General features: G+C 34.6%; 4 protein-coding genes across 5 annotated transcripts; 3 read left to right on the top strand and 1 right to left on the bottom strand.

Annotated features, from left to right (window-relative positions):
* Nucleotides 1–11,018: 11,018 nt before the first annotated feature.
* On the top strand, nucleotides 11,019–13,468 carry LOC111390837 (adenosylhomocysteinase-like). The gene is made up of 2 exons (XM_023015953.1): nucleotides 11,019–11,830; nucleotides 12,475–13,468. Exons 1-2 carry the CDS (start codon nucleotides 11,120–11,122, stop codon nucleotides 13,219–13,221), a joined length of 1,458 nt encoding a protein of 485 aa, XP_022871721.1. The 5' UTR covers nucleotides 11,019–11,119; the 3' UTR covers nucleotides 13,222–13,468.
* A 514-nt stretch (nucleotides 13,469–13,982) lies between these two features.
* On the top strand, nucleotides 13,983–21,382 carry LOC111390858 (glutamic acid-rich protein-like). 2 transcript variants are annotated; one of them, XM_023015987.1, is made up of 3 exons: nucleotides 13,983–15,764; nucleotides 19,937–20,710; nucleotides 21,000–21,159. In XM_023015987.1, exons 1-3 carry the CDS (start codon nucleotides 15,687–15,689, stop codon nucleotides 21,048–21,050), a joined length of 903 nt encoding a protein of 300 aa, XP_022871755.1. In that variant the 5' UTR covers nucleotides 13,983–15,686; the 3' UTR covers nucleotides 21,051–21,159. The 2 variants fall into 2 exon arrangements, with proteins under 2 accessions (XP_022871755.1, XP_022871754.1); XM_023015986.1 differs by having other exon boundaries at nucleotides 13,986–15,764; nucleotides 19,937–20,735; nucleotides 21,000–21,382.
* A 3,900-nt stretch (nucleotides 21,383–25,282) lies between these two features.
* LOC111390866 (protein ECERIFERUM 26-like) lies at nucleotides 25,283–27,942 on the top strand. Its single transcript, XM_023015996.1, has 2 exons — nucleotides 25,283–25,825; nucleotides 27,008–27,942. Exons 1-2 carry the CDS (start codon nucleotides 25,391–25,393, stop codon nucleotides 27,857–27,859), a joined length of 1,287 nt encoding a protein of 428 aa, XP_022871764.1. The 5' UTR covers nucleotides 25,283–25,390; the 3' UTR covers nucleotides 27,860–27,942.
* An 89-nt stretch (nucleotides 27,943–28,031) lies between these two features.
* LOC111390867 (chaperone protein dnaJ 20, chloroplastic-like) lies at nucleotides 28,032–29,212 on the bottom strand. Its single transcript, XM_023015997.1, has 2 exons — nucleotides 28,671–29,212; nucleotides 28,032–28,361 (listed from the first exon to the last, which is right to left on the bottom strand). The coding sequence occupies exons 1-2, from the start codon at nucleotides 29,097–29,099 to the stop codon at nucleotides 28,218–28,220; spliced, it is 573 nt and encodes a 190-aa protein (XP_022871765.1). The 5' UTR covers nucleotides 29,100–29,212; the 3' UTR covers nucleotides 28,032–28,217.
* Between the last annotated feature and the right edge of the window lie 27,532 nt (nucleotides 29,213–56,744).

Raw genomic sequence — 56,744 nt, 5'->3', positions numbered from 1 at the left:
TGTTGCGAAAATTAAATAAAGAACATATAAATATTTTTTAATTAAAATTGAAAAAATTAAGTTTTTTCATAAAGAAAAAATAATTAAAAAGGATTTTAAATCGAAAAAAATATTTATAATATGAACAAAAGAAATAAAAATAAATAAATGAGGGAAAAATAAAAAATAAAAAAGAAATCTCCATACATCCTGCGATAATCTAATGAACCAAACGATTGAATTTCACAAAGTACTTCAAATCTTCAACCATTTTTGAAAAATCTACAATTTTGATGCTAATATCTTTAATTTGTTAAATCATTTATTTTTTTATAATATGAAGAAAAAATAATTTGAATCATAGAACGAAAAGAATTTTAAATAAAAAAAATTATTTATAATATGAAGATTTTTTTAAAACAATCTTTAAAAAATATATAATAAAAACAAAACAAATTAAACAAAAGAATGTTGTGAAAATTAAATAAAGAACATATAAATATTATTTAATTAAAATTGAAAAAAATTAAATTTTTTTCATAAAGAAAAAATAATTAAAAAGGATTTTAAATGAAAAAAATATTTATAATATGAACAAAACAAATAAAAAAAATAAAAAAGGAAAAAAATAAAAATGAAAAAGAAATCTCCATGCATCCTGCGATAATGTAATGAACCAAACGATTAGATTTCACCAAATACTTCGAATTTTCAACCAGTTTTAAAAAATTTACAATTTTGATACTAATAAAAATACAATAAATACAAAATTTGTGCAACGCACGTGTCAAAGACTAGTTTCTATTAAAAATTTGTAGATTACGATTTCGTTCATTGATAAAATTACCATATACCAAATGTTTTAAGCGTTGAAGATATTTAAAACGTGCAAGTTGATGTTCGATCAGTCATATGCGATACTAACTGATAAAATAAAACCACATGTGAATTGTGTAAGTACATATTAAACACGTCTAAGTCGAGATATGGTGACATTCAAATGTATTTGACATGCAAGATCAAAGTAATCAAATAAAAATTTAAAATAAACAAAAGGTGTCGATATAGCCCAATCCAATATGACAAGGACTTTATCATTTGTACATGATGCTTGACACTTGCATAATTGTTAAAAATTGATTGGATGGAATTTTGTATTTTAAACTGTCAAATCACATTTTGCCAAGCGGATGAATGTAAATAAGGATGTAAACTTTTGATATACAGAAATGCTACAAAAATAGGGTTAAAAACTAGGGCGACATGTGTCGAAATATGAACAAACATTTTGCAAAAAAAAAAAAAAAAAACACCCAACCAAATGCTGACAACTTAATTTGCCTACACTTTCCCTGTTTTTAACCATATTCATATATTGTTCTTCGTTGACATAACAAATTTATAAATGTCTTTGTCAATGGGTTGGTAAAGAGATGGCTGTCTTCTCCCTTTTCCAAAACTCTCTGCTATGGGAGTTGTTGAGGGCAAATTCGTCTCAGAAGACACCAACCTCTGATGTGGACATCATCCAACCTCAGTTCACCCAAATATGACTTTCGGTTAGATTTAATTAGATTAATAAAAAATTAACAATAATTTCATAAAATTTATATAAGGTATAAACAAAAGAAAAACACGTACAACCACGTTTTACTTCGCGTTTTGTATTATTTATCATAATGGACTTGATTATTAAGTAATTTTTTGAAATAAAAAATAATTTGGCATCATTTCACCAAACACTTAACAACCAACTGAGATACATTCTTGTGGCCCATGAATACACCACTTGATCTAAATATGATTCTTTGTTTTAGTTTTTTATTTTTTTTTTGTTTTTAAAAAAAAAAACGACAATCAACACAAAATTTTATTGAATTCACTCAACATTTTAAACCAACTAAGAAACGGCAAAGTAAGAAGCAACGTAAGGTTCACACTTATGGTCGTCTCGCCTCTCTCACGCTCTCTTCAGAGCAATTAGGAAGTGACTTGAACGCTTCATCCAAAAATACATTCCATACAAATCATAACTTATAAATAGTTAATAGCACTATAAACATAAACAATTATTAAAATATTACCATCTATTTAATACAATCTAAAAATATTGTATTCTCTGTTTTATAATGTTTTGTAAGAAAAATATATGTGCTTTCTAATAAAATATTAGGGTCAACATAGTAGCCTCATTTACGTTCTGTTGCTAGTTGACACAACTGAATGTTGAAAAATAAAATGGATTGAGATAATATATATGATATGATATGAAGTATATGATCATAAACAAACAAGATAAAAGGCAAAAATTAATTGACAAAGGAACGAAGTATTTATCCAATTGACTAATATAGAGAAAACAAATACAATAATTGCGTCTAACATTTATTCTATATTTCAATAATAAATCAGCTTATAAAGAAAAAACTAACTCTATATAAGGGACATATGAAAACCCTAACAATATTTTCAAAAATGAAAATACTAACAAAAATGCGTGGAATAAAGGAAATAATAGTTTCCAATAAAAGTGCGTGTAATGAAAGAAATAATATCTATTTCAGAAAAATTCAATATAATTTGGGTCAAAAAATCTAGTGAGGGTTATCCCATAACGATTGTAGAATGGGCTTATGGTCAGTTCATAATCATTAAAGAAAGTCTCGTCTCTTGAGCTAACTTTTGAAATTGAGAAAGTCAAAGACCATCTAACACTAGTATCACAGTCTAAGTTACCAAAATGTCTCGACCCAACAGTCCACTGGAAATACAGATTTGCTCCCATCTAGGGCCCGATGTGTGAAGGAAAACCTCATCTGTTAAATTAATTTTTGGGGTTGAGAGGCTCAAAACCAACCAACACTAATAACCATGAAATGTAAGGTGGGGAATTTATCACCCAAAAAAAGCCCAAATCAATGGCCCACATTTTCATTTTAGCCTCCAAACCCAGTTGTCCAAACTATCCCTCCACTCAATCAACTTTTATTTTCCATTTTTGGGGAGTGGGGGATAATGTTCCAAAAAAATACGTCAAACACGTCTGATCATAATAAAATGATGGGGAATTTGCACTTTCGGTTATTAATATTTGCAAACTGCTATTAACTTATCCTAGCATCAAACGTTCTCGACCTTTTGAAAATATAGCAAAATTCGTCCTTCCATTCATTTTGATCGTTAAAACTATGTAAATTGATGAATTTGTGTACCTCTAAATAAATACAAAAGCAACTAAATAAAAACGGCTCTACCTTGAAAGCTTGGCTCCCAGAAGACCACCACAAGGTCCATTTAAAACTGCCATAGGGCAGCCATTTTTCAGTCCATTTAAGATGGTCACAGGTCTACGACGATTGGGACTGGCACCTTTTAAGCTTGACTCGTGTGTCATTTGGACGAGTCATGTTTCAAGCATTCAATGAATATCTTATCTATATTCTCTTTTGATATAAAAGCTCACATTAGGTGCCCATCAAATGTAGTGCAACTTTGAGCACTACATTTTGAACTAGGGGGATATGCGTCGAAACATGAACAGACATTTTGAAAAGGAAAAAGAAAACACCCAACCAAATGCTCTCAATTTAATATGTCTACACTTTCCCTAACCTAATTCATTTATTGATATTCATTGACATAACAAATTTATAAATGTCTTTGTCAATGGGTTGGTAAAGAGATGGCTGTCTTCTCCCTTTTCCAAAACTCTCTGCTATGGGAGTTGTTGAGGGCAAATTTGTCTCAGAAGACACCAACCTCTGATGTGGACATCATCCAACCTCAGTTCACCCAAATATGACTTTCGGTTAGATTTAATTAGATTAATAAAAAATTAACAATAATTTCATAAAATTCATTTATATAAGGTATAAACAAAAGAAAAACACGTACAACCACGTTTTACTACGAGTTTTGTATCATTTATCATAATGGACTTGATTATTAAGTCATTTTTTGAAATAAAAAATAATTTGGCAACATTTCACCAAACACGCAACAACCAACTGAGATCTATTCTTGTGGCCCATGAATACACCACTTGATCTAAATATGATTAAAAAAAAAAAAAACCGACAATCAACACAAAATTTTATTGAATTCACTCAACATTTTAAACCAACTAAGAAACGGCAAAGTAAGAAGCCACGTAAGGTTCACACTTCGGGTCGTCTCGCCTCTCTCACGCTCTCTTCAGAGCAATTAGGAAGTGACTCGAACACCTCATCCAAAAATACATTTCGTACAAATCATAACTTATAAATGGTTAATAGCACTATAAACACACACAATCATCAAAATATTACCATCTATTTAATACAATCTAAAAATATTGTATTCTCTGTTTTATAAATGTTTGGTAAGAAAAATATATGTGCTTTCTAATAAAATAGTAGGGTCAACATATTAGCCTCATTCACGATGTGTTGATAGCTGACACAATTGAATGTTGAAAAATAAAATGTATCGAGATAATATATGTGACATGATATAAAGTATATGATCACAAATAAATAACAAGATAAAAGCTAAAAATTAATTGACAAATGAACGAAATATTTTATGCAATTGACTAATATAGAGAACAAATACAATAACTTAGTTTGATATTTATTCTATATTTCAATAATAAATCACCTTATAAAGAAAAACTAACTATGTATAATAAGGGACATATGAAAACCCTAACAATATTTTCAAAGATGAAAATAGTAACAAAAATGCATGGAATAAAGGAAACAATAGTTTCCAATAAAAACGCGTGGAATGAAAGAAATAATATCTTTTCAGAAAAATTCAATATAATTTGGGTCAAAAAATCCAGTTAGGGTTATCCCATAACGATTGTAGAATGGGCTTATGGTCAATTCATAAGCATGAAAGAAAGTCTCGTCTGTTGAGCTAAATTTTGAAATCGAGAAAGTTAAAGACCATCTAACACTGACATCACAACCCAAGTTATCAAAATGTCTTGACCCAACAGTCCACTGAAGATACAAGTTTGCTCTCATTCAAGACCCGATATGTGAAGAAAAACCTCATCTGTTAAATTAATTTTTGAGGTTGAGAAAGGCTCAAAACCAACCAACACTAATAATCATGAAATGTAAGGTGGGGAATTTATCACCCAAAAAAAAAAAAAAGGCAAAGTCAATGGCCCACATTTTCATTTTAGCCTTCAAACCCAGTTGTCCAAACTATCCCTCCACTCAATCAGCTTTTATTTTTCATTTTTTGAGAGGGGGGATAATGTTCCAAAAAAAGACATCAAACACGTCTGATCATAATAAAATGATGGGGAATTTGCACTTTCGGTTATTAATATTTGCAAACTGCTACTAACTTATCCTAGCATCAAACGTTCTCGACCTATTGAAAATATAGCAAAATTCGTCCTTTCATCCATTTTGACCGTTAAAACTATGTAAATCGATTAATTTGCGTATCTCTAAATAAATACAAAAGCAACTAAATAAACAAGGCTCTACCTTGAAAGCTTGGCTCCCACAAGACCACCACAAGGTCCATTTAAGACGGCCATAGGGCAGCTATTTTTCAGTCCATTTAAGATGGTCACAGGTCTACAACGATTGGGAATGACACCTTTTAAGCTTGACCCGTGTGTCATTTGGACGAGTCACGTTTCAAGCATTCAATGAATATCTTATCTATATTCTCTTTTGATATAAAAGCTCACACTAGGTGCCCATCAAATGTAGTGCAACTTTGAGCACTACATTTTGTACTAGTGGGATATGCGTCGAAATATGAACGGACATTTTGAAAAGGAAAAAGAAAACACCCAACCGAATGCTCTCAATTTAATCTGTCTACACTTTCCCTGTTCTTAACCTCGTTCATCTCTTGATCTTCATTGACATAACAAATTTATAAATGTCTTTGTCAATGGGTTGGTAAAGAGATGGCTGTCGTTTCCCTTTTCCAAAACTCTCTGCTTTGGGAGTTGTTGAGGGCAAATTCGTCTCAGAAGACACCAACCTCTGACGTGGACATCATCCAACCAGTTCACCCAAATATGACTTTTGGTTAGATTTAATTAGATTAATAAAAAATTAACAATAATTTCATAAAATTTATTAAAGGTAAACAAAAGAAAAACACGTACAACCACGTTTTACTTCGAGTTTTGTATTATTTATCATAATGGACTTGACTATTAAGTCATTTTTTGAAATAAAAAATAATTCGGCAACATTTCACCAAACACGCAACAACCAACTGAGATCAGTTCTTGTGGCCCAGGAATACACCACTTGATCTAAATATGATTCTTTTTTCTTCTTTTAAAAAAAAAAACAACAATCAACATAAAACTTTATTGAATTCACTCCATATTTTAAACCAACTAAGAAACGGCAAAGTAAGAAGCCACGTAATGTTCACACTTCGGGTCGTCTTGCCTTTCTCACGCTCTCTTCAGAGCAATTAGGAAGTGAATTGAACGCCTCATCCAAAAATACATTTAGTACAAATCATAACTTATAAATTGTTAATAGGGATTGTATTAAATAGATGGTAATATTATTCTCTGCTTTATACATGTTTGGTAAGAAAAATATATGTGCTTTCTAATAAAATAGTAGGGTCAACACAGTAGCCTCATTCACTGTTGCTAGCTGACACAATTGAATGTTGAAAAATAAAATGTATCGAAATAATATATGTGACATGATATAAAGTATATGATCACAAACAAACAACAAGATAAAAGGTAAAAATTAATTGACAAATGAACGAAGTATTTTATGCAATTGACTAATATAGAGAACAAATACAATAACTGCGTTTGACATTTATTCTGTATTTCAATAATAAATTAGCTTATAAAGAAAAACTATGTATAAGGGAAATATGAAAACCCTAACAATATTTTCAAAGATGAAAATAGTAACAAAAATGCATGGAATAAAGGAAACAATAGTTTCCAATAAAAACACGTGGAATGAAAGAAATATTATCTTTTCAGAAAAATTCAATATAATTTGGGTCAAAAAATCTAGTTAGGATTATCCCATATTGATTGTAGAATGGGCTTATGGTCAGTTCATAAGCATGAAAGAAAGTCTCGTCTGTTGAGCTAACTTTTGAAATTGAGAAAGTAAAAGACCATCTAACACTGGTATCACAGCCTAAGTTATCAAAATGTCTTGACCCAACAGTCCACTGAAGATATAGGTTTTCTCCCATCCAGGGCCCGATGTGTGAAAGAAAACCTCATCTGTTAAATTAATTTTTGGGGTTGAGAAAGGCTCAATGCCAACCAACACTAATAACCATGAAATGTAAGGTGGGGAATTTATCACCCAAAAAAAGCCAAAATCAATGGCCCACATTTTCATTTTAACCTCCAAACCCAGTTGTCCAAACTATCCCCCCACTCAATCAGCTTTTATTTTTTCATTTAAAAAAAAAAAAAAGGTTGAACCCCAACTTTGAGGGCCCCCACCACCCCGTCCCTGGAGCATCGTGAGGGAGGTAAATCACGTAATGTGCCCCAACAGACCAGGAAACAAGAGCTTGTCCTTACACTGATACCCACAAAGAGTCTAATTCCATATCTCAGGAATCGAATCCTCACACTGTAGCTACCAGCAAAGCTGAGACTACCTCATTCTTGTTCTTTGCACCAGTGGATTATGCCCTGGGGGGCTTAATCAGCTTTTATTTTTCATTTTTTTGAGAGGGTGTTTCGCGTGGGTTAGTCGCTAACAATTAAAAAGGGATCAGACGATTGTGCAAGGGACAAACCTCTTGAGACAAAGTCCCAAAAAGGGGTGTTTTTATTGGTGATGACTTTACAATTGGAAAATAAAAATAGAATGTCTCAAAGGGGTGCAAGCACACGAGTTACTGAAAAGAAGTGTTTAAACTAAACTAAGAAATTTAAAATTACATATTCTCTGTTTGAGAGTGTTTGATTCGGGATCTTTTGCTCTATGTCTTTTCTTCCTTTTATACTCTCTGGATGATCTCCTCGTGATCAACCGTTTAAAAACTGCTTGATCGCTCTACAACTACCCACTTTCCTCGTAGTGGCCAACTTGTCATGGAATTGCCTTCTTTAACTGCTGCCATTACCTTTTGTCATTCAACCGTCTTTAATTGAATTCTTGGAATCGTGGAACGTGATAGGGTTACTTAATAACCGCTTCATTAACCGCACCTTTGAGTAACCATAACATCTTTTGTTTGCTAAGATTTTGGGCGACTCGAAGGTTTGGGCGAGAATAGAGGCACAGTTCTGGGCGATTGCATGGCAATATATTCGCTCAAATTTTGGATGACTTGTGACCTTGGGTGATGGTATTACCGCGTTCACGGGCTTCCCTATTTGGGCCTTTATCCTGTATTGCCTAATTGGATCGTTCTTTGGGCTATTTGATTTTGGGGATCTTCTAATTGAGTTTCATTCCTTGGGCTATTCGACTTGAGCTGAACTTTTTGTGTGTCATCAGAGGGGGATAATGTTCCAAAAAAAGACGTCAAACACATGTCTTATCATAATAAAATGATGAGGAATTTGCACTTTCAGTTATTAATATTTGCACATTGCTACTAACTTATCCTAGCATCAAACGTTCTCGACCTTTTGAAAATATAGCAAAATTCGTCCTTCCATCCATTTTGACCGTTAAAACTATGTAAATCGATAAATTTGCCTATCTCTAAATAAATACAAAAGCAACTAAATAAACACGGATCTACCTTGAAAGCTTGGCTCCCACAAGACCACCACAAGGTCCATTGAAGACGGCCATAGGGCAGCTATTTCTCAGTCCATTTAAGATGGTCACGGGTCCACGATGATTGGGACTGGCACCTTTTAAGCTTGACTCACGTGTCATTTGGACGAGCCACGTTTCAAGCATTCAATGAATATTTTATCTATATTCTTTTTTTGATATAAAAGCTCACATTAAGTGCTTATCAAATCTAGTGCAACTTTGAGCACCAAATTCATCATTACAATATTCAGAATTCTCTATTCAAATTCGGAACCTGTATTCGCATCCATTATGTCTCTCAAACGCCTAAATATATCTTCATCATCATTTGATACGAGTGTTGAAGTGCCTCGATTGTTGCATCTTGTCAAAGCTACTATCATGAGTAGTCTAACATGGCCGTACAAGTGTGCAATCTGCCTAACTCACTCTTACTTGATTAATATAGGAAGTCACGCTCGTACGAATAGAACATATCAAGTATCAACATGGACTGCTTAAAAAAAATACCACATATACAAAATGTAGATAATGTTTACAAAAAATTTCGCTAGCGTAATTTAAACGGGACTATATTAAGTTGATGTCACGATGTCCTTTTTGATGTAAAGGCTTTGTCAAACGAAATGATTCAGCAAAATTCAAACTCTTTCTTTTCTCTATTCTATAAATTATTTTTTCTCATCAAATAAATTTAAAGTCGTAGATAATACTAACTAGAGATAAATTTTGAACTCGATTGTCTATTGATTAGATATGAATGTCAAGTATCAAAAGTCTTTCTATACATTGCCACATAGATAGAAACATTGGAGACACTCTTATCAAACTTTTAATTTGATAAGTTTTAAACCAAGTAGAGGATTTGTAATGTTATTAGCACACCATACTATTGGTCCACATACACGCAAAAGACTGTAAGGGCTCGGTTCGACCTTTTATTTTAGGAATCAGTCCATCTCCAAAATTGTTCAATTTTTAGTATGCCTTTAAGCGGACTTTTTTTTATCGATAAATGTAAATTTCATTGATAAAAAAATTATGTATAATTACACTGAGCATATCTAGACAAATCAAAAATCAAAAAATTTACAAATGACAAAGATCTATCAAGCGGGGCCCTTTTGTTGTCGTATAAATTGAAGTGCACATGATTTGGTAATCAGATTTTCAGCCTTTACTTCACCCGACCTTGCTCGTGGCTCGTGTGCACCGACAGCGGAAATTTGCTATTTTTAGCACCATTGAATTAAAAATGTGAGATCCGGGTGGGATCCACGCGGTCCAACGCATTTTGGCTGCATCTGGATCTGAAATTATACCCATTACTACTATTTGTCTTCCAGTTTTAAATGTTGGGAAAGAATCTATTCCGCGAGAGAGAGAGCAATTTCCTCGTAGTCACTTAAAATCTTAGCATCCGTTCGATAGCAAAGGTGAAAAAGAAGAATCAATTTCATATAAGTTGAAAAAAAACCCACCAAAACTATAAAAATTCGATTTTCATAAAATTGACAAAAAACATGCTTTAAATGTTTGCACCTTAAAATTTGAACTCTATTTATACTTTCGTATTAAAAGTCAAGGTAGAAAACGAATTCCTCGATTGTAACATTTTTCATGAAATAAGACGCTATCAAACAGACCCTTAGTGTTTGTTTGGGCTCCTTTAAAATTTTAAATTGTTTGATGTGCAAGTAGTAAAGTTCTTTTTTTCTCTATCATTAGGGATCTATCATGTTTATTTCCTCAAGTGCTGAGATGTCTAGTTCTGTTTTTAATTGTTAGAGTATATCCTGTAAATTTTTAAAAGATTAGGGATCAAATTTGTTAATTTTCTTTTAATTAATTAGGCATTTCTTATTTTTAAGCACCTTTCTCATCTATTAACTCAAACTCCAAACTCAAAATTCTTGCCTGTCTCTACCTAAAACTAATGTTAATTATTTGTAAGATAACTCAAAATTCTTGATTGTGTGATTATAAGTACTTATAAGTATTGAGATTCACTTAAAGTACGCTTGATTGACATGTTGTTTCGAGGAAAATAAAATAAAATAAAATTCTTAGTCTCCAGAGTAAATATTTTTTTCCGAAAGAGAGGAAAATTAATTATATTTTCAAAGGTTGAAATTTTTTTATTTTCTTATAGGAAAAGAGAATCAAACACTCCAAAAATTGAAACTTGGACGAAAAAGTCATTTTCCATAAAAGGATATTTCCATTAAATGACATCCTTGCTTCTTTCTTTCCCAGGTAATAGTTGCCTTTTTACCAAATCTCAGATCCACCAAACCCTCTAAATCTCAACCGTCTATTTATACCCTCGTTCTACCTCCAATTTCGCTGCCACACTACCAAAATATCCCAAATCTCAGATCCAATTACACAAAATGGCTCTTCTAGTGGAGAAAACCACCTCCGGCCGCGAGTACAAGGTCAAGGACATGTCCCAGGCTGACTTCGGCCGCCTTGAAATCGAGCTGGCCGAAGTCGAAATGCCCGGGCTAATGTCCTGCCGTACTGAATTCGGCCCCTCCCAGCCCTTCAAAGGCGCCAGAATCACCGGCAGCCTTCACATGACCATCCAAACCGCTGTACTGATTGAGACCTTGACTGCTTTGGGCGCTGAGGTGAGATGGTGCTCTTGCAACATCTTTTCCACACAGGACCACGCTGCAGCGGCCATTGCTCGGGATAGCGCGGCGGTGTTCGCCTGGAAGGGTGAAACACTCCAGGAGTACTGGTGGTGTACTGAGCGGGCTCTCGATTGGGGACCTGGTGGGGGACCCGATTTGATTGTGGATGATGGTGGCGATGCTACTCTTCTCATTCACGAAGGCGTCAAGGCCGAGGAGGAGTTCGAGAAAAGTGGGAAGGTTCCCGATCCGAGTTCAACTGACAATTCGGAGTTTCAGATTGTGTTGACAATCATTAGAGATGGATTGAAGACGGATCCGAAGAAGTACACCAGAATGAAGGAGAGACTTGTTGGTGTGTCTGAGGAGACCACCACTGGTGTGAAGAGGCTGTACCAGATGCAGGCTAATGGAACACTGTTGTTCCCTGCTATCAATGTCAATGACTCTGTCACCAAGAGCAAGGTACAGGATCTAAATTTTATATCTGCAACTTCCATTTGTGTTAGATCTCACCTTTAGTTTTGCATGACTACATTTGAATTAAACGAAATCGAAAAAGATCTTGCTTAATTTAGTTAAAATTTTTTATCAGATCTGAAGTGTTCGTTTTTACTAGGATCAGACCTATAATTTCTGATTCAAGTAGTATTTCTATCTGCGCTTGTATTACATAAATGTGAGCTATATTAAGAATAAAAGTTGGAATTGCTTATTTTCCAGAGAGGTGGTTGTTTATTGCTTGTTCAGTAAGAAATTTAGAAAATATATGAATTTGCTGTATCTTGGCTTTCTTGAATCAAATAAGCACCTGATGGTGATTCAGAAACAAATAGAAAGCTCACGTCTCACCTTGTTTGACAGCTTACTGTGGCTTAATGCTTATACCTGTGTAATCTCTTCTGTTATAAGAATTTGGGTCCTATATATTGGATTAAATTCAACTCATAAGATATGGAAAGTTACTAGTTGATCCTGCTCAATACTTTCGTGCTGTGTTTGTAGAATAATACAATGCTGTAGAGCTCACCTGGTTTTATTGTCTCAAATTACTATATTTATTTTGTTCGCCGTACACTGACAGCTCTGTTTGATTGTGCTTTGACCAGTTTGATAACTTGTACGGATGCCGCCACTCACTCCCTGATGGGCTAATGAGAGCCACTGATGTGATGATTGCTGGAAAGGTTGCCGTTGTATGTGGTTATGGTGATGTTGGCAAGGGCTGTGCTGCTGCCTTGAAGCAAGCTGGTGCTCGTGTGATCGTGACAGAGATTGATCCAATCTGTGCTCTTCAGGCCCTCATGGAAGGACTCCAAGTTCTAACCCTCGAGGACGTAGTCTCTGAAGCCGATATCTTTGTCACCACCACCGGTAACAAGGACATCATCATGGTTGATCACATGAAAAAGATGAAGAACAACGCCATCGTTTGCAACATTGGTCACTTTGACAATGAAATCGACATGCAGGGTCTTGAGACCTACCCTGGGGTCAAGAGAATCACCATTAAGCCTCAAACGGACAGATGGGTTTTCCCAGAAACAAAAACAGGCATCATCGTCTTGGCCGAGGGTCGTCTAATGAACTTAGGTTGTGCCACAGGACACCCTAGCTTTGTCATGTCATGCTCTTTCACCAATCAAGTTATTGCCCAACTTGAGCTGTGGAAGGAAAAGAGCACCGGGAAGTACAAGAAGGAGGTTTATGTCTTGCCCAAGCACCTTGATGAGAAGGTTGCCGCACTTCACCTTGGAAAACTTGGTGCTAAGCTCACTAAGCTTTCCAAGGATCAGGCTGACTACATTAGTGTACCAATTGAGGGTCCTTACAAGCCTCCACATTACAGGTACTGAGGGAAGTAGAGTTATAAACCAACCATATACATGAAGAATGTGGTCATTGTTTTTCATTATTGTATTAGGTTTTGTAGCTGTGAGTTTTTTGTTTTTGGTGGAAGAAATGGTCTCTTTTGAAGACTAAGGTGTTGGAAATAAGTTTTGCAATTTTACTGTGAGACGACAATGAAGTTGTTGCCATGGAGTAATTGTTCTCAGTTTTCAGTTGTTTTGCAAGAAATGAAAATGCGTTATGTTTGCCTCTTTTCAGTAGTAATTTATACATCTTTTACTTTGTTATAACGCAACCTTTTTGAGATTTCCAATCCAAACAATATCAATTACCAAACATTCTTCCAAAAAATGAAGTTTTGCAATTTTACTGTGAGACGACAATGAAGTTGTTGCCATGGAGTAATTGTTCTCAGTTTTCAGTTGTTTTGCAAGAAATGAAAATGCGTTATGTTTGCCTCTTTTCAGTAGTAATTTATACATCTTTTACTTTGTTATGACGCAACCTTTTTGAGATTTCCAATCCAAACAATATCAATTACCAAACATTCTTCCAAAAAATGAAAAAAAAATTAAAATAAAATAAAATAAAACTTGCATGAAAGTAGACTAGATGCATTTTTTTCGTGGACCACCCGAACTGGATTGGAATGAATATGTTTTCTTTTTAATTTTTAACTAATTTTGTGTCTGAAGATCGAGAGCTAGACAATTACGATTTAATTCTTGGTTCCAACTAAAAGATAACAATAGAAATAAATTATATCGAATTAGAACCAATTGATCGTGATAATATTTGAGCAATGTTATCGATCAACGATCCAAGTCCAAGTGATAGTAAACTTATTGACTGGTTTGCCTTATTTATGTTGTTGGAAGACCTCGATTCATGGTTCATTTCGATTCTCTTCAACTGCAACCAAGCATGCCGTGGAAAATCCATCTCGGGTCTGGGCTCAAAAGAATTTCGTTAAACGGACATCAATTCTGGCCTTATCATATACGCACGGTCTCCATTTTTCAATTCCTTTCCCTTTATCCACATTTTCCATTCCCAAACATTTTTACCCCACCTTCACAAGCACTAAATTGAAAGCGAAAGAATTAGAAGATATACCTTGACTCACATATATTACACGTATGTATGCTGGGAGAAGAATAATTTGAGGATTTGATTGTTAATTGTAATTGTTTTTTGTTTTTGAAGTAACTGTTGTTACTATTAAAAAAATGTTTCTCCAAAAAAAAATGCCAAACTAATTTACTAAATGTAAAGACGAATTGAATGTGACTTAGCTGTGTCGGAGTAAGATCGAATTTTGATTTTTCAAAAATTTGTTATAATTTGGAGATTCGATTCCTGTCAAAGCATTTGCGTTCTTTCTGTCATTGGTTTTGATGAAAAGTGTTAAATATTCGGTTTACATTCCGTCAGAAAACCACTTTCGCAAATTGAATCGGATATTCCTTTCCTTCTGTACTCCCTTTTTTTTTCCTGAAGGGTTTTTTTGGTTACAGAGAGGTTGGTATACTTACGGTTGAGGTTTTCCAGGGTTCTCGAGGCTGATCAGACTTCGGAGGCGTGAATTTTCCAACAGAAATAGGATTGATCGCGAATTTCTGGAACTTGAAGGATCCAATTGGAATTTCCGAGCTTTCCAGGATGAACTGCTCTCTGTAGATGACAGAATTAGTGGGAGATGGATTTGATCCTCCTAGGAATTGAGCTCATGAATCACCTAGCAATCCGAGAACAGTGATTGGTGTAAAGTAGCTGTTTTAAGGGCATGGAAGAGGACTGCTCATTTGATTAGATTTTATAGCCGGTGGAGAAAGGACATTTTAGGGATTAAGGTGATAATAAGTTATGAGTTTCGATATTTTCACGCTGTTTGTTTGAGTTGGGAATGACTTGTGCCATAAATTTTGACCACATGGCAGAGGAGGTGAGAGTGATGACCATCAAGTATCATCGGCTAAATAGACCAAACACAAAAGCATCTATCAAAGAAATCTTTTCCTTTCTCCAAAACCTTGTGGATTAACTTATTTCTCTCGAAGCTTGGCTTCAACAGCTCTGAATTCCACAAGTCTGTATCCGGATCTAATCCAACGCTCATTTAATTTCTACAAAAATTGCAACTTGAATTGGGGTTGAGTTTGACAAGTTCTTATTTCGAATCTGCTATTGTATTTTGGAGACAAGAATTGGTGTATTTGGCTCGAGGCTGGAATTAAAGTTTCGATTTTCGTGTGCGCTCAGAAGCGAGGACCTGATTTGGCTTCTGGGCTAGTGGACAGGAGTTCACAGGGTGTAGCGAAGCTGTAAATTCAATGCAGCGTCATGGTGCATGGACAGAAATATTGTTGCCTGTCCGTTTGCATACTGGATCACCCCTACCGTGTGGAAACAGTCCAAGCACTCTGTTTTCGTGACTGTTATTACTTTTCTTGTACTGGGATAGTGTACAATGTCTCGCTGCTTTCCATTTCCCCCACTAGGATATGAAAGAGAGCATAGGCCTGAAGACTTGGATGCATGGAAAGAGGTATGTTTATTTTTTCCTCTCTGCTGTTATCTTGTCTGTCACTCTTTAAATTTCGCGTTTGTCATTTCCTTTCCTGGAGATGGTGGATGTAACCAATGGATGGAATTCTGTAGTTTTAGTTTTGCTGTGCCAGCATTTAAGTTGAGCCCTTTTGACTTTACCATCCTCGCATCGTAGTTCCCCAAGTTCATAGATAGTATAGCTCATTCTCCAATTTTTAGTATGTTCAGCACTCCAATAGGCAACACTTTCATGCTATTTTTCGATGCTTTGATTACAATGAAGGCACCAGCCAGTTGTTTAACATTGTGAATGAAATTTGTTGGAATGGCACTACCAGTTCACCAACTTCGGTCTTGTTTCTTAGTTAAACCAATATGTCAATGAAGTACTTCAGTATTTTTATTGGTGACGTGTGATATATCTCCCTGAGTCAGAATTTATGAACCTTCAGTTTGTTGTATCTTTGCTCTATTAGCATGGTACATAATTAGTATATTATCTATTCCGATCTTATTGCAATTAATTTCACATATGTTTTTCTGCTACCTGCTTTATGGAATGAGGGGAAGTATACAATAAGAGGAAGTCGGTGAATTTATATTTGTTGAATGTCTGTGTTATATGTTAAATTCTAATGTGTTTTCGTGACTTACAGTGCGTGAGTCCTACCTTAGTGCTGGCCTGAATGTTGATCTGATATAGAACTGTTCTAATGCGGTCAGTGGTGATATCAATTATATATACATACATGTTTTGATGGGTTGGGTGTGTATGAAAAAAGAGGAACACAGAGTTGGGTTCAGAAGGGTCCTGGGCATGTAGGGTTTTCTAAAATTAAGATGGACTTGGCTCCTGTTGGTGGGGATTAAAATTAGATTTTTACGATATTTTGATAAAAGTTGATAAAATGTGGTTGAAAAGTTGTGGTTAAAATTAATTATTGACTTTGAGTTAGCCTACCAAATAGGGGCCAAGTAAATCAAGGGTTGGAACTACTGTTATTGGTGCCGTGAACTACTAAACAAAGAACAGTTGAGATAATGGTTCTTAGAGCAATACGTTTCTTGTTAGACCATGAGCATAGAGAGCACTCGATGGACTAGGTGAGTAAGAAGTAATTTAGCATGATCTAGTATTGCTTGAAGCATCTAAGAAACAAGTGATGCAAATTTAAGGAAATACTCAGAGAAATAAAAAGTGTAGAGTCTCTTTTGCACCTGACACTTCAGGGAAATGATGACATATAAATTATCTTTAGTTGATCACTAATGAAATGTCAGTTATCTCCTAAAACGTGAACTCCTATTTAGACCTTTAGGGCCAATATGAATAATTAGAAAAATTCATGTCCAAACAACATCAAGGAAAAAAAAGTAAGCCTTATTTCCGACATTTGCTGCCAAAGAACTGACACTGTGTACTTAAATCTAGTGTAGTATAGATATTGGAACTTGAAAAGTAATCATGTGAATTCCCAGTTAGATTTATCGTTGTTCTCAAATTTCTCAATTAAATGATTAGGTGCCAAATCTATAACATTTGAGTAATTCGGAAAATAGTAGAGTTCTCTATGAAAGATTGAAAGATCCATCATTGCATTAGAACTTTATGCAGAAGCTTGCTGCTGTTTCTGTGATGGCTACATGGAGCAGTCAGTCTGCCATTTACATTTCTTGGTAGAGGCATCCTCTAGCACCATGATTCAGCATGAAGGTTGTGTGTTTGTGAATACTGAATATAATTCTAATTATGTACAATCTGCATGGAAGGAGGAGTCTTTACAGTGACTGCCTTTATAATAATGTATATGAAGACTGAAACAGCATGAATTTCGTACACAATCACCTAATGAATCTATATACAACACATTTATCAACCTAATTTCCTCTGTAGCTCAATGCAAAATCACTACGTAGGTTGGGGAGATTGATAACTAATGCCATACTGGAATTTTAGCATTTCAATGATCAAGAAAACTGTTATAAGAAATTTTCTTTTCATAAGTTCGTATTGAAATTTGCTTTTCTAATCATTGATTGTTCTGGAGTGTTTCTGAGGTTATCCGACTCTTGACTTAATAATTTCTACTACTATTCATCACTGATCTATCTACATACTCTGTACTCTGCTTCCTTTCTTGCATGACGAGATGAGCCTACAAAATTGGCTATGGGACTATTGGAAACACTGCATTTGATGCCGCTGTATGCTTCCAGTGATTGAGAATTCTTTGGGTTTGAATTTCAAATCAAATTCCACTGACAGATGAGGTAATTATCGAAAAATTGGTCACTATAAAATGAGTGATGAGGAGCTTAAGTTGGTAAGAATCTTAAGCATTTACGCGAGTGCAAAAATCAGAAAACTTGTGATGAGAAATAAAAGCATGTCAAACTCAATACACCATTTGTTGTATTCTTAATAGGGCAATACACCGTCCATATGTTCCATTTAAAATTAATATAGATGTTTGTTCATTGGTCCTGGATATTCTTCTCATAATTTAAGTGTGATCATTCAAAACTATGTAGCGTATGGGGAATTAGGAGGATTGGGCATACTGTCTGTTCAGGTTTAAGCCAGTCCATGTAATGTGTCAGAAAAAATAACTAATCATTTTTCATTTTTCTTGATCTGCCAAGATCATCATTATGCAGGGATATTTTGTATAATTGGAATTCTATTGAAATTAGTTAGTTGGGAAAACCATTTCTCTTTCTCCTTTCTGCTTTATGAGACTAAGGCTAGATATAACTTCTAAAAATACAAAAGATAAAGCAGATTACAGAAAAAACATTTATCAAGAGCATGACCTTTACTTTATCCCCTTTCAAGAGTTCCTGAATAGAAAGTCAGATCAGCTCAATGAAATGTGCTAAAAACGATTTTCACAGAATTAATACGTCAAAGCCTCAAAACAAATGTTTCGCTGCATATATTAGATTAAAGGAATCCATTTCTACTTAAGAAATCTACTTCCTGCGTCTGAGCTTCCTACTGGGGTATTGCCGTTGAAAGAAGTTCTCTTTTGTTGCTGCATTTAGCAATGAGTTGCATCCTTCGATGCATATTTAGATGTTATTCTATGGGTGCGACAGATCATTTGTATGAAACATTTGTCGATTCAGTCATACTTTCCCGCTTACCGCCAGCCATTATGAAATTAAGGAAGAAAGACCTAACACAATTAAGTTTTAAAAAAAATAAATCAGAAGAAAGTTTGGAAACCATTTCAAATCAGGAGGGTCGTTGAAAACAAAAGTAACTCTAAACAACAAACTAACATCAAACTAAGCCTAATTCCCAGTATATTTGGGGTTGGCTAAAACAAAAGTAACTCTATAGGGACAAAAAGAACTTCTAAGATATGTTATATGAATACTAAATTGTGTAAGGTGCCATGACCATTTATTGCTCTCTCTTTTGCATGGAACTCCAGTTCAATTTATCTTGCTTGTGTGCTTGGAAGCTTGTTGATATATCTTCCTGCTTACTTATGGAGGATGAGGCGGTCCTCTTTCCATTGTGGAATTGAAACTGATTTGTGGTTATTTAGCATTTCATGAAAATGCATTCCTGAGAAGTTAACTCATAAATGAAATGCCCTCATGCAGCTAAGCTAACTATAGTTTTTGTATTACATAATTCGAGCATAGAATCACATTTGTCTATACACATGTCTGTATCGGTTTCTAGTTTTCTGATTTTCGCTAATATGCTTGCATTAATATGAATACTTCAGCGTACACATGCTGTGAGGGAGATGGTAGTGTTACCTTGTATAACACATAAAGGTGAGGGAGATAAGGAAAAAGCAAGAGAAAATAAGAATTCTTTTGACAGATGATTACGTATACTGATGCATCTTTTCTTCATTGTCCCACGATTCTTCCAAGCAGTTTGCAATCATGCTTGCTTAGAAATTTACTTGTGTAGTGATTTATGGTGTATCCATTAGATTTTTATTGATTTACTCAGTTCTCTATTTAATTGAAATTCCTATACAAGATTATTTTTCTTCAAGGGTATTCATCTTCAACTATGATTTATAATATTTCGTCTTCTAAAGTCATGTTCTACTTCAGTCATGGTTCAAATGCTGCTATTTCATTCAGTAAATTTTAATTTATAGTTTGAGTAGAATGTGCTGATAATTCTCGTGGTCTTAGGAAAATCATAAAGAGAAGAAGCAAAAAAAGGAGAAGAAGGACAAGGAAAGAAGAGAAGGTAAGGGGAAAAGGGGAAAAGAAAGAAGTGATAAAAAACACGGGGAAAAGAAAGATCAAAAAGAAAAACACAAGGACAAGAAGGAAAAACACAGGGTCAAGAAGAAGGAGAAGAACAGGGAAAAAGACAAAGAGAAGAACAGCATCTCTGATGAGTCAAATGTTGCTGAGAAGCTTGAGGAAAGTAGTGAGGATATGCTTCATTCGAAAGGACACAGCAAAGTTAAAAGCAGTTTCACAGATGAGGCGAAACATGCTACACTTTTTCTGGATCAAAATGGAGGGAAGCTTATTCAAAGTAGCCTTCTTCTTCAGGGAACTGAGATGTCAAAATTTGTGCAGGAGCTGGACAGGAGAATCAGAGATGATGAGAAGGGCGCAGAGAGCCAGTTGATAAGCAGAATATCTGGTTTGGGCAAAATTGATCAAAAGGAAGCTGCAAGAGCTGGTACCAAGGGTTCTTCAGAAGTATTGGCGGATGACAAGGGAAAGAACAAGGATCAGAGAGTTAACAGTAGAAAAATTGACATGCAAAGATTCAGGGAAGAGTTTAGTGCAAAGACTATGGTCCAGAACAATGCTGGAACGGCCAAAAGTAAAATTGAAGCAATGCCCAGACCAATGGAGGAACACAAGGATAGCAATGCAAGTACATGTCTATTGATGGACATTAGCAGAAATACTGTCGACGAGGGAAATATCAGGAGAATAAAAGATGTGAGTACCAATGGTTTTCTTCATGGTGAGTCCGCTGATACAACAGAACATTATAACAAAATTTCAACTATTTCAAAAGCTCGTGTTTTAGTTTCTATTGTGGCTATGTGAATCAGGAAAGCTTATAAGGCACTGCCTTACATTTTATGCATCTTTAGGATGCTTTCGTCAGGTCTCTTGTGACTTCATCGGACTCTGTTAGAATTTGATATCGTGGTGAATTTGCATAAGCATGTTCAACTGCAGTTAACACTTCTCTATAGGCTGATTAGTGTTGCTTATTTTACAGAGACCGAAGTCAGGCCAAATAAATTGCAGAGGCTCACTCCTCACCAGTTGACAGAGAATGAAAGAAAATTGAAGCTTGCCAAAATCCCAATGTATCTGCTTCATATAAAAAGTTGTCTCCTTTTAATATTCACTTGGATAATGAGGATCGGAGGGTGACTGGTACTTCCGAAGCCGGGAAACTGTATCCATCTAAACCTAAGCCTTCAATTGCTACTATGACTATTAATCAAGTTGCTGAAACATCAAAAAAATCTGTCCATCCAGATTCCAAGTTTCCGAATGAAATCCTTGGGATACCCAAGATGGAGAATCTAATTGCTGAAGCTTCAAGGAGGCCTTCCATCCAGATTCCAAGTATTTTAGTGAGATTCTCAGAGTACCCAAGATGAAGGAGTTGCAAACTGATGAACAGGAGTGGTGGTTTTACAAGAAAGATCCTCCATCGAATAAGCCCGAGGTGGGGTTTTGGGAGGTCAGGGAAGACTTGATTGTATGGTCTGAAGCAATGTATATAGAACCAGCTGATGTTTATGCTCTGCCGTATGTCATCCCTTACTGATCATTGTTGTTAATTTAGCACACAATGAACCCAACAAGCATTGTTGATTATGCCATGGCACCTGGCTGCTGAAATTTTTTTCAGTCAATCAGATTCCACCGCATAATTGTCTCCTGGTGATAGCATGGCTCGTCTTCCAAGGTCCTGGGTCGTTATTGATTTATATTGAGAAGAGTCCTGCAGGGAGATGCAAAAGCGCCTGCAATTCATTTCATTGCTTTAAGCCGGTGCACTTTCCTTTCTAATTAGTGTAGAAGTAACTTTAGTTTCACATCACCATAATTTTGATTTGTAACATAGAACTATTTGCATGAAATGTAAGATAGAAAGGAAAGAGGGGGGGGGGGGGGGGGGGGGGGGGGGTTTTTTTTAGATAGAAGGGAAAGAAAGGGGTGGTTCGATTCATTTCATTAAATTCAACTGCAATCCTTGTTTATAATCCCATTTTCCAGTTTCCCTGGCATTGATAGTTGTTGCTGGTTAAATATATTTTTGGTTAAAAATAACCATACAGTCTACTCCCAATACTTTTAATATATGACTATAGTATGTTTACTCAGGAGAATTGGATAGCATCGATTTGGTTGGGTAGTATCGGTGCTAATTAGGCAACTTTTTTTTTGCTTTGCATATCCTGTCATACCCGATGTCCACTATCGTAAATACTATGCAGGGCTTCTTTTTTGATATCTAAGCATTAGGATATAATCTCGAACCTTAGTTGGAGAATCTCTCAGTACAAATAGAGTGATGATAGTCGTCTTTTAATGGTAAGTGAAATTATTTTTGTGTCGAATAACTCTCATTTTTTTTAGGGAACGTGTAGGCTGCTGGTTTGGGATTTTGAATCCAACCAAAATAAATGCTATAGGCCCTGAATCATTAGTCTTAGGTCCATAATAAAACTTAATTTATCTTGGTTTCAATTACTGAGATGAATGATAGAGTTCACGTACTTTACATTTAAGGGTTCGTTCGATTGTAAAGGTGAAATTTAGGTGGAAAAAAAATGAATTTCAGGGAATTGAATTGCCTAGAAATTGTTTTCCTTGGAATTGTTAATTGATAGTGTTTGATTGGTATAATTTTCCACTTGAAAAATGTTAAAATAAAAAGTGCTTTTTAGTGTTCGTTTGACTTTGTTTTATATGGAAATTGTTAATATAAGGGATATTCACTTTTTCCATTGTTCCTAGAATTTTTTTTCATTGCCAACCAAAAAAAAAAAAAAGAAAAAAAAAAAAAAAAAAAAAAAGGAAAAAAAAAGATCAAAAAATCATCTGTATTTTGGTATTCGTTTGACTTTGTTTTACATGAAAATTGTCAATTTAATGGAAATATTTTTTTACAATTAGGGATAAAATTTATTTCTATTGCAAAATAATAATAATAAATATAAATATAAATATAAATGAAAAATAAAAATCTGCTACAGTAACATGGAACTTGAAAATTCTCACCAGTATGGTGAGAATCCAAATTCCATGAAATGGTGGAAAATGTCTACGTGGCCAAGGTCCATGGAAATGGCTTTTTATGAAAAATTTATCTTGTCAAACGCCACAAATATTGAAAAATGGAATTGATTTTTCATTTTTCATGGAAATTTTTGGGCAATCAAACAGGCCCTTATTGGTGCATTTAAGGCTGTTGTCAATTTATGTTGTGAACTTCAGACAGCACTCTTTTTGCCATCTGTCCAATTTTTGAGTCCACAAACTGTCAATGGATTGGACACTTTTACTACAATGCCAACTACCTTCTGCCCAAATAAATTGTCAAGGGAAAAAAAAGCATCTGGTACAAGCTTTTATGACAGAAATTTGATAGGGTACTGTCGTGTCAGCAATCAGCACCTTGCTGGGCCCTTTTTTTTTTTTTTTTTTAATTAAACTTTCAATGAAAGCTCATATGGTACAAGTTTTTATGATAGAAATTTGATAGGGTGCTCGTGTCAGCACTCAGCACCCTGTTGGGCCCTTTTTTACTTTTTTCTCTCAAATTTTCAATGAAAATCTGTCAAGTGTTGTTTCTATAAAATTTCTATTGATTTTTTCTGTACTTATAACATTGTTGTTGTCAAGAACAGTGCTAAACTTGTAGAACTGCTTCGCATAATTTTTTTTTACAAGTAACACTTGGCAAAAATTCATTCAAAGTTAGTGGAGAAAAAACTAGATCCAATCATGTGCTGCCAATACATAAAAGTTCTGTAAACCAAAAGCCTGTTCATATGGCTTTTTCAATCATCAAACATTATGTGCAACCTAAAAGAACTTCTTTGCTAGTTTTGAGTCGAAACTTTTTATCGGGCTTGATTCCTGATTTGTTCTTCATCCCGTTGCAGTTTTTAGGCATTTTGATGAAATGAAATTATTCCTAGTGTTAATTGCTTACAAGTTATCCTAAGAGTAATAGGACTTGTAGTTAGTGTCCCAATTGTATAATAAGTGTGCCTAATATGTTTAAAACGATGCGAGTCGGGCCAAAGCTGCGACGAACTATATTCGTTAACCAAGTTTGTTCAGTCCCCCCTATTTGTCTCCCTTTCTTTTATTATTATTTTTTTTTGCTCAAACTCATTTCCAACCACACATTCATATAATAAAATATTTTGTACTTAAACCCATCCTTTTTCTACTTTTTATCTATACATTCTTAGAAAAAAAAATCACCATTTCAAAAATTATTTTCCCTCATAAACTCTTTAAAAAGGAAGACAATCAGGGACAAAATTTTATCAATACAGATTAAATCTTATTCTCATACAGCCATAATTTCCTAGTGAATTTTGAAGTTTTTTTTTTTTTTTCGTTAAATGTAAAATTTCATAGATCAAAACTCATTTACGAGTACAGTGGGCATACTCGGACAATCAAAGATCAAGTACAAATACAAGTATGTTGGACATATCCAGACAGTGAAAAATCAAGTGAAGTACAACTACTTCAAGCATATTTGGACAAACAAAATGGAAAATAACGTACAAACGATAGGCACTAAGGAAAACAACTCTTTTGATTGAACAAAAGAGTGCCAACTTGCAACATTTATTTGTCTGACCAATTGCAAGGCTTTCAACTATGTCGTATTAAATGCTGTTATAATTTGGTAACACTCACTATTGCCAGATATCACTATGAAATAATTTCCCCATTTTCACTTCCAATGGTGCCAAGTAATTCTAAAAAATAGAAAAATAAAATAAAAACTGTGCCTGATTATTCCGACTCCCCTAACCCTATATTCTTTCCTTCATCGATCCCACTATACTCTTATAATTGAGCTAGACATGTCGAATAAGAAAAGAAGTTAAAATTTCGTTCTATCTTATTAAATACTGCAACGTCGAACATGTTATGCAGATTGACCAGATGGACTCACCGCCATTACTAGCAGTAACAATAAGCTTACTACTCTTCCACATTAATGGAGGCCTCTCCTTTGAGATTCAGATTCAAATACATGATGATTCCTTAACTCGTCGAACATTAAGTTATTGAAATTTAGCCACTATTTGGTGTAGATTAAAATCTACTAAAAATTTCAAGTCAAAGTCAACGACTAATTTAAATTACAGGTTTCATGGGATCCACAACTTTTCAATTATATATTTTATAAACTTTTATCAAAATCTACTTAAAATCTGATTTTAGTCTATACAAAACGGGGGTTTATTCTCTTTAACGATTATATGTCAAAAACAGGGGCTTATTCTATTTAATCTATGCGAAACTGGGGATGTTTTTTTTCCCTAACTAGCATTACACACCTCTCTCTCTCTCTCTAAAAACAAAACCCTAACCCTAATATCATCAAAGTCACAAACAATGGTGTCTTCCATGGCAGGAGGGTTGATCCATGACATAAAACTATCCTCGGTCGGGCCGGGAAATGTGACCGAACCTGACATGGTTCACGAGCCTAGTGACATGAACTTGGCAATGAAGCTTCACTACCTTAAAGGAATCTACTACTTTGGCAAGCAGGCATTTGAGGGCCTTACTACACTCAACATGAAGGAGCCATTGTTCATATTGCTAGACCAGTACCCGGATATCTGTGGACGGTTTCGTCGAACTGAGTCAGGCCGGCCTTACATCAAATGCAATGACAGTGGTGTGAGATTCACTGAAGCAAAGTGCGAGAAAACAATGGATGAATGGCTGGATATGACCAAGAAGAATGCCTCCCTTGAGAAGTATCTGACTCCAAATCAGATCATTGGTCCTGAATTAGCATTTTCTCCCACTTTTCTCTTACAGGTATGAGTCAACAAGATTTTAACTTTATCTTCTTTTTAAAATAATGTTTGGCACATTGAATTAGACAAAATTGAATGTAGATAATCTGACAGACACATACTAAACATTCTAAGCTCCAGAAGTGTTACATGTATATAATTGTCTATATAATGGTGTCCATAATTATACGTGGTACTGAATCCAATCTTTAATTTAAATCTCCCACTTGCACATCAACAATCGGATGATTATCACATCACATTATGAACACCATAATGTGCAATAATTATGTATAAGTAGAATTGTTCAGCAATTCAAGACTCCAAAAAATGAATTTTCTAACTGTTATATCAATATTCCAATCGTCATTTTGACTTCCTTATTTACAGGTGGGACCCGCTTTTTCACTCTAATGATCAAAAAATACAATTCTTATAATCACTATCGAACATACCCTAAATTTTATAAAAATTTACTAAAAACTTAATTTTTATCTAAACCAAATAAAATTATAAAGCGCCACAGTTTGCTGAATTTTCAATTGTTGTCGTTAGTTTTTTATAAACACTCAAATTTGTATACACCATATATAAAAGATAACAATATATTTTCATATTTCTTGTATGAATCCCTAAGGAAATATTTGATTGTAAGCATGAAATTTACATGAAAAGAAAATAAGTTCTGAGCAATCAAATTATCTAAAAATTATTTGCATAAAAGTTATTAATTAAATATAATTGATTGGTCTAATTTGCAATTTAGAAAATGTTATATTTCTCCATCTTTCATTGGTGGGTAAATGAGAGAGTGGGGTAGATGGGAGAGAAAGATACTGAATTGTATAGAAAATAAAAACTTATCCCTCCCAAAAAAAATATGATCAAGTAACTAACTTTTGAAAAATATTTTTCGTGGAATAAAATGTTAATCAAATACTCCAAAAGCAGGAACCTAGATGGAACAATGACATTTTTCATGAAAAATAAAGCCAATCAAACATACCCTAAATTCTGTACTTGATGAAATTTGATCAATTTGAGTATCGACATAGAGCTGGCCAAGAAACGACTTGACCTTATTAGCTGGCAACCTTATTTTCAGATTACTTCTTTCTTGTCTTTTCTTTTGATAGGGAAAAAAAGAAGTAATCTAACATCGTTAATATTTTAAATTGGGCTTATTTTTGGGCCTTGTGTACAGTATACTAAGTTCAAATGTGGAGGAATGTCTGTGGGCCTGAGCTGGGCCCATGTTCTTGGAGATGTATTCTCAGCAGCAGAATTCTTGAACCTGTTGGGACAGGTAGTGGCAGGTAATAAGCCCAACAGGCCCATTAAACTGGGTCAGATGAAATCAAAGTCCACCAATTCTGAAAGCCCACTAAAGGTGATGGAAGATCCACTTTCCATCAAACGGGTCGGCCCGGTTGGAGACAATTGGATAACCGCCAATAACTGTAAAATGGAGGAATTTACATTCAATGTCAATGCCACACAATTGAGTCATTTACAGTCAAAACTACTTAGCAATGGCACGAATTTTTCTCCATTTGAGGCTCTCTCTGCTGTAATTTGGCAATGCATAGCGAAAATTCGAGGCAAATCGGAAACAAAAGTTGTGACAATAAGCAAAAAGAGTGAACAAAACAAGGCAGATGGGAATAATCAACTTATAAGTTTTATTAAAGCTGATTATCCCATTGTGGAAGCCAAACCTAGTGAGCTAGCAACACTGATAAAAAACGCAGCATTCGACGAAGGAGAAAAGATCGAAAATGCAATCAAGAAAGACAGCGGAGTATCTGATTTCATTTTTTATGGCGCGAATCTAACTTTCGTGAATCTTGAAGAAGAGAAGTTTTACGAATTTGATTATCGTGGAGAAAAGCCAATTCACGTTAGTTATCGAGTCAATGGTGTTGGTGATGAAGGGGCTGTTTTGGTGCTCCCAGGGCCGCCGAAGAACGGAGGGAGGACTCTTATGGCAATGTTGCCTGAGAAGGAGGTGATCGAGCTTAAATCAGAGCTGAAAAGAGAGTGGTTTATGGATTAAATAAAATTTCTTGCTAAGTATTTATTAGCTTTTGAACGTGGGGATGATCTTATCTATGTAGTTTTATATGCAGTTTCATTTTCTACGAATCCTATTTCTAGAATTTCCTTAAATCAAAGCTGAAATGCAGAGCTACAATTGAGCCATGAATTGCCAAAAAACAAACAAACTATTCACAACAGATGTTATATATTATCTTATCTGACCCACAGTTTTGGTCACAACATATGTTACCTATATTTGACACAAAATCCTTAACTAAATCGCATTATAAACGTGCACTAAATCTCTAACAAAAATCAAGAAAAAAAAAATATTTTCATATATATAAACTTGTAATAAATAAAGGATTAGCACTTTAGGATGATGACGAATTCCTTTGCCTGCGCATTCTTTCCCCCCATGAAATATTATCACTCGAGTTCTTATAAATACTTCTTCTTTTCAGCTCTGATAGTTGAGATTGCCAACGGCTATTCCAATGACTTTTCTCTTCCATTTGCTGTTTACACAAAAGAAGCCTCACTGAGATGCACAGCAACAATAATCTAAAGAACTGCAAACTGATAACCTAATTACAGGTCTAAGTTTTCAGAAAATTCTTGAGTCCCTTTATTTTCCATTCAGTCTTAACATTTCGGTTCTCACCAAAACCTCCAAAATTCAATCTTTTGCTCATTTGTGTGAAGCCAAAATAGAGAGAGAGAGAGAGAGAGCGCACTAATGTAGAATAACCAAATCACAATTCTAATGTCTGGCTCATACAATTTTTACAAAGGAACCAAAAAGAATAGGGCAAAAAAGGGCTAACCTCATCGAGTTTGTTACGTCCACGGGCAGAAAATGCAGGGTGGAGTCCCTCAGCCATGTCACTATCATACAAGGCCCTCCTCCTAGGATCCGACAGCGTTTCATAGGCTTCCTGGACCCGAATGAACCTCTCAGTATACTCCTGGACCTTATCAGGAGGAGACACGTCCGGGTGGTACTTCCGGGCCTGCTGTTTGTATGCTTGTTTGATCTCCAATTGGGTCCCAGTTTCGGATATGCCCAGAAGATCATAGAAGCTGACGGGGCGGTCAGGTGATAGCGAAACGTTGTCAATGAAAGTGGATTTCAATGGTCTAAAACTGAAAGTCGGTCCGGGTCTGGGTTGGAAGGAGAGAGAGGAGGAAAGTGTGTCGGACGACTTGGACCGGATGGATGGAATGAAAGAGAAGCTACCATAGTTGCAGCACATTCTTCTCTATTCTTCTGTTTTTGGATATTTTCGGTTAAACTATAGTTTCCAAGGATCGTGTGGCCGGGTACCTAGTATATGTATACGCAGTTACACAAATCGGCAGGCGTGGGTTGGGGTGCGTGGAGTCTGGTTTTTTGTTTTTTCCTGTTTCTCTTTACTTTTTGGAAAATTCTACTTGTATATAATTATTGCACCTAATGGTTTCTATAATGTGATGTGATAAGCATCTGGTTGTTGATGTGCATGTGTGAAATTTGAATTAAATATTGGATCCAGTGTCATGTGTAATTATGGACACCATTATGTAGACAATTATGTACGTGTAGCACTTTTCTTATTTTTTTGGTTCTTTCATTTCTTATTTTCTTTAGCGGAGTGAAAAATAATCAAAATATTAATTTGATAGATGGGCCAAGTAACTCAAAAAAGTAACATGTAACTTTGATGGTAAAATAGCTTGAAATTTCTTGCAATAGACTAGGGTTTCAGCAAAAGGTTGTGTAATCGGGTGGTAAATATGACTTGATTTTACTCGGGCTCAAAGTCTAATTATCGATAAAAGTGATGGGACGAAAATATTTTCACAAAATGAACCATATTCGATGCAGGAACGCCCTTAACGGAGAAATTGAATCGAACTTTACTACAAGGACCATTTCACAACCAAAGATTGAATTAGGGAAAGCGATGTCTTTTTTGCACACAAACTAATGCAAATAAGCCTATATATATGTCATGCTTTGATAAGCTCAATATGTGATTCCTATATAAAGAACATAAAAGAATATTAAGTGTTTGAGAGCTTGATTGATGCATAATAGCACATATAATGAAATATTATAATCCATAGGATTTTAATTTTTTTTTTATAATATTATTCTATATTGTCGAACCAAATGTTTGTGTTCTCTAATAAACCCCTATTTGATAGAGATTAAAATCAATTTTCGGTTAAAAAATAATGAAATGTGTGATTGAAAAATTAATTACTTGTTAACTTTGATTTAAAAAAAAAAAATATTTTTAAATTTTAATTTTCACCAAACAAGGCTTTCAGCTTAATCGTTACCAAGAATTAAGATTAGAAAATTTTATGTTTTATGTTTCTCTCATTGAATACATGAAGATTAACTTTCACCATGCTCACGAACGCGTGATAGCCAATTCCAATTAATTTATTAAAGGCAGATCTTTTGCTTTAATTAAAAGAAGATCTTTTTTTCGCGGTGCAAGGAAATTGATGCCATTGTTTATTATATATATAAGCTATAGGAGGTTGATTGGGTCTGTTATTTAAGAAAAATTCAAACAACTTCATGGGTTAACTTTCAAATCAATTTAAGAAAAATCGGCCCATGTTTGTAATTCTTTGACAAATTAAATTATTTATTACAGTAATATTCTCTACCATATATTCACACAATAAAATATTCTATTCATAAAATAATAAAGTGTCTTTAAATTTTAACTTCACGTTCTTCTAAAAATACTATTCAAAACTCTTTAATTTCCTCCATAATGGGAGACGAACAGGCTCTTAGTCGTGAATCATCAGTAATAAGTCGCTTAATTAATTTGGAATTAATTATAAGTTAGTTAGATAGTAATTGTGGTTTGTTTCAATGAATAATTGACAACATCACCTAGTTGTGATCGTGAAAATCGGACCAAATCAAAATTTTCATTTTATATTGTAAGTGGGGTATGTGATCAAATCTCTTTATATTTTAAAATTTAGTCACATGGAGAACTTTAATAATAAATACTCAAACTAGACTTGCCAAATAACATATTGAATAATGTAATAGTAATTCCACCGTCACATGAATTGTTGATTAGTCGTGCTTACATATAACATTATTTTTTTATGAAATTGAAATTCAAAAGATAGGATAACTGCTGTGCAGCTATATTAACTTGCCAAATTTCTTAGAGAAATACTATTGGAGTGTGGTTGGTTGAATTAATTTCTCATGAAAAATGTCATTTTTCCATTCAAATTCTTACTTTTGGAGTGTTTGATTGACAATTTTTTCATGAAAAATATTTTTCAACTTTTGGTCCATATTTTCCTCAAAAACAAAGAAAATATTTTCTTTAGAGATGTGTATTTTTTATTTTTTAGGTAATCCGCTCTCTCATTTATCCCATCTATTCACTAATAAAAAATGGACAAATATAATATTTTTTAGGTTGAAAACTAAATAAACATCTTAAAAGTTCAGGGAACATTTTACAACCACTTGAAAATTCACGGGAATGCTTTACTATGTCAAATTCAAATTTTAGCGTTACCAAATTTACGTTCTAATTTACCGTTTGACCTTACGTGCGGAATTAATACAATTAATTGTAACAAGTCACAAATTAATTGTTGTCTAGGTGATTAAACATACACGTCCAAATTAAGCCTATGTTGAATTGTCGATTTGCGTAAAGTAAATAAAACAGTAACAACACCAACTCACAATATGATGACGGAGAAACCCCAACGTGGGTAAAACTCCACGACCAAACTAGTAGTTTCCACTATACCAATCCAGCTAGTAAAAGTTATGCCAAACTTCGTACCAAGTCAGACTTACCCCAACGTGGGTAAAACTCCACGACCAAACTAGTAGTTTCCACTATACCAATCCAGCTAGTAAAAGTTATGCCAAACTTCGTACCAAGTCAGACTTGCTGTTCCAGTCTTACGATCTACTGCCGTAGATATTGCTAATCTCCTGCTAGCTTCCCGATCTACCTCCTGCAATCCAATCTGCTGTCCAATACAGGCTCCTGGTCTCTAGCTAATTGTATCACCAAGTGGAATTCCAAGAACCTCCTGTTCTTGTCCAGTTCCTACGCTTGTCGTCCACCTCTCTCAATCTCCCAACGAGAGAGTCCCTTCCTCAATAGATGAAGAAGTCCAAGTGTTTTGTCTTCACAAATAGTGATGTTTTCCCCAACAGTGGATTGCCCGTATCACAAGGTGTTTATGGATGAATTCCTTGTTCAGTTCTGCCTTGGATCACTTGAGAGAATATTGAAGATGATATCTATGTAAAGCACAGTATGACAATCTCTCTTTCACGTTCACGACCTTTGTATTTATAGTTAGGGGCAATTAGGAGTCCTATACCGTGTCAAACTTTCCAGAAATCAAAAAGACGATTTTTCATATAACACCGTCGCTCGAGCGAACATCGACCGACGCTACTTCGCTCGAGCGGGGAGCGAGCGACGACCATTCTGCTTCCTCTCGCTCGAGCAGTGGCAGGGCGAACAGCTAGCGAACTTCTGGCTCCGCGACCTTGATTTGAACCAAACACTAAAACCCTAGTCCCTACCATCTAGCTTTGCTAAATTTCACCCTAAGTCCCTGACTTTTATAACATTGTACAATTAAGTCCCTGACTTTTACAAATTTACAATTTAATCCTGTTGTCCACAGAATCGTCAATTACACCTTTAGACCTAACATATCTAATTAATAATTTCCATACAAATAAGTTCTAAACAATTTAATACTCTAAAATTTATTTTCTTTCCATACAAATTACATACTCACTATCAAACGCACACCTAGAGTTATTATATTGCATTCGCATTTAGATAATTGTTTCTAAACTCTTTTTTTTTTTTTTTTTTTTGGATAAAATCTTAATACCCATTGCACATACTTTTATATCAATGTAAACTTGTATGTATGGAGATGAATGAAAATCAAACATTTGAGCATGAAAAGAAAAGTGAAACTGTCCTGTTAAGAATATGATTGCTACTGTTGGATTACGGTGACCAAGCTTCAGTTTGGCCCAGCCTGAATTACTGGTGATGAGACATATGTTGTGAAACTATAGTTTCAAGAATATTTGGGGGTTTGTCATGGTGGCAAATGGACCGAGCCGAATATCTACTTGTTTTCTTATTCTGCACAAGCACCCACACAAATTAGCAATGAAAATGCTTCTCTTTTGTGCCCATCTTTGATATAGTAGATTTTCTTTTCGGACTCTTTCTGTTCGTGACTTTTTTTCTTGTAGATTTTTCACGTAAATCTATATTTTTTATTGTCTATTCTAGTTTTTAATCCGTCATAGCTATGAAAGACAGATATGATTATACAAATGTTTAATAAAATTTATCAATTATTTTATTTAGCTCAAAACATAGTATAGTTCAAATATTTTTACACCGGAGGATTAACTTGAAGCTTCAACAAAGGGGTAAAGGTTAAAAATGACTACTAAAGAAAAAGGTTGGAGATGAACTTATTTCAATTAGAATATCATAAAGACAGTCGATGCAATTTTCCACTATATTTATCTTAGCAAAGATCTCTTGTAAAATAACCATACTAAGAATTTGGCTGGTTTTCTCTTAAAATTGATATTTCAGAAAAATTTCCCCCTTCAGATTGTTAGGATTTGGGTTAGTGTGTTATTTTGTGCGCTTAATTTTGAGTAAATTATTGTTTGCCATTATTTAGTGTGTGTATGTGTAAGTTAAATTGGGTTTGTTTATAAATCAATCATACTATATATGTCCATACATCATTGTAGATAGGAGTGGGATTTTTTCCCAAAACCGATGGAATTGGACTGGAACCGTTTAGAACGGTCGATTTGGTTCCGAATCTTCTAACAAACGATTTGATTTTGGAATAAATTATTAAGAACCAACTAGTTCTGATTTTAATATGGGAACCAGATGGTTCTCATAAGATTTTTTTTCTTTCTTTTTTTGGTAAAATATATGGCTCAATCTCCAAACTTTTATAAAAAATAATTGAATTCCTTCTTCATTTTAGACTCCAGCACTTTTCGTGTTCTCTTTGATTCTTCGATTCTCTCTTCTTATAATTTTTTGATTAATTGATTCTCAAGCCAAATTAGAATATTGGGTAAATCTATACCGAAATGAATTTATTTACAATATATAATTTCATTTCTACGATGCAATTTTTTTTTTCACTTTGATTACATAGCTGTTGATTCGATCGAAACTTTTCATATAGATTTTTACAACTTATAACCAACAGAACCAGAAGTTGCAATAAATTTTTAAATGGTGTCCAATTCAATGTAGGATTTTGATTTTGATGGAAGTTTGTTTAATCATTGGAGAACTATGCGGTTTATATAAGTTGATGATTACTTGATGATAATAACATTAATTTCACAAATGGTCACTGAACTTACCTGAAAATTACAAAACGGTCACTGAAGTTTAAAACTTGCAAAAATGGTCACTGAAATTTAGAGCGCTTTCAGAAACGGTCACTAAAATTTACAAACTTGCAGAAACGGTCACCCAGATTTTTGGACGAGGTTTGCAACCATTTTCTGGCAACTTTCGACCACCAAAATCGTCGAACTTGGATGCCGTTGGAAAGCCCACAATGTCGTCTTCAAAAACTAGCCAAAATCTCCCCATAACTCCAAAGTATTCGGCCAGAATAAGCCCACAAAGTTCGCTTCCTGAAATCTGAAAATCTACCCAAATTTTTCAATTTTTTGGGCGAGATTTGCTGCAATTTCTCAACAACTTTCGACCATCAAGACAGCCGGATTTGGATACTATTGGAAAGTTAACAATGTTCTCTTCAATTACCATCCAAAATCTCCCAGAGTCACATCCCCGGAATAAACCTTACAACTGGTGTACAACCCCCTCAAGATGGCTCTACGTCTTATCTTTTGTTTTCTCCTATTTTTTTCTTTATTTTATTTTTCTTCTATTTTTTAGAAGAGTGGAAAATAGAAGTCGATAGATTGACCACGTAACTCAAAAAAGTAATGTACTCGCAACTTTGACAATAAAATAGCTTATAATCTCTTGCAATAGACTAGGGTTTCAGCAAAGGGTTGTGAAACCGGGAGGTAAATATGACTTGCTTTTGCTCATACTCTCTTCAAGCTCAAAGTCTAATTATAAAAAAAAGTGATGGGAGGAAAATACTGTCACGAAATGACCCATATTCAATGTAGGTATACTCGAACTTTACGGCAAGGACCATTGCACAGCCAAAGGTTGAATTAGGGACGTTGCTATAAAGAATAAAACGATAATGCCTTTTTTGCACAACAAACTAATGCATTGGGCATTGTGGGAATAAGCCTATATATATCACGCTTCGATACGTTCAATATGTGATTCCTATATAAAGAACTTAATCAAGTCTTTGAGAGAGCGATTGATGCATAATGGTACATATAACTAAATAGATAAGATTTTAATTTATTTTTTTATAATATAATTCTATATTGTTAAACCAATTGTTTATGTTTCATATTAAGCTCGTGTTTGGTAAATATTAAAATAAGATTTTTAGCAATTTTTGATAAAAAGATTGATGAAATGTGTGATTAAAAAGTTAATTGTTAACTTTCACTTTGACTTAGATTAAGATTTAAATTTAAATTTTCACCAAACATGGGCTAAAACTTAATCTTTTACAAGATTCTTTAAGATTAGAAAATTTTATGTTTTATGTTTCTCACACTGAATACATGAAGATTAACTTTCACTATGCTCACGAACATGTGATAGCTAATTCCAACTTAATTTATTAATTCCCTACTCATCATCAACTTGCTTAATGCTTACCATAATTGAGAAAAAATGGAGGATCTTCTTTTGCTTTAAATAATTAAAAGAAGATCTTTTTTTCTCGGTGCATGGAAATTGTGATCCATTGTTTATTATATTGATAAACTATAGGATGGTTGATTGGTTCTATTTAAGAAAAATTCAAACAACTTGATGGTTAGACTTTCAAATCATTTGATACCAGCTTAAAATTAGTCGTGAATCATCACTAAGAAATTGCTTAATTAATTTGGAATTAATTATAAGTTCATTAGATAGTAATTGTCGTTTCTTTCAATGAATATATGACATCACCTAAAAAGCTTTGACCCAATTATTGCTTGTGATAATACTGATGAAATCACACACACAAATGTCAAATTTTCACAAGTTTCTTTAATTCGCTTAGTGCTAATATGACATTACACTTATCCTCTTTCATTAAATTTTTCAAGAGAAAAAACTCCAACTCTCTAATGAGGTGGCATCACTTCGAAGTTCACATAGGTAAAGTTCTTCCAATATCTTTATTACTTTTAAATATACTTGTATCGCATACTGAACTTCATTAAGAGTTTTATAACTCATTCATCCAACCATAACAACCAACACTATTTATCAAGGACAAGGTTCAATAATTTTAATAGTGTTGAAATTTATCCATTGATCGAATGATTTGTTATTACCCTTTGAACCTAATCTTTGGTAGGGTTGCCGTCGTTGGTGGATTTAATTAAGGAATTTTAACCACATCTTACTTGATGTTGATCTTACTAGCTCTCTTTTAAGGGATTTAGTCAACGGATTAGCTAAATTTTCACTACACTTAACATGTGTAAGAGAACTTATTCCATGCTTGATTAAATTTCTCACATACTCATGTCTTAGACTTATATGTCTAGACTTTCCATTATATAGTTCACTATATGCCCAAGTAAGAGTAGCTTGACTATCACACAAGATTGGTACAGATGAAATATATTTTATATCTAAAGGTACTTCATAAAATAGATCGATTAGCCATTTAGCTTCTTCTTCTAGTTTCGGTTAATGGTACAAACTCCGACTCCATTGTTGAGTGAGTAATGTATGTTTGTTTCTTAGACTTCCAAGAAATTGTCCAAGAGTAAATGCCCAACTTGAAGTGGACTTGTTTTATCCTATACTCAATATCCAACTAGCGTCAATATATCCTTCTAAGATAGTAAGAATCTTCGTATATTGTAGTCCAAAGTTTTTTTATTTTCTTTAAGTAACCAAAAACCCTACCGATAACCTTTCAATGTTCTAAATTTGGATTGCTAGTAAACCTACTTAGTTTACTCACAGCAAATGCAACATCAGGTCTTGTACATTGTGCCACGTACGTGAGACTTTTAGTTGCACTTGCATATTCTATTTGAGCTATTGATCTTCCATCGTTTTTTATCAACTGGATATTAGGATCCAAAGGGGTATTACCATCTTTGACGTTCAAGTGTTTGAACTTATTTACCACATTTTCAATTAATGTAATTGGCTTAATGTATACCCCCACTCTTTTTAACTTTGATACCAAGGATAATATCCACTTGTCCAAAACTTTTCATAGAGGACACAAACCTCTTTGTTTCTTTATTCTCGTCTACATTTTTGCTGATGATCAACATATCATCTACATATAGACATATTAATATAATTATACTATTATTTACTTTAATATAAAGACATTTGTCTATAGACTTATGATTAAAATCATTCGACATTATTTTAGAGTCAACTTTTTCATCCCACTTTTTAGGGAGTTACTTTAATCCATATAAAGACTTGATTAGTTTACACACCTTATGTTCATTTCCTGGTAAAACAAACCCTTTCAATTGTTCCATATAAACCTACTCTTCGGGATTTCTATTTAAGAATGTCTTCTTGACATCCATTTGTTGAACATGTAAATCATAAATTGATGCCAGTGCAAACACGATCCTTATTGAGGTTATCCTAGTCATGGGTGCATATGTGTTAAAGTAATATAGTCGTTCCTTTTGTTGATACCATTCAGCTACTAATCTGACTTTATAGTATTGAGCATTTCATCGAAATTATATTTCTTTCTAAACACCCATTTACAACCAATGGCTTTAAAACCCTTTAGTAAATCAACTATTTCCCAGATGTTATTTGATATAATAAAATTCACTTCATTATTTATAGCTTCTTTCTAGAATATACAATAATTGGAAGAAATAGCTTCCTTATAGATTTTAGGATCACTTTCAACTTGAAGAACAAGAGTTGTTTTTACAATATCTTTCCTATCTCCCTCCATTAAGTAGAAAGAAATGAGTTGGGAATCTATTTCATTTGATCCTAGATATTTTTCTTTTCTAGTTCTCTTACTTATTCAAAGTTCACTTTTAATATCTCCTATAGATGTCTCTTCTTGTGGTTCTCTAGAATTCATATTATCTCCATTATTTTAAGCTTTTCTTGCTACTAATATATTTTCAAAAAATTCCATATCCCTTGATTATATTATAACATTTGACTTTAAGTTTAGCAACATATAGGCCTTGCTATTTAGAGCATATCCCACAAAGACACATTTGATACTTCTAGGATCTAATTTAGTTTTCTTGGGATCCGTATTTTTACAATCAGCAAGACACCCACACACTTTGAAATAGTTAATATCTGGTTTCCTTCCTTTCCATATTTCATATGCAGAGATTTTTTTCTTTTTCGAAAGAATCCTATTTACTATATGACAAGAAAGCCAAATTAATCCAAGAGTTTAGGATTAACCCAAAAGAAAGTCGAACCAAAAAATCCAACAAGAACGACGCTTGAAAGACCCCTTGATTACGCAATCCAAGAATTAAATCTGGTTGTTTGAACGCCACAAGTTAACACTTGATAAGTTCGAAATTGTTCAATGAAGAACGATGAAGAGAAGACAATACGCCTCACTTTATTTTAATAACAATAATGTCAAAGGGTTTTTAACAATTGAATAGAAACTCTTATTTATACTAAACCTAAAAACTAGGTAAAAATTGTGCAAAAGTCGATCATAATCCCCAAAATATGGAAAAGAATAAAAAAAACTAACAAAATATGGAAAATTGCCAAAATTGAAAAATTCGCCAAATTTTTTGTCCATGCGGCCGCATGGTGTATTTTCATGCGGTCGCATGGTTCAACCGAAAATTCATCTTGAGTTTCAGCATGCCTCCATGCGGCCGCATGGTGTTTTAGCTGTACGGTCGCACAGACTTGTTTTCAGCCTACGGTTTCGTCACTTGATAACAAATTGATCCAAGTTGATTCGGCCATCGACCCGAACATGAAAGTTGCTCCATTTTGAGTCCCGAACATGGTTCCATCAATGGTTTCTTGAACGAGCAATCCCTTCGCTTGTTTCACTTGCTTTGTCCTTGATCGTGTAATTGATCCTTCATCGATTGTCAACGGATCTCGTCTCGCACTCGCCTTCGTCGGGCTCGACTCCTGGATCATATCATCCCCTCCCTCTTCAAAAGGATTCGTCCTTGAATCTGAACCTGCAACAAACAAAGAGAGATCAGATACATTAAAAGTAGCTGAAACATTGTACTCACCTAGAAGGTCCAATTTGTAAGCATTGTCGTTTATCTTTTCAATCACTTGAAATGGATCATCGCCTCTCGGTTGCAACTTGGACTTCCTTTGCTCCGAAAACCGCTCTTTCCTAAGGTGCACCCAAACTTAATCTCCTGAATCGAATGTCACGCGCTTCCTACCTTTGTTCGCCTGTGACGCAACCAACTCACTTTTGTTTTCAATTTGCGCTTTTACCTTTTCATGGAGTGACTTAACTAATTCCGTCTTCTTTTTGCCATCTAAGCTACCACATTCATTCACAGGTAAAAGAATTAAATCCAAAGGAGTTAATGGATTAAAACCATATAGGATTTCAAATGGAGAATATGACGTAGTAGAGTGAACAGCTCGATTGTATGCAAATTCAACAAATGGTAGACACTCCTCCCAACTCTTCAAATTTTTATTGATTACTGTGCGTAACAATTGTGTCAGTCCTATTCACTACCTCGGTTTGTCCATCCGTTTGCGGGTGACAAGTTGTGGAAAATAGTAACTTAGTGCCTAGCTTACCCACAAAACTCTCCAAAAGTGACTAAAAAATTTGACATCCTGATCCGACACTATGCTTCTAGGAACCCCATGTAAACGCACAATCTCTTTAAAGAATAAGTCAGCAATGTTCGTGGCATCGTCAGTTTTGTGACGTGGTATAAAATGTGTCATTTTGCTAAACCTATCTACAATCACAAAAATAGAATCTCGACCTCTCTTAGTCCTAGGTAAACCCAAAACAAAGTCCATCGAGATATCAACCCAAGACTCACTAGGTGTAGGTAAAGGTGTGTACAAATCTTGTGGTAAAACCTTAAATTTAGCATTTTTACAACCTATGCATCGACTACAAATTCGCTCAACATCACTTTTCATCTTAGGCAATAAAAATGCTCCTTCAATACATCTAAAGTCTTTTGAACCTCAAAGTGTCCCATCAATCCACCACTATGTGCCTCCCTTACTAACAACTCCCGAATAGAACAATTAGGAACATGATGAGTGATTTACACTTATTATATTATGCCATTAATTTCATGATTTTGCTATCTTGGAGAGTATTTTAGAAGTGCTAACAAGTGATTTTGGTGTTGTTTTGTAGATTGATGGAAGTGGAGAAAACAAGAGCTAAAAGCAAAGGAAGGAAATAGGCAAAACCTAGCGAAATTGGATGAAATGACCAAAACGTAAGAGATCCAAAGTTCAAGGATTAAAATGCAATTAATCAAAAGTTGTGTCAAAACTTGAAATGAAGATCCGAGAGTTCTAGAAGCCAATTGGATAAAGGAAGGTGTCAAAGGGATCAAATTTAGTCAAGATATGATCATAAATCATTTTCCAATCAAAAAGTTTTGCGCCGGAGTTTTGATCTCACATTTTGACTCATTTTGACATAGAAAACGATCGAATTGGAGAATGATTCCTCAAGAAAAATTGTAGTCCTTTGAATCAGCTTTCCAATGCATCTTGAATCACTTCAATCGGATATTGAACGAAAAAGTTATGACAAAAAAATTGAAAACTGTCCAGTGCAACCGAAGTAGTCCTCAGCGCCCCCAGGCGCTATCCCTCAGCGCCTAGGTGCCATGATGCTGAAATTTTGACAGAAAGTCAGCGCCTAGGTGCCCAAATCGCAGCGCCCAGGCGTCGCCATGCGAGAGTAATTTTTTTAGGTTTTTACCATTCTTTTTCGGCCCAACTCATCTCCAAATCTTTCCCTAAACTCCAAGACATTATAAACACAGAATTGAAGACCTAAATTAGAGGGGAGCCGCACACTAAAAATCTATGGAATCAAGCCACGCGTTCTTGATATATTCGAGAGAAGACAACAAGAAGGGAGATTGAAAAGAGAAATTCAAGAAGATTAACACCAAGCAATTGAAGATTAGAAACATTCATTGGAAGGGGAAGGAGATCTTGGTGCAAGAATCCTTCTTTTTCTTCTACATCTTTATTATAAATCCGGTGATGTATTCTAAGACAATTTCATGTTTTTCTTCCATTATTATGAGTAGTTAAATTTGATTTTAGGGCGAACAATGTAATCTTTTGGAATCCTTTATTTCATGCAATTAAGATTCTAGTGCTTTTATATTTTATGTGTTGATTTTAATGTTGTTCTTAATACATTTAATTACTTGATCACTAATTAGATGATTTGTGAACAATGATTGCGTAGAGATGCGGATTATTTGTTTAGACCACATGTTAAAATCCGGTAAATTGATATAACATGTAGAGATACCTATATTGATTGTTGCGGTCGTGTGTGAATTCTTAGAACCAATGTTTCGTTTAATTAAATTTTAATTTGCATAGAGATAAGGAATTAAACTAATTAAATAGGTTCAATGAGAACTCGAGAGGGGTAAATTGAATACAATAGAAGAATTCGACCGAACACTACCTTAGGTTTTATGAATCTTGATTTATGAAGTAAAGGTGACCAATAAGTGAAATTGTTCTGCCCTAACGTCCATTTATTGTTTGAATTCTCAATCACTTTTCGTTGCATCCAATCGCATTTTTTAGTCTTTAGAATAAAAATCACATTTAATCATTGTTTTTGTTTATTTTCGTAAAAAAGAAGTTAGAAATAATAAATTGGGTATTAAAAGTACAGTCCTCGTGGAAACGATAATCCGGACTCAAAAGGTCCACTTACTACTTGTTACGATCCGTTCACTTGCGAGATAAAATCGACAACAGAACACATAACCTATTTTCCCGAAATAAATACCCATCATGCCTAAAGAACCTATCAACCGCCCCTTTTATGCATGACAAATAAATATCCGAAAATTCAACATCTTTTTCATACAATTCCTTAATATGTTCAAACCCAAGTAACTTAAAATCAAGAGTAGTTAGCAATACGTACCTTCGCGACAACGCATCCGCCACCACATTTTCCTTACCTTGATTATACCGAATGACATATGGAAAGGTCTCAATGAATTCCATCCACCGTGCATGCCTCTTGTTCAATTTACCTTGTCCCCGCAAGTGCTTTAGTGACTCATGATCGGTGTGTATTACGAACTCCTTCGACCATAGATAATGTTGCCAAGTCTCCAAGCTCGAACAAGTGCATAAAGTTCTTTATCATATGTGGGATAATTTAAAGCAGCTCCACTCAATTTCTCGCTATAGTATGCAATAGGCCTCCGATCCTGCATTAAAACTGCTCCAATCCTTATTCCTGATGCATCACACTCAATCTCGAATGTTTTATCAAAGTTAGGTAATGCCAAAACAGGTGCTTCACATAATCTACATTTAATAGTATTAAATGCAAGTTCCTGTTCATCACCCCAATGAAAACCTACACTCTTTTTAACTACTTCCGTGAGTGGTGCCGTAATAGTGCTAAAATCTTTCACAAAACGCCTATAAAAATTAGCCAAACTATGAAAACTCCTAACCTCCGTTATGCTTTTAGGTGTCGGCCAATCTCTAATAGCTTTTATCGTTTCATCATCTACTTCTACCCCATTGGCACTAACCACAAAATCAAGAAAAATAACTTTATCCATACAAAACGTGCATTTCTTAAGATTAGCATAGAGTTGTTCTTTTCTTAAAATAATTAACACACACTTTAAATGTTCCAAATGCTCTCCTAGATTTTTGCTATAGATTAAGATGTCATCAAAATAAATTACAACAAATTTTCTTATAAAAGGACGTAAAACATGATTCATTAAACGTATAAAAGTGCTAGGTGCATTTGTGAGTCCAAACGGCATAACCAACCATTCATATAAACCATATTTAGTTTTAAAAGCCGTTTTCCATTCATCACCTTCCCGCATACGAATTTGATGATACCCACTTTTTAAATCAATTTTAGAAAATATGCAAGAATCATGTAATTCATCAAGCATGTCATCTAACTTAGGTATAGGGTGACGATACTTTACCGTTATGTTGTTGATAGCCCAACAATCCACGCACATTCGCCATGTTCCATCCTTTTTTTGGCACAAGCAAAATCGGTACCGCACAAGGACTCATGCTTTCCCTCACGTATCATTTGCTCATCAACTCCTCCACTTGCCTTTGAAACTCCTTAGTCTCCTCAGGATTATTTTGATAAGCCGGTCGATTTGGAATGATAGCTCTGGGTATGAAGTCAATTTGATGTTCAATGCCTCGAATAGGCGGCAATCCACTTGGTGCATCCTCCGAAAATACATCGTCGAATTCCTGCAACAAAGACTTAGCTAAACTAGGGAAGGGTGGGTTAGTTTCCTCAAAATTAAGGAGTGATTCCTTATAAACGAACAAGATCATCTCTTTTCTCTCAACTACCGCCCTCCTCAAATCACTCTCTTTTACAAAGAAATTCGCTCGTGTTCTCTCTCTTCTCTCGGGGTACTCTCTTTCTTTTCTTTCTTGTGATTGCTCTCTCTTTTTCTCTTTAATGGCTATCTCAACATTTTCTCTCTTTTTCTCCAACTCACTATTTGCTCTCATTTTTTCTAACTCTTTTGCTCTCCTTTCTTCTCCACTTCTCAATTTTAATTGGTCCTCATAAACTTGCACCGGTGTTAATGGCACAAGAGTAATGGTCCTTCCATCCTTAATGAAACTATATCGATTTTTGTACCCATCATGCATAGCCTTCCTATCGTATTGCCGTGGTCGCCCCAATAAAATATGTCCCGCTTGCATTGGCACCACATCACATACTAACTCGTCCTTATAACTCCCAATTGACAAATTAAGTAACACCCTTCGATTCACCCTCACCTCGCCACTCTCATTCAACCATTGCAATTTATAAGGTCTCGGGTGTCTGAACCATGTTAGACCCAATTTTTCTACAAGAGATACGCTAGCTACATTAGTGCAACTACCACCATCAATTATAACACTACATACCGTATTGTTGACGTGGCATCGAGTGTGGAAAATGTTCTCTCTTTGCAATTCCAAGTCATCTGCTTTGACGTGAGTAGTGAGAGCTCACCTTATGACTAGTACATCCCCAACCGGCCCTTCAACTTTTTCTTCTTCACTAACACCCTCCAGCGCCGGCATGTCATCAAACTCGCCATCACTATCGCTCACAATCTCTCCATTATCCCGCAACACCATCGCCGGTTTATTTGGGCATTGAGAAGCAATATGCACCGTTCCCAAACACCTAAAACATTTGATGTCCCGATTGCGCGACGGTTGTGCCTCTGATTTTGATATTGGTTTCCTAGCATTTTCATCCTTGCCCTTTTGCCAATCATTTTTACCTCTAGGTGCAGCCTCGTTTTTGTTGTTGTCATCCCACTTCGATTTCCATGTTGGATTAGGAGTCGAAGTACCTAACGATTGCCTAGACGTCCCCTTCCTCTTCAATTGCCTCTCGACCTTCATTGCCACATGTAACATGTCCTCGATTTTCACATAATGTTGCAACTCTACAACGTTGGCAATATCCCGATTTAACCCATTCAAGAACCGTGCCATGGTAGCTTCCCGATCTTCTTCCACATTAGCCCAAATCATAAGAATTTCCATCTCCTTGTGATAATCCTCTACGCTTTTCGATCCTTGGTACAGACCTTGCAATTTTTGATGAATTTTCCTATAATAGTGAATCGGAACAAACCTCCTCCTCATCAACATCTTCAACTCATCCCAAGTACTAATTAGCCTTTCCCGACCCCTACGTCGTGATGTAAGTACTTGATCCCACCAAGATATTGCGTAATCCACAAATTCAAGCACCGCCAATTTTACATTTTTCTCCTCCGAATAATTGTAGCACTCAAAAATTATCTCAACCTTCCTTTCCTACTCAAAATATGCTTCCGGATCGCTTCTTCCCTTAAATTGCGAAATAGTCATTTTAATACTCCCCAAATTTCCATCTACTTCATCTCCTAACTTATTCCTACCCCGTCTTTCCATCCTATCGCCCCTATACCTCGCTCGGCCCATATCAAAGTCATTTTCATCAAAATCATCATCATCACTACGATACTCATCCCGCCTTCCTCTCCTAAATTCACGCCTACCCGGCCCCCTAGCATTAGACATTTCCACTTGTCCCCGGCTAAGATTAGCAATTGTAGTACCCATTTGAACCATCCATTCCTTGTCTATCCACTTTCTCCCTAACATCACCAAGTACCCTTTCAAACCTCCTTATCATGTCCTCCGATGCATTGTTGTCATTACCGTTTCGGCTTGAATTAGAACCTTCTCTTTCCGACATCATATCACACAATTTTTTTTTATGCCTCACAAAGATTTCACTCGGAAAACACTCAATATGGCTTTTTCCCTCTATTAAACTCACCACTCGGCCTTTTACCACTCAAAGTCTCCCTCCAAGCACTTCAAAGAACCAAGTGAACTAAATCAATTGTTTTACCGGAAATTCAAACAAACCGAATATTAATCGAAGACCACGAGACTCAAAGGACTTGAATAAGTGAAATAGATGAATGTTTTGACACGAATATGTGAATAGACTCAAAAGAAGATTGAAAGAATCGAACCCAATTGAATATCCAAAAAATCAAACACAATGTAGAAATTGTTGTTGGTAGAAAAACAAAATCAAACAATAATAATATCAGATTTTTTTCTCCTTTTTTTTGTACTTTTTTTTTACTCCTTGATGAAAGAAGACTTCCAACAACTCAACGAAACGACCAAAAGAAAAAAAAACTAGAACGAAGAAGAACAATGAAAATATAAGAAGAAACTAAGAAAACAAATTAACAGCTCAAATAAATAAAGAAAAGATATAACCTTCAATTAGTTTGGAACCAAAGCTCTAATACCAACTGATGCGAACCCCGTAGTAACGTTGACTACGAAATTCACAACGAGATTGACGAATCCAAGAAAGCCAAATTAATCCAAGAGTTTAGGATTAACCCAAAAGAAAGTCGAACCAAAAAATCCAACAAAAACGACGCTGAAAGACCCCTTGATCACGCAATTCAAGAATTAAATCCGGTTGTTTGAATGCCACAAGTTAACACTTGATAAATTCAAAGTTGTTCAATGAAGAACGATGAAGAGAAGACAATACGCCTCACTTTAATTCAATATCAATAATGTCAAAGAGTTTTTAACAATTGAATGGAAACTCCTATTTATACTAAATCTAAAAACTAGGTAAAAATCGTACAAAAGTCGATCATAATCCCCAAAATATGGAAAAGAATCAAAAACTAACAAAATATGGAAAATTGCCAAAATTGAAAAATTCGCCAAATTTTTGGTTCATGCGGCCACATGGTGTATTTTCATGCGGTCGCATGGTTCAACCAAAAATTCATCTTGAGTTTCGGTATGCCTCCATGCGGCCACATGGTGTTCTAGCTCTGCGATCGCACAGGCTTGTTTTGAGCCTCCGATTTCGTCACTTGATAACAAATTGATCCAAGTTGATTCGGCCATCGACCCGAACATGAAAGTTACTCCATTTTAAGTCCCGAACATGGTTCCATCAATGGTTTCTTGAACGAGCAATCCCATCGCTTGTTTCACTTGCTTTGTCCTTTATCGTGTCATTGGTCCTCCATCAATTGTCAACGGATCTCGTCTCGCACTCGCCTTCGTCGGGCTCGACTCCTAGATCATATCAATAGCATTTATCATCTCTAAGAATGTTATATTCTTTCTTTCCGTTAGTCCATTTTCAGTGCAATGATAAATTTTGAAATGATACTTTTCATAACAAACATGGATAGTAGCACAGGTGTCATACCTCCAACCCGGAACTTTGCCTCGAATTGCATTAATTTCGCTCACCACAGTGATAGTTTCATCAATGAAGTTTATTTTTTCTTCCTTCTTTGGTTGTTTCTTGTGCCTGCAATCTCTCACATAATGTCTCGATTTTTCACAAATATAGCAAGGTAATTGGACTTGGTTTTGAACTTCCGTTGATCCTTTTTTAGACCGAGAGGTTTCTCTTTCTATTTGTACTTGTTGGAGTTATTCACATTGTCCACTGCATTGGCTTTTGAAGAGCCATCATAAGAACTTTCGATCTTATTTCTTGCCCTTGATTCTTCATCTATGTGAAGATGTTTTTGAATATCTTTCAAAGAGAAATCTTCAAAATTGTGAAGAATATTCTTCTTATATCCTTTGCAAGACCTTGGGAGTTTAGCAATAATTGCTCCCATTTGAAGACAATGATTTGCAATTTATGTAATTGAGGCAACATAGGGATATTATCAAGTATCTTGAAATCAAAATATTTAGAAATTAAAATTTTCTCGGTACCTTCCTCCTCAACCTTATAATTTTTTTCAAGTGCATTCTAGATTTCTTTTGCTGAAATAGTGTTGGTATAGAGATCATATAACCGATCCGAGAGAGCATTTAGGATGCGACCGCAACATATCAATTCATCATCTTCCATCTTCTTTCTTTCGGCACGTACTTCTTCAGTATCTTTTTCTGTTGCGTCAAGAATTGACTCTAAATTTGGATCAAGCCATAGTAGATTTTTAATGCCATTAGAAAATTTTGAATTCATCCTACGTCTTGTGAAATTTGATCCATCAAATCTATCCAACGCCACAAATCTTGATTAATCAACTTTATGGTAGCGAGCGTATTTTCCGTCTCATCGCGGTAAAATGCTAATATTATTTGAGATTGTTGGAAAAAATACAGCAATGGAGAAAAAGAAGAAGATGAATATATATTGTAGAAGACTTGAATATGAAAATAAATCGTCGTCTTCAAATAATATTTGCGTATAGGATTTATCAAGCCTTAATGAAGAACACCAAAAGCAAAGTAATATTTCAAATGAACAATTGAAAGCAAAGTTTTGAATATGTAAGAATCAGTTATTCCTTCAATGTTTGGATGAATATATTCTTTGTTTTTAATTGTTTTTAGGGATGAATACTCTCATGTATATATAGATTTTAATCATTCCTACACGAAGTGGTTCCATCTCACTATGAACACGTACATGGATTCATTAGAAAACCACTAGAAAATTCAAAAGAAACCCAGCCAATGCTATAATTTATAACCATGCGACCGTATAGGCTATAGCCATGTGGTCGCATGGTTATAGCTTTGGTCACCATTATAGTCTTCGAAATGCCTTATGCGACCGTAGGCCTCAAAGGCCTATGCGGTCGCATATGTTAATTATTGCCTCAAAATTTGGTCAAAGATTTGGAAAGAAATCTTAATGGAATCAAGAAGAAAAGGAAAGGAATCAATTGAATTAAAAAAAAATAAGGAAACAAAATTTGGTTTTCTAACACAAGATATTAATTCGGACACGTGATTTTTTTTCCTAATTTCCATCTTTTGCCTAGTTTTAGCGTTTGACTCGTGTACTATAAATATGTGGCTCCTCTTTTAGTTTAGTAGAAGCCAAATTACTGTGGCGTTGTATTCTCTCCACATTGTCAATTAATAATACATCTTGCTTCTGCGTTAATTCCTCTTTTTCTTCTTTACTTTAAACCTTGATATATATTTTTATATCGTTGCAATCTATATTATTTCATATTGCTCCATTAACTTCATTCTCTACAATTCACCGATCCCAACAAATGGTATTAGAGATTGCGTCTTCTGTGGATTGGTTGAAGTTGTTTAGAGATGGCTGCCATGAAGTTTGATATTCTGCTGCTCGATCGCAATACAAGATTTTCGTTGTGACAAGTAAAGGTGAGGGCTATTTTGACGCAGTTGGATTTGGACGATGTGTTGCTGGGTTTTGAGAAGATGCCAGCTAATTGTACAATGGAGGAGAAACAACGGAAGGATCGAAAGGCTTTATCATTATTCATCTTCATCTATTCAACAATCTTCTATAAGATGTTTTGAAGGAGAAAACTGCTGTTGCTTTATGGTTGAAACTGGAGCAGTTGTGCATAACCAAGAGTCTTACTAGCAAACTGGCTCTAAAGCAAAAGTTGTATTCCCATCGCATGGTAGAAGGAGGGTCATTGGAAGACCATATTGCTGTGTTCAAGGAGATTGTCGCAGATTTAGAGACGTTGGAGGTCAAATACGATGAAGAGGAGATGGCCTTAATCCTGTTATGTTCGCTGCCTGGTTCTTATGCGTCACTTTAGGACACCATTTTGTACAGTCGGATACGTTGACTATCGATGATGTCTATGATGCTTTACATTCGAAGGAGAAGTTGAAGCATCTGGTTGGAGCTACATCAAGGGATGGGAAAGCTCTTGTATCTCCTGGCAATCGACGGAGGGGCAGATTTAGAGAAAATAGCAATGTGTATTGTTTCTAATGCAGAAGAAAAGGACACTTGAAAAAGGATTGTGACAAGTTGCAGGCTAAAGGTGATTTAGCTGCAAATCATAGGGGTCAATCATGGAATTCGGACAAGACTAATATTATCGAGAATTTTTTGGATGGTGAAGATGTAATGTTAACTGTGGTTTCTGACGTGGAATCTAAGTCTGACGAGGAGTGGATTCTCGATTCGGCATGTTCGCACCATATGTGTTTCGATAGGAATTTATTTCAGACATATGAGGCTGTTCAGCAAGGTAGAGTTTTAATGAGAAACAACGAGTCTTGCCGTATTGCTAGAATCGGTCGAGTCAGATTGTGGTTGTAGGATGGGACAATTAGAACACTTGGCCAGGTTCGACATGTTCTAGATTTGAAGAGAAATCTCATCTCGCTGAGTACCCTGGATGCAAAAGGGTATAAATTCTCTGGTGGAGGTGGATGTGGAGTCTTGAAGGTTGAAGAGGTGTCCGGGTTATACTGGAGGGACGGAAGAGATCCCAGTAGTCATATTACAAGGAAGTGTAGAACTAGTTTTGAGATATCGGGACAAGTTCAGTACCGTGGTAGATATTCAATTTGGTACAATACCTCTTGTGTTGAGCTCTGGGTCGGTTTAGAACACTGCTAGGGAGAGCGTTAGTGATTCCGCTTTGCCACCAATTTCAGTGGATGCACTGTGTTCAAATGTCAGGGGTAGACTATGGAGCGTAGGTACAATGATGTTATTGATGTCTGTGATGCTTTTGGGATAGTTGAAGGTGACAGTTCTGACAAGGGGCCTTCTGATCAAGCACTTGGTTTGGTTTCTGCTACAGGGTGTACTTCGACCTTGTTTGGTCAACATTAATTCCTTGGTGGAATTTTGGGAGCCCGAGATTTGGGTTCAGGTGTCGCTTATGGATACTTTGCAAAGGAAGATGGTTTTTGTGATGGAGAGTTTTGGCTACTGTGTTGAGGAGTTTGGTCATTTCGTTGTACCAAAATTTCGAGTCAAGGTGGAGATTGTTAATTATTACCTCAAAATTTGGTCAAAGATTTGGAAAGAAATCTTAATGGAATCAAGAAGAAAAAGAAAGGAATCAATTGAATAAAAAAAAATAAGGTAACAAAATTTGGTTTTCTGACACCAGATATTAATTCGGACATGTCTTTTTTCTATTTACGTGATTTTTTTCCTAATTTCCATATTTTGCCTAGTTTTAGTGTTTGACTCGTGTACTATAAATATGTGGCTCCTCTTTCAATTTAGTAAAAACCAAATTGCTGTGGCGTTATATTCTCTTCATATTGTCAATTAATAATACATCTTGCTCTGCATTAATTCCTCTTTTTCTTCTTTACTTTAAACCTTGATATATATTTTTATATTGTTGCAATCAATATTACTTCATATTGCTCCATTAACTTCATTCTCTACAATCCGTCGATCCCAACAGCATAGGCCATTCTTATGGCATGTTTTTTTTTTTTCATTTTTTTTTCATTTTTGTCTTTTATATTCTCAATTCATCCAATTTGATTTTGGCAACAAGATTACGACACATTATTCTTTAATGAAGTTGAAATTAAAAAGATAGGTATGCAGCTATATTAACTTGCCAAATTTCTTAGATAATTACTATTAGAGTTATTTTATTGCATTTAGATAAGTTTTTCTAAAATCCTCTTTTTTTTGAGTAAATTGTCTTTAGAATCTTAGTACTCATTGCAGACACTTGTATCAATGTAAATTTATATGTATGGAGATGAATGAAAATCAGACATCGGGCATGAAAAGAAATTAAAAGTGAGACTGTCCAGTTAAGTATATACATGATTGCTTCTGTTGGATTACGGTCACCAGGGCTTCAGTTTGGCCCAGCCCCGAATAAATGGCGATGCGACATACGTTGTGAAACTATAATTTCGAGAATTCTTGGAGGTTTGTGGTGGTAGCGAATGGATAGAGCCGAGTATGGACCTGTTTTATTATTTTGCATGCGCGCCCACACAAATAAGCAGTCCAATAAGCTTCTCTCTTATACTCATCTTTGATATGGTGGATTTTCTCTTCGGACTCTTCCTCTGTTTGTGATTTTTTCTCATCTAGATCTTTCACGTAAATCTGTATATTTTTGTTCATAATTTTTCTATTGCCTGCTCTCTTTTTTATTCGGTAACAACTATGAAAGATGGGACAGATGGATATGATTGTAAAAATGTTTTAAGTCGCACAATCTTGTTAGGTAAACTTTCAAATCATGCGAGAACAACTTAATCAGCTGTCAAAGTGACATACAAGTTTGTTTCACGTAGTGATTGTGTGATCTTCTTTTCAAGAATGTGTTGGTTTGGCCCATCTAAAATTTTTAAATTATTTGCTACACTATCATTTATCACTACACATTTACATAATAAAGTATTTATATACATAAATCAATAAAATTTCTTTAGTTTTTAATTGCACATTCTCCAAAAATACTATTCAAAACTTTTTAATTTTTCAAATAATGGGTGACAAATAAGGGCGAAGAATAGTTGTAATTGCGATCTCGAATTTGTTAACTGGGAATATAAGAAATGGGTTATATCTAATATGGATGTATCTTTTATACTGGGATGTAATTGTGTTGGATAAAATTTAAATTAATTTATTTTCAATTTTTTTATAAACGATTTACAAAGATTAAATCCTAAACCAAACCACTCGGAGCAAAATAAAAAATATTGACAATTTAATGGGACCCAAGCCAATGATTTCAAAAAGCAATTTTTGTTCTATATTTTGATTTGACGATTTGTTCAACTCTACTATCAGATACGAAATTAAACACTTTCTCTTCTAGGTTCATTCACAAAGGTTGATTTGATTAGGACCAATAATAAGATCAACTTGATCTTAGGTGGCGGTGATGATTTGCAGTGGGGGCGATGGGTGTGTGGCGGTGGCAAGCGACTTGGTTTGGTTTAGGATGGGATTGGGTGGCGGAAGGAAAGAAAAGGAATTTTCTTTTATTTCTTTTCTCTCTCTTTTTTATTTAACTATTTTATGTAAAAAAAAAAAATATATAAAGTTATCATCTTGTCCTTTTAAAATTGATCAAAATATGATCAGATTATTGACTTTTGGTCAACTAATTGTCCTCTAGATACTTTTTATACATAAGGTATTGAAGGTATGACACCAACACTACTACAAATAGAATGTTAGGATAAAAGCTGCAGCAATTTAAAAGAATTGAGATCGCAATTGTAATTATCCCAAGAATATATGATGAACATTAGATAATTACTAGGTTAAGATGTTTGGTATAAACCAAAACTACAAGTATGTCACTATACGATCAAAATCATCGATATAGCAATTTGATTATTTTAAAAGACAATTTTTAGTATCTTCTCAAAATTGATAAAAATGCTTTTTTTTTTTTTTTATGTCCTTTATATTAGAGTTATAAAGTGCGAGAAAAAATGTAAATTAAAGTATGAACAATTTCATTGTTCTTTACATCAAAATAAGATTACATCAAGAATTTGATTTTTATATTCTAAATTCACCTAGTTGTGATCGTAATCCCTACTATAATTTGATCAAAATATTAAACTTTATACTCTCAAATTTAATCAGATCGGCAACTTTTAATACCCAAAAAAAAGGCGTCATGTTCAATTAAAGGTAAAATTATGCTATTCATTTAATTATACCTTCTATTTAATGACACTTAGTATCACCTAAACTAGTATTGCAACACCAATGCAATTAAATAGCATTACTCATATGTTTTTATTATTTTACACAACTTACTATTTACAGACAATAATTTTGCAACTCTCCAAATTCTGAAAAGACCACAATAATTTTGGTTGTATGAAGAAAATTACACCTGGACATCTCCAATTGGCTGCATATTTTCTTCTATTAATTATGATCTCTTGATTATTATTATTATTATTATTATTATTAAAGTAATACTATTTAGCTGCACTTTATGTTAAGCACAAATCAATAGATAACATAACCTGTAATTAGTGTAAATCTTTTATTTTTGTTAGAATATTCAAATTTCAAAAGATGAAAACAGTATCGTTTTTCTGATTTGGATATATTATTAATCTATACATTATTGTTTGCTACGTTACTTACTATGAAAACAAAACATTTTCGAAAGTCAGAGTAGAAAACAATTTTGTATCATATGTGGAGCTATATATATATATATGTGTGTGTGTGTATATATATGTATATGTATATCTAGATTAATATACAAAAGGAAATTTCATATAACAATTCTTTTTTATATGAATTTTTATTCGTGGGGAAATAGATTCCCTTATATCCGAAATTTTATATGAACTTTTAAGGTACCACTGTTTTTTTTATATATATATTAACCATTAAAAAGATAATTATATTATATTTTTTATCTTATGTACATTTACTTAAATAGACATATATAAAATTAAATAAAAATATATTGTTCTAAATTCATCCACTAATGTTTATTTTCATAAATTCTTTTTAACTTTTTATTCTTTTAGAGTTTGTGTTTAACTAAAATTTTAATAATCATAAAACACCATCTTTCACTAAAATCATAAAACTCTAATCATTTTTTCATAATATGAAAAATGGAATCTTTTTTTTTTTGTTTTTGTTTTTTTAAGTATAGATTTGACAGATGAAAATATATGAGAAGTTTCAAAATAAGTTTAAATACTTGTCCAATTATTCTTACATTATAAAAGGACACAAATTTAAAATTATCAATCGAAAAACAAACAACCAAAATTATGAGTTTATAAGAAAAAAATTAATTAATATATGATTCGAGTAGGAATTTGTTTGGTTGCGTGAGCACTTACTTTTGAGAGAATTCTATAAATTTAGAAAAAAAAAAAGAAAAAAAAAGTAGAGATTTGCTAACCTTTATAACTAAATATTAAAGCATCGACATTACAATATAGAAAATAAAAAGTAAGAATTATATTAAATGTTGATAGTGATTGAATGAATATAGTGATTTTCAAAATTGTATTATGAATGTATTTACAGACTTGCTACAATGTCAGAAAATGGGTGACCGACCCCTAACAAAATACTCGCGTTAAGGATGGAGGGCCCACTTTTTCTTTCGGGAATTATTTTATAATAAATATCACATCCAGGGGACATTTATTTCCCATTTTTGTAAAAATGAGAATGAAAAAATATAATTGTTACGACCTCTACACGAGAAATAGAAATTCAAATTTGGTAACTTGATGTGATGAATAACCGTGAAAATTGCAGCAAAAGCCTAAATTTTTCTTTCGGGAATTATTTTATAATAAATATCACATCCAGGGGACATTTATTTCCCATTTTTGTAAAAATGAGAATGAAAAATATAATTGTTATGACCTCTACACGAGAAATAGAAATTCAAATTTGGTAACTTGATGTGATGAATAACCGTGAAAATTGCAGCAAAAGCCTAAACCTTTGAAACATTTGCAGACTTTTTTCAAACCTTTCATTTGTTACAACCATCATCCCTAACATTTCCAACCATTGCATTTGAGACCCTTTTGGATGGTTTCCATTCATTTTTCCGTCAGTTGACCATCAAAATTGAGTTTGACCATATTTTAATCAATTAAAAGAGGGTAAAATGGTAACTTTCTATTTGCACATTAAACAATTAAAAAACTTAAATTAAAAACATAAAAATAAATAAAAGAAAAATATAAAAGAACCCACCCCACCCCACCCCAACCCAAAAATCAAAATCTCACAGCTATCCTCGACCATTGGCCTCGACGTCGGCGTCACCTCCACCGCAAACTGCCAACGACACCCTTTTCGCCTACACCCATGTTGGCCGCAACCCCCTGTTCCGACTAACACCCATGCTGGCAGCCACCAAATAACTACTCTCAAACCTATCCCACTTCAATTTAATGCATTCTGCATACTTCAAGCCACGAATTCAACTGGAAAAAATGCAATTCGGGTCCTAATAACTATTGAAAACGCACAATTGAATTCCCAATTTCGCGACCCACACACGATTGAAATAATCCCACTAAACCTAAACCCAGCATTTGAAGTTTGATAATGTATAAACTTCTCATCAAATTTAGCTAGAGATTTGAGCAATTTGGGCTAGGATTTAAAGTTGAAAATCGTGTCAGCAGAAGGTTTGTGGGGGGTTTGACCGACAAGAGTTTTTGAAATCGTCGCCAGCGCAAATTTTTGAAATCTGAAGCTTCCTGGTATGGGACAAATGATGATGTTCTCGACAAGTGGAGCTCTGGGTTGGGAAGCCAATTTTTGTTGGGGACGGTGATGAAGACGACCGGTATATTTTGTGGTTAGGTGTGGGGTTCGTGGGGGTGAAGGTTGGGTAAAGAAGAAATCTTTTCTTTGGGGGGGGGGTTGGGGGGGGGGGGGGGAGACGAGGGTGAAAAAAGAAGAAACCTTTTCTTTTCTTATATATATATATATATTAAATTTTTATTAAATTTTCCTTTTAATTAATATGTGTAAATAGAAAGTTATCATTTTGCCCCCTATTAATTGATTTAATTATGGTCAAACTCTATTTTGGTGGTCAACTGACGAAAAAATGGGTGGAAACCATCCAAAAGGGTCTCAAATGCAATGGTTGGAAATGTTAGGGGTGATGGATGCAATAAATGAAAGGTTTGAAAAAAGTCCACAAATATTTCAAAGGTTTGAGACTTTTGCTGCAAATTTTTCTTTATATTTTAATAAAGAAAGAATGATAAACAAACAAAGACTTAATATAAAATCATGCTAGATGTAGAACACTTTATACACCAAGCAATCCCCTCATATGAAGGGCCCCATGTTGATATTGAGATCCCCACATTTGAGGGAGCTGTAAGTGTACGGTCGCATGTGAAATGTACACTTAGGAAAACCCTTCAGTATATACTTGAAAACTGAAGTTTAGCGTAAAAAATGTGAGTGAGAGAGAGAGAGAAGAATGTGCTGAAACTATGGCGAAACATTTCCCAGAAGCAAACCTTTTCACTTCTTCTTCATTTTATCAATCCAATCCGACCCACTTCTCTTCTCTCTCCTTCCGACCCAGACCCGGAACAGGATCCGCTTTCAGAGCACTGAAATCCAGTTTCAGTGACACCATTTCACCGTCTCCTGAACTCCCCGTCAGCTTCTACGACATTCTGGGC

Source organism: Olea europaea, unplaced genomic scaffold (assembly GCF_002742605.1).
Source record: "Olea europaea var. sylvestris unplaced genomic scaffold, O_europaea_v1 scaffold722, whole genome shotgun sequence".
NCBI classification, from domain to species: domain Eukaryota; kingdom Viridiplantae; phylum Streptophyta; class Magnoliopsida; order Lamiales; family Oleaceae; genus Olea; species Olea europaea.
The sequence above is the reverse complement of the archived record's forward strand: the minus strand, read 5'-3'. Positions and strand labels throughout refer to the sequence as shown.

Bases quoted from the DNA above. Each gene is read 5' to 3' on its own strand.
- LOC111390837 (XM_023015953.1), top strand. From the start codon at position 11,120: ATGGCTCTTCTAGTGGAGAAAACCACCTCCGGCCGCGAGTACAAGGTC. The intron at 11,831-12,474 runs GTACAGGATCTA...TGCTTTGACCAG, and splicing joins ACTCTGTCACCAAGAGCAAG to TTTGATAACTTGTACGGATG.
- LOC111390858 (XM_023015986.1), top strand. From the start codon at position 15,687: ATGTCTCGCTGCTTTCCATTTCCCCCACTAGGATATGAAAGAGAGCAT. The intron at 15,765-19,936 runs GTATGTTTATTT...TCGTGGTCTTAG, and splicing joins ACTTGGATGCATGGAAAGAG to GAAAATCATAAAGAGAAGAA. The intron at 20,736-20,999 runs GTGAGTCCGCTG...CTTATTTTACAG, and splicing joins TACCAATGGTTTTCTTCATG to AGACCGAAGTCAGGCCAAAT.
- LOC111390867 (XM_023015997.1), bottom strand. From the start codon at position 29,099: ATGTGCTGCAACTATGGTAGCTTCTCTTTCATTCCATCCATCCGGTCC. The intron at 28,362-28,670 runs GTTAGCCCTTTT...TTGTGTAAACAG, and splicing joins GACGTAACAAACTCGATGAG to CAAATGGAAGAGAAAAGTCA.
- LOC111390866 (XM_023015996.1), top strand. From the start codon at position 25,391: ATGGTGTCTTCCATGGCAGGAGGGTTGATCCATGACATAAAACTATCC. The intron at 25,826-27,007 runs GTATGAGTCAAC...CCTTGTGTACAG, and splicing joins CTCCCACTTTTCTCTTACAG to TATACTAAGTTCAAATGTGG.